Source organism: Silene latifolia, chromosome 3 (assembly GCF_048544455.1).
Source record: "Silene latifolia isolate original U9 population chromosome 3, ASM4854445v1, whole genome shotgun sequence".
NCBI classification, from domain to species: Eukaryota; Viridiplantae; Streptophyta; class Magnoliopsida; order Caryophyllales; family Caryophyllaceae; genus Silene; species Silene latifolia.
In genome coordinates, this window is record NC_133528.1 from 118218075 (window position 1) to 118290163 (window position 72089).

The 72089-nt window shown below is 39.5% G+C and overlaps 2 protein-coding genes across 2 annotated transcripts; both read right to left on the reverse strand.

Moving 5' to 3' along the window:
• Nucleotides 1-16766: 16766 nt before the first annotated feature.
• LOC141649571 (uncharacterized) lies at nt 16767-17444 on the reverse strand. The gene has a single exon (XM_074458255.1). It carries the CDS (start codon nt 17442-17444, stop codon nt 16767-16769), a length of 678 nt encoding a protein of 225 aa, XP_074314356.1.
• A 22608-nt stretch (nt 17445-40052) lies between these two features.
• LOC141649572 (uncharacterized) lies at nt 40053-41183 on the reverse strand. The gene has a single exon (XM_074458256.1). It carries the CDS (start codon nt 41181-41183, stop codon nt 40053-40055), a length of 1131 nt encoding a protein of 376 aa, XP_074314357.1.
• Nucleotides 41184-72089: the final 30906 nt, after the last annotated feature.

Here is a 72089-nt window from a genome sequence, read left to right on the forward strand (position 1 = left end):
TCCTCTAGAGTCTTGATGGTCCTCTCCGTCTGGCCATCTGTCGCAGGATGAAATGCTGTACTCATCTTTAAGGTAGTTCTCAAAGACTCTTGCAACTCTTTCCAAAACTGTAAGATGAATCTCGAATCTCTATCAGACACTATAACTTTAGGCACCCCATGCAGTCGAACCACGTTTTTCCGATAAGCCATAGCTAACTGTGTCTTAGTCCATGTATCTTTCATTGGCACAAAATGAGCTGACTTGGTCAGTCGATCCACTATAACTCATATCATGTTGTTACCCTGTTGACTCTTCGGTAAACCCACGATAAAATCCATAGAAATGGACTCCCACTTCCACTCAGGTACCTCAAGAGACTGAATCTTACCTTGTGGTCGTCGCTGCTCCCCTTTTACTCTCAGGCATGTCAAACAACGAGCCACAAACTCAGCTGTTTCTTTCTTCATCCCAGGCCACCAGAAAGTCTTCTTCAAATATTTGTATAGCTTGTCACCGCCTGGATGTACCGAGTATAGTGTGCAATGAGCCTCTATCATGATCATCTTTTTCAATCCTCATCATTAGGAACACACCACCTCCCATCAAATCTCACACTATCATCTGTATGAATAGAGAATCTAGACACTGTCCCTTTCTCTACTCCAGCTCTGCACTCCTCAATCTTGGGATCCAACGCCTGTTTGCTGCGAATATCATCATAAAGGTCTGGTTGCACTGTCAAATTGCTCATAGCTTCCCCTTTCTGGATCATATCTATCCCAAACTTCCCCACCTCATCTCTCAATCTCATCAAAGATATAGCTGTGCATAAAGAATGCACACTCTTCTTGCTCAAAGCATCTGCAATCACATAGCCTTTCCCTTCATGGTATGTAATATCCATGTCATAATCGCCAATCAACTCATCCATCCACCTCCTCCGTCTCATGTTCAACTCCTTTTGAGTGAAGATGTACTTGAGACTCTTGTGATCTGAAAATACCTTAAAGGTCGCCCCATATAGGTAATGTCTCCAAATCTTAAGAGCAAACACAACTGCACCCAACTCTAGATCATGTGTAGGGTAGTTCTCCTCACAAGGCTTCAATTGCCTAGAAGCATAGACAATCACTTTCCCATTCTGCATCAACACACAACCCAACCCATTCTTTAAAGCATCCGTATATACCTCAAAATTCTCACTCCCTTCAGGCAATGCTAAGATTGGAGCTGTGTTCAAAGGCTCCTTTAATGTTTGGAACGCCATCTCACAACTTTCATCCCAACGAAACCTGTTCTCTTTCCTCATCAAGGCTGTTATAGGTCTAGCTATCTTGGAGAAATCCTTAACGAACCGTCGATAATACCCTGCTAAACCCAAGAAACTCCTTATCTCTGCCATATTTTTTGGTGCTTCCCACTTGGTAACTGCTTCAATCTTCGCAGGATCCACAGCTACCCCTTTCTTTGAAATCACATGTCCCAGAAAAGCTACCTCCTCTAACCAGAACTCACACTTGGACAAATTGGCATACAACTGATGATCTCGCAAGGTCTGCAACACAATCCTCAAATGCTCCGCATGCTCCTCTTTAGTCTTAGAAAAGACTAAGATATCATCTATAAAAACCACCACAAACTTATCCAAGAACTGACTGAAGACCCGGTTCATCAAATCCATAACACAGCAGGTGCATTAGACCCAAAAGGCATTACCACATACTCATAATGACCATACCTCGACGTGAAAGCTGTCTTTGGTATGTCCTCTTCCCTAATCTTCACCTGATGATAACCCGACCTCAAATCAATCTTAGAAAAGACTGCTGCACCACTTAACTAATCAAAAAATCATCTATCCTTGGCAAAAGATACTTGTTCTTTACCGTCACTCTGTTCAGCTCCCTATAGTCGATGCACCATCTTTCTTTTTCACAAACAGAACTGGTGCTCCCCACGGTGATACACTAGGTCTAATGTATCCCCTCTCAATCAGATCATCCAACTGCTTCTTAAGCTCCTCTAACTCCTTAGGACCCATACAGTACGGTGCCTTAGAGATTGGCCCCGTCCCCGATTTTAGCTCAACACTGAAATCTATCTCCCTCCTTGGTGGCAACCCCGGATCTCCTCTGGAAAGACATCTGAAAACTCTCCCACAACTGGTATCTGCTCAACTATCAGACTCTCCACTCTATGATCCCTCACATGGCACAAGATCAACGGGCACCCTTTCCTTAGGTAGGACTTCAAGGTCACTGTTGCTATCAACTTAACTTTGGGTTTGACAACAACCCACAGTAAGACACACTAATCCCCTTAGGACCTCTCAAAGAGACTTTCTTTTGATGGCAATCTATCTTAGCCTTGTACTTTCCCAACTAATCCATCCCAACTATCATCTCAAAACCATCTAAAGGAAACTCCAACAAGTCTACAGGTAGATCAACTTGCCCAAATATCATGGACACACCTCTATACAACCTCCCACAAGATACAGACTCCCCTGAAGGTATAAAAACTTCCTCTCTTATAGACTCATACTCACTCAAACCCAACTGTTTAACATGACTCGATGATACAAACGACTGTGACGCTCCCGAATCAAACAAAACAAAGGTATAAACACCATTAACAAGAAATGTATTGATGATAACGTGAGTATCATCCTCAGCTTCTTTCTTCTCCATCATAAACAGCTTGCCACTGGTTTTTTGTCCACCTCCCTGGATAGTACTAGCTGAGGTACTCGGTTTAGCACCCGACCCCTGGTTGTTGTTGGTGTTTGTAGCCGGTTTCTGATAAGAATTACCGCCATTGCGGTTAGCTCCACCATTGTTGCTTTGACCTCCCTTGTTGTTCCATGACCCAGCCGGCTTGTTACTAGCATAACTCTGTGTAGGACCCTATGAGAAACTCCCCTGTGACGGCCTCTGGAAACCCCCACTCATCGCACTGGTGCACTCATGTCTCTTGTGGCCTACTCCGCCACAGTTATAACAGGTCATACCCCAACTACCACCACTACTACCACGGCCACGCCCGTATGAAGCCCCAGCACTAAACCCTGAGCCCGATGAATATGCTGTCACATGATTATGATTACTCTTATTATAGATGGACTGACCACCCCCTTCACTTTCAGCTTTCCTCTTCTCAGCACCCCTCTCCTTGGCCATCTTAACCAACCTCTCAGCCCTCCCAGCTCGCTCATAGACTTCCTTTACATCTGTAAGGACTCCCACCGGTAGCTTCTCATAATGTTGGGGGTCAACCCCTTCTCAAACCTCAAAGCTAAGTTCTCTTCACTCAACCCCATATCCTCAGCATATCTGGATTTCTCATTAAACTTGCGGTAGTACTCAGCTACCGTCATATCAGATGTCATCTTAAAATCATTGAATTCCTCTCTCAACTTACTCCTTACATGTTCCGGCACAAACTCACGTCTCATAGCTTTCCTGAACTCATCCCAAGGTATTGCAGGTAGCCCCTACTTCATATACATCTCCCTAGCACCCACCTTAACCTTATCCCACCACTTACCGGCCGCTTCCCTCAAATAGAACGCAGCTTGTTCCACTTTAAACTCCTCCAGGCAATGAACTAACTCAAGAATGTTCTCCATCTCTCTGTGCTAATTATCCAGCAAAATTGGGGCCCCGGTTCCCTTATACTCTTAGGGACTGAACCTAGCTATGTGAATGATGATCTTGGAGTGATAAACCTCCTTATCCTTTCCCACTCTTTTCAAAGCTTATGTAAGAGCATATTGGTGCTCCAACATCTTCACTACGTCATCAACCGTCATACTCTCAGCTCTAGCATACAAGGCGGTTCTTTTCGGCGGCATCTTGTAATTATATAAGAGAAAGGTAAACATAAACACTCATACCATATCCCAAAACATGCATACGACCTTTATAAAACCCACTCGATCGAGCCCCTATACCTACTCGATCGAGTTGCCCCACCTACTCGATCGAGTACCTCGACTCGAGAACCTGATCAGAAAACTCCCCAAAACACACTCGATTGAGCTGACTAGCCACTCGATCGAACTGACCCCACTCGATCTAGTGCCCCTACCTACTCGATCGAGCGTCCAAAAACCTGCTTCTGCCCAGAAAACATAAACCTACCTACTCGATCAAGTCAGACCCACTCGATCGAGCCTCTCACCTACTCGATCGAGTGCCCCCCACTCGATCGAGTCATGCAGACTCGTATAACTACCCGCATACTTATCTTTCTTCCCAACTTTATATACTACCAGCATAACGACAAAAACAATATATGCATATATACGCAACTCTTTATATATTGAAACAAAACAACTTTACTTTCGTATTTCTAACATGTCACATTATAAAACAAATAACAGGCTTCATTCATCCAACATACAAGTCACATACTCATCACCTATTTTTATTCCACACCTCATATCCTCCACATTCATAGATCCACCGATTCACCACATGTTATTATGTAAATATGCAAACAAGAAAATAACACATCACGATCCTGACACGCACCCTATGTGACCCGTTCAAAATTGTAGGGCGAGTTCGTGACTTTAGGACATCTCCCAAGCCTTTGCATTAGCTCCTAAAACTTCTACCCCGGGTTCATTTTAATTTGACTCCCTATGTTTATTAGGTTCATTGGTTACAGGTTTCAGGATCGTCGCTCTGATAGCACTTTGTGACACCTCCATACTCCAAGTGCCTTACCAGGACCACTTAGGTATAAGAATGTCACTATCTCGGTTACTCGAGGCAATGATAATTATAAGATAATGAACAAACATAATTTAAAGATAAAATACAGTTTAAGTGATTACATGTTCAAAACCCAAAACAGTTAACTGAAATACAAAGTACTCAAAAGAATGTATACTAGCAAAACTGTCACAACTATAAGACAACGTCTGACACAATGGAAGACTCTTCTAATAGTCACGTGATGACTTATCCTTGCTATCCCATATGCATCATATCATACCCGCTAAATAACTGCTCACCATCCCCGAATGGATCACCACAGTTTTTAAAACAAATAACGAGGTCAGTACTAATTACACGATACAAACCACAATGAAACAAATGCCAAACAACTCATTCAACAAATCATTCCCCAGTCTCCATAATCAATCTCCACATAACTGATTACACACTAAAGTGTGTAGTCCTGCCAGAGTACCCATCGCAACAAGTACTCTACACCGCCAGTGGGGGACCGCAACCGTACCCACCAAATCCCCGCTTATCAACCACTGAGCGATAAACCCAAGTTTCTTTAATGTGCACATCCCTCCTGTGGCGGGTTCCACATGAGGCGAACCAAGGGTGTGAAGCCACTCCCGCACGTGACTCCACTCAGTCAGGGACGCGCCCCGAATATCACAGACAATTATACAACAACAATCAACAATATAAACCAACAACCGTCACAATCACCAGCAATATAATTAATCAACTATCACAATACAACCACCACACACATCATGTAATTAATACCGAGTTGAGAAACCCTACCTGGAATGCAACACGAAATCAGATGATCTAAGCAGCTACTCAGAATCTCTCCTCAACAAAGCCTCCTCCTATACATACATATATACATATTATCGCTACCGTAACCACATAATCATAAAAACCCCCAAATCCCCAAATTAGGGTTTAACCAACATTAACCAAATGTTATAAAAATGATATGTAGAACTTACCCATGATGCAAGGATCACAACGGTATAAAGAACAATGAAAACCAACACCTCTAGCTCCGAGGTTTGCTAATAATGCGATGAGATGAAGCAACGTAACTTAGATATTCTCCTTTTTGTGTTTTTAGTTTTGTAAAAGTGTTTTAGGTAAAAGATGACGAAACATTATATATTAATTCACATTATTAACAAACCCGTCGCAATTCACCCGTAAACCGACCTACTCGATCGAGTAAGTCACTTACTCGATCGAGTGACCCTTACTCGATCGAGTGCCAAGCTTACTCGATCGAGTACTCTACATGCAGACTACTGTTTTGCATAAAATCCAACTTACTCGACAGAGTAAACCCCACTCGATAGAGTACCCTAAGACTCATAAAACCGTAGTATTACACTCAAAACCCATTTCAAAACCTCACTTCGAGTCAACACTCCTACAACTACACTACGGTTGTCTAGGACAAACATTTCAAAACTTTGTCATTTTCAAACTTCACTTAACACAGTGGCACACTCCCACTTCACAAGTTGAGTCTTTTCTTTGAGTAAGTGTGCTAGAGTGGTCGATCGTGTTCTGATTCGTCGTCGATCTCTTATCCAGTTTCCAAAATGCCTGAAACTAGTACCACAAGCGACAGCGTTCAACCCCCAAATGGTAATGATCAAATCCTAGCTGCGATCGCTCGCCTCCAAACAACCCAAGACCAAGTTTATGATCGCCTCAACACAATCGAAGGCCGAATTGTTGCTGTAGAAACTACACTCCCTCCTGCAGAAGATGATATTCCTAGTGAATTTGTGTATGATAACCTTCCACCTTATGTTGGACAACCAGAAATCAACCCTCCTACTGAAGCTGAGAAGCGACTCCAATACTTAGAGGAGCAACTAATGTACCTCAAGGGAGACAATATCTATAGAGAAAACAATCTCAAGTATGAGGCCGTGAACGCCAAATTGCCAACCAACTTCAACATGACTGACATCCCGAAATTCAAGGGACATGAGAACCCTTTGAATCACATTCCCACTTTCAAAGACTATATGTCTATCAAAGGCATCAAACCTGAGATGTTCCTAAGGATCTTTCCTTCATCTCTCGACACCATCCCTAAGCAATGGTTCTATTTCTTATAGCACAAGAATATTACCACTTGGGATGATGCCACAATCGAATTTGCTAAACAATGCGCGGATAATGCTGAGATCCAAGTCAACATGCGTACTTTAGAGGTTCTTACCCAAAATGAGAAAGAAGGCTTCACCGACTTCCTAAGTAGGTGGAGGTGGAGGAAGACTAGCACACAACTTGTTGAGCGTCCAGATGAAGCTACCCTTGTGGAAAAATTCGTGGATAACTTGAGACCCATTTATGCAAACCACTTGAGGTACCAAAACATTAAGACCTTCAAGGATTTAACTGTGCTAGGGACGAGAATTAAACATGACATCCGTAAAGGGCTGTTATCCAAAACGGTGGGTCGTGGATATCAAAGTTCAACGAGTCGTTCTTATAACTCTACTAGCAAGACTGATGAGGTTAACCTTCTCGAATCATCAAAGAAGAATAACCCACAAAGGAAACATTGGCGACACATACTCCAATGCTTTGAAAAGGTTGATAAAACAGGGTACGCTCCAACCCATAGGGCCTACACCTGACCCAGAAAAGAAGTCCAAGTTCTGGGACGAAAATTCATACTGCGAATATCATAGAGATAAGGGACACGATACAGAGAAGTGTTACAATCTAAAGCATGTCCTTCAGGATATGATCGAAGATGGTCGTCTACCCATACCTCCTGGAGGTAAGCCTAATAATACTCAGAATCCTATTGGAGTTCTGATGATTACAAATGAAGAATCCACCTTGGACTGCTCACACCTTATATCTCCAATCAAGGGGGAAGTCAACGGAATATGGACAGATATCGATGAAGATGTCTACCTCCAGGATCTTCCCTTGATCAAAAGTGCCGAAAGTCTTACGGACGAGATCATTACCATGATACTTCAGGATGACCATTTCAACCCTGCAACGTTAATCACCAAAACCAATTCAAATCAGCAAAAAGGATGGAGAAAGTCGATCAAGTGGACAAACAACCAAGGAAGGCTCTTCAAAGCCACCACTGGAGAAGGACAGATGTTCAAAGGAGAACCTGAATACAACGAATTCGAGTCAGAGTCGGAGTCGGAGTCAGAATCGGAGTCTGAGTCTAGAGAAGTTCCTAGAGAGTCTCCTCTTGTCGTCACTCCCAATCCCCTTGTTTCTCCTAGCATAGCATCGAGTATTAACAATAGCTTGGGAAATGACCCAGACTTAATCGAATTGCCTCCCTACATAGCTAAAGAAATATTACAAGAGGGAGAAGGGGCACCAGTTATACAGTGCACTGAACCCATCAACGTAGGAACCGAACTAGAACCCCAAGAACTTAGGATAGGGACAACCTTAAGACCAACCGAAAGGGTCAGTTTGATAGACCTCATGCATGAGTTCAAAGACGTTTTCACTTGATCCTACAAAGACATGTCAGGGATCGACAGGGATATTGCAGAACACAGAATTCCAATCAAACCAGGTTTCAAACCTGTAAAACAGAAACTTCGTCGGATGAGGACAGAATAGGCTCTTAAAATCAAAGAAGTCGATAAACAATTCAAAGCCGGATTCATCAAAGTTTCCGAGTATTCAGGCTGGGTGGCTAACATAGTACCCGTGCCTAAAAAGGATGGGCGAATCCGAGTTTGTGTTGATTTTTGAGACTTAAACAAAACAAGTCCCAAGGACGATTTCCCTCTACCACACATCGATATATTGGTAGACAATACAGTAGACCACCCATTGTTGTCCTTCATGGACGGATATGCAGGATATAATCAGATCAAGATGGCCATAGAAGATATGCATAAGACTACAATGAGGCACTTATTGCTATACTGTTATGCCATTCGGACTAATCAATGCCGGAGCAACATATCAACGCACTGAGACCACATTGCTACATGACATGATGCATAAATAAGTAGAGGTGTACGTCGATGATATGATTGTCAAGTCCAAAGATAGGAAGGGGCACATTGATAACCTTCGCAAATTCTTCCTAAGACTGCGAAAATACAACACGAGGCTCAATCCTCAGAAATGCGCATTCGGGGTAACATCAGACAAGCTTCTGGGATATGTCGTCAGTTAAATAGGAATAGAAATTGATCCATCTAAAATCAAAGCTCTAATCAAAATGCCATAACCTGAGACAGAGAAGGAGGTTAGGGGATTCCAAGGCAAGGAGCAATATCAGAGCCGATTCATATCAAAGCTTACTATGATCTGCGAACCCAATTTCAAAAACTCAAGAAAACAGATCACACCATATGGCACGATCACTGTCAAAAGGCGTTTGACAAAATTAGGGAGATACTAGCCAAGCCGCCAATGCTCATGCCTCCTCAACGAGATCAACCTCTTGGTTTATATCTCACAGTAACCGAAACAGCCATGGGGGCTATGCTCGCACAAACCGTCGGAAAAGAATAAAGAGCTATCTACTACCTTAGTAAGAAGTTCTTGGAGTATGAGTGCAAGTACACACCTCTCGAAAAGACATGCCTCGCTCTTCTGTGGTCAACGAAGAAACTACGCCACTACATGCTTAGTTACTCTGTCAAGGTGTACTCCAAAATGGATCATGTCAAATACCTCTTCAAAAGACCCGTTCTCAACGGACGCTTGGCAAGATGGACCTTAATGCTCTCAGAGTTCGATCTTAAATACGTACCTCTGAAGGTTATAAAGGGGCACGCCGTTGCCGAGTTCTTCGCGAATAATCCCATCAACGACACCCAAGCAGTAGACACGTGGTCATTTCCAGATGAGGATATACTACAAACCAACGTAGATTCTTGGGACCTTTATTTTGATGGAGCATCGAACCTAAGAGGATTTGGAATAGGAGTATTGCTCATTTCTCCTGAAGGTGAGCATACGCCACTCTCTGTCAAACTCGACTTCGAGGTGACAAATAACACGGCAGAATATGAAGCTTGCCTCATTGGGCTACAAGCAGCAGTAAGTTTAGGCATCAAAAATCTTCGAGTTCACGGAGACTCATCCTTGATCATCAACAAAATTACGGGATCTTGGAAAATTTGAAGTGAAAGTCTAGCACCCTATCAGGATAGAATAGATCAAGTTGTCCAATTCTTCGATCAAGTGACTTATCTACACCTACCTCGAGAAGAAAATCAGTTTGCAGACGCTCTTGTAAAACTTGCATCTCTAATTAACATGCAGACAACATGGTAGAAATGCCTTTATGCATAGAATGACGATCGGAACCAACCTATGTACACCAAATTACAGATGAAGAGGAAAACCCAGGGAAACCTTGGTTTTAAGCCATTCTAAACTTCAAGCTCAATGGTACATATCCACTAGATATGGATAAGAGGAGACAACGCGCCATATGCCTACTAGCTTCTTAATATCTCCTCATGCAAGGAGAATTGTACAAAAGAACACCTCTTGGTGTAGTATTACGTTGCGTTGATCATTTACAGGCACAAAAAGTGATGGAAGAAGTTCATGATGGAGAATGTGGCCTTCACATGAGTGGACCAATCATGGCAAAGAAAATCACGCGTCTAGGATATTACTGGACTACAATAGAATCAGATTGCATCAAGTATGTCAGACATTGCCATAACTGCCAAATCTTCGGGAATGTACAACATGTCCCTCCTTCACTACTCTACACTATGACATATCCTTGGCCATTTTCTGCTTGGGGAATCGACATCATCGGGAAGATCACTCTAGCCAGAACAGGAGATCACTGTTTCATTTTGGTGGCTATCGACTATTTCACCAAATGGGTCGAAGCGGCATCTTACACTAGTCTCTGAGCCAAAAACGTGGCAAAGTTCATACAACCCAATATCATTTGTCGATATGGTTGCCCACACGAGATCATCAGTGACAATGGATCACATTTCCAGGCTGAGACTAAACAATTGCTAGCAAAGTACAAAATCAAGCACCGCCATTCCTCGCCATACAGACCTCAAACTAATGGCACGGTAGAGGCAGCTAATAAGTATGTCGTCACAATCCTCAAGAAAATGATCGACAATTATCGCGATTGGCCCAGTAAGATATCGTTCGCATTATGGTGATATCGCACATCAGTTAGGATGCCTACTGGGGCTACTGCTTTCTATTTAACTTACGGCATGGAAGCTGTGCAACCAGTTGAACTAGAAATCCCATCCTTACGCATTCTGCTCGAAAGTAAAATTCCAGAAGCTGATTGGAAGAGATATAGATATGAAGAACTCGTCCTCTTGGATGAACGAAGTTTGCGCGCGTTACATAATGTGAAAACATATCAGGCTATAAACATCAAAGAAGGAGACTTAGTCCTCAAATCAGTTAGAACTCTTCTACCTGTCGATCCACGAGGAAAGTTCAAACCCAACTGGGCCGGACCATTCTTAGTCAAGTCCATACTCTCGGGAGGTGCGGTTAGGATCACAGACCTAGATGGGAATGAATTTGCTAATCCAACTAACCTCCACCAACTGAAACGATATTATGTTTAGCGTAGGACAAAACACGCGCCTCGCGTAACACCCACGTGACGCTCATGCGACACGAAATAAAAATGGCCGTTGGCCCGCTGAAATAAAGCTTATGTCACCTTGCTCTTGCATTTTGATGATTCGTCATCCTCATATCATCAAAAATCAAGTTGTATTTTAGGAGTAAGTAAAGCTCATGCTTATTTTCTAGTTCACTACAAGCTCTTGCTTAGAACAATTATTCTTTTACATTTACTCGAACTACACGCAAGGGTTTGATTTTATTTTTTAAATGAATACGTAGGCAATCCTTCACAGGATACAACCCGTTATTTTAAATGTAAATAAAAGGACATTTGCATTTGCATTTGAAATTCGACAAGAATAATAAAAGAAAATACAATAGTTTCATAGCTAATTAATCTTTTATTCATAAGTAATAATAATACGCCACATAATATAAAATGCTAAAAAATAAATAGGCTTGGATTCTAAAAACCCCGCAATTTATCACAAATAATAATAATAATAATAATAATAATAATAATAATAATAATAATAATAATAATAATAATAATAACAACAATAATAATAACAACAAGAGTAGTAACAACAATAGTAATAGTAATAGTAATAATAATAATAATAATAATAATAATAATAATAATAATAATAATAATAATAATAATAATAATAATAATAATAATAATAATAATAATAATAATAATAATAATAATAATAATGATGATGATGATGATGATGATGATGATGATGATGATGATGATGATGATGATGATGATGATGATGATAATAATAATGATGATGATGATGATGATGATGATAATAATAATAATAATAATAATAGTAATAATAGTAATAATAGTAATAATAATAATAATAATAATAATAATAATAATAATAATAATAATAATAATAATAATAATAATAATAATAATAATAATAATAATAATAATAATAATAATAATAATAATAATAATAATAATAATAATAATAATAATAATAATAATAATAATAATAATAATAATTAGGCTACTCTTCCATCTTTCCTTTGCCACTGTCATTTTTATCATACTTCTTGTCTCGACCACGAGTCGGGCGCTCCGGTACTATCGCAGACCTAATCAACAAAGGTCTCTCTCGCGGTCTAGACTTACCATTTCGATCCACCACCATCTCTACGGCAGGAGTGGTCTTCGGTTTCTTCGACGGATGAACGACTCGGAATCCGGCCTTTTCCTCCCCCTCAGTCAAATACTTCTGGTTCTCCTTTGCTACCTCACGAATCTTGTAGTCAACAGGCTCGCGCTTCCTCTGAGCCCACTTGAGGGCCCACTCTCGACGAATCTCGGTAGTATGTGCCAATGCAGTCTGAGAAACAGTGTCAAGCTTAGGGATCTTCTGCTTAAGGCCCACTTGCCTCATCAATCTCTCCGAGAAGATGCATATCATGAATTCCAAGCCAGGAATGCGAACTGACCGAGTAGGATCTAAAGATGAGACTTCAGTGACTGACCTGAGATGCCACCATGGCACAATCCATCAGATCAAAGGACCTCCTTTATCCTTCAATTTTTTCTCCCAATAGTTGCAAACCCGAGTGAAGTCCACCATGTAGAGCCTAGTTCTCATCGCAATTGACCGAGCATGATATCTTGGCATGTTAACTGGGGGCTCAATCAACCGCAGACGCTCCATGAGCCAAACCTACAAAGAAGACGGGAATTAATGCCCAACCAAAAAAATGGTTGGCATTGAACAAAGAGAGAAAACAGGTTCTTACTTGCAAAATGATAGGACTTCCCAAATGAGGAAGCTTGCGGTTGGCTTTTCTATTATCCAGCCCCAAAATGATCTCTCTTAGGCACAGTTACGCTGGGCTCTTGCGCAGCTCTATCTTTTCAACCAAGCTCAAGTAACGAGGATCCCCTCTTATTTCCTTATCAACATGCCCTTGGAGGACATAACCATGCGGTAGGCAAAATCCGAACGCCCTATGCCTTGCCACATAAGAGATAGAAGGGTCTTCTCTGTTTATGAATCGATCAAAAAAGTCAAACATACGGACCCCTTTTGAGGTCACAAGATGGTCAACCTCAGCCTTAGTCAGTCCAAGCAAATCTGTAAATTTACTTTTGTACCTTTGAGAGCTAGAGGGTATGGCAGGCACATTTTCTGGATCTCATCCTCCAATTGCAGCAATTTCCTCAGGGGAAATGACAGGTATTGCCTCCAAGAAAGACAAAAACATGGAAATTAGGATCCCAATATTCAAGACAAGCATCCAAGAAAGGTTTCACAACCTTCACCAAATTGAGACTCAAGATTGATCCCAAATTAAAAGCACTCATGCCATGCTTCTGAACGTTTGTAAACTCATTTGTCCACTCTTTGAGACGGTTTTCAAAGGCATCCATAATTTGTGAATATTTCTATGAAAATAGGAGACTTTTTGTGAAATAGACGGAAGATAGACGGAGGAATTATGTGAATAAAAGCTTCCCCGATGTCTCTATTTATACTAAAAGCTGTTTCCTAAATTCCGTCAGAACTGACCAACTGGGGAAGTGACGCAGCACCTGCCGCGCCTCTTCGAAGGGTCGCGGCTCTTGCTACGCCTCTTCCCCAGAAGGATTTCCGTGATTTTCCGCTTTGGATCTTTCCTAATTTCTTTTGGGTATAATTTCCTATTCCTATAGGTTATTATTTTGGTAATTCCGTCAATTTTTTTTTTTTGCAAGAATAGCAAGCCATATATTCATCCTTAAAGGGAATAAAAATGGCAATTTATTACAAAGTATATCCAATAACTTAGACTCTACTCTAAGCGTTTAAGTACTATAACATCTCATGCTCCTCATAATTTCCCAATACATGGAATAGTCTGACACAAACTATATATTGAACTCTTCGTAGCAGGTACTCAACATCATGCTCTAATCCTCGGAAGATTCTGCAGTTGCGTTCCTCCCAGAGGCTATACAGCAAGGTGTGCAGACAGCCCAAAAACCATTTTGTCTTCCAATGTCTCCGAGCTCGCCTGCTGGATATCCAAGCTATTTCCTTGCTCAAATAATTTGATCGACCCAATATGTGCATCCATTGCAATAGTTTCTGCCACACTAAGTCTGAATAAGGACATCGAAAGAAGAGGTGCTTGTGAGCTTCAAGTGCAGCTTTGCATAATGCACATTTGTTTACTATGATCATTCCCTTCTTGTTCAATTGATCCACCGTGGCTAATTTACTTTGCAAAGCCAATGTCATGATAACATTGTGTTTAGGCAATACTGCCCTTGTCCAGACAATCTTGCCCCATCTCACTTGCCTCTCCTTCTCTCTAATTTGTTCATAGACCAAAGACAAGCTAAGCTTTCCCTTTCTGACACAAGTCTGCAGTATTGCTTTTACAGCATCAATAGTACCATGTTTTTGGAGCAAATCATCTCTGACCTTAAGGATACTCTTCCAACTTTCAGAATGATAAACCTTTGGAACCACAGTCCAGAAACTACCTGTCTTAAGGTTGTACAGATAGTTCCAAGCTGCCCAAGAGCTATCAGAGTGCTGGTCTATTTCCCAGATCCACTTATAGAGTAGATATTTGTTCCAGGCCAGAATCTCTTCGATATTGAAACCACCCTCCTGCACAGGTTTACAACAAGTTTCCCAACTTTTCATAACCAGCTTTTTTGTGCCTTCCTCTGTATTCCATAAAAAGTGCCTGCAAAATTTGATGATCATTTTGAGTACTCCTTTTGGTATCAATAGAGTGGAACACCAAAACTATTCTAACCCAAATATCATTGTATTAAGTAGACTGATTTTCCCAGCATAGGAGTCTCGGTTGACCAGTGATTTAGAGCTTTCTGTACTTTTGTAAGTAGGTTAGCAAAGATTGTTTGTTGAGCTTTCCTTCATTCAGAGGTACACCCAGGTATCTGAAAGGGAAAGTACCCTCCACATAACCAGTGTTCCTCAAAATTTCCTACTTCAAATTATCCCTTACTCCACCCATATAAATGTTGGTATTCTCTGGATTAGCTTACAATCCTGAGATTTGAGCATAGTAATCCAATGACTGAGTTACAGCTGCAATAGAAGGAGTGTCTCCCCTAACAAGTATCATCAAATCATCAGCAAAAATCAAGTGGTTCAATCCAATTCTCCCACATTTTGGATGATATGAAACTTGATTTTTCTTGTGTATTCCTCTGAGAATTCTTGAAAGAATTTTCATGCTCATAATAAAGATAAAGGGAGAGAGGGGGTCCCCTTATCTTAATCCACTGTTGCCTTTAAAGAATCCCACATTATCTCCATTAATCTTGAGGCTAAACCAGGTAGAAGTGAGGAAACCCATTATCCACTTTTGGAACTGAGGAGGAAACTTATAAATCTTAAGCATTTTATCAATGAACCCCCATTGAAGTGAATCAAAAGCTTTTTTAATGTCAACTTTAATGAGGCATCAAGGGGAAACACCTTGTTGTCCATATCCTTTCATCAGAGATTGAGTGAGCATGATATTTTAAAATATGCTCCTACCAACTACAAAGGCTCCTTGTTCCTTGCCCACAAGGTGAGGCAGTAATGGTTTTAACCTGCCACAAAGAACTTTGCTGATTGTTTTATAAAAAAACAGTACAATAAGCTATAGACTGGTAGTCCATCACAGTATTCACCACAGGTTTTTTAGGTATCAAAGCCAGTAGAGTAGTGTTAGCTGACTTAGACAGCTTCCCCTTCTGAAAGAACTCCTGAATAGCATTACAAAACTCATGTTTATTCAGTTCCCAATTCTTCTTAAAGAACTGTGCTAAAAACCCATCTTGCTCGAGACTTTTTGTTGAGTCAATAGAGAATAGTGCCTCCTTTATTTCAGAGATCTCTATAGGTTTACAAATATCCCCCCAATAAGTGTTGTCCACTGTAGGACCTTCCAAAAAGACATCATCAATTGGAGAAATGGGACTAGTTTGACCCAAAAGCCACTGATAATAATCAACAAAGGCACAGTTCACCTCATGAGTGCCTTCTCTAACCCTGCCAGTTCTATCATGTATCCTTCCCACAATGCATTGGTGCTTCCTAGCCCCTAATATTCTATGAGGAGATTATCATTTCCCTGGATCAGGTGGCTCCTCTTCCAGAGTTACCACCAGCTGTGTCTCCAAAGAAACTTCCTCTTCCTGTAGAGCCTCAAAAGTATTCTGTATGGGAATGCTAGCACTCTTCTGAACTAACACAATTAGTTCCACTCCACTGTTACTTATCTTAGTACCAGCAGTGCTCTTTAGACCTAGCTTATGGCTTTCTGAGCCCTTCCTCTTTTTTATTAGCTGGAGAACCCCCCCCCCCCCCCTAAAATAACAGAAGTAGAGCTTAATCCCAGACATTCTAAGCTCATTGGTGTTGTTTTAGAAGATGTCTGCTCAGCTAACTTAGGCGTAATTTAGCCTGGCACATGGCATTCTGAGTCCTGAGCAACTGTGGCTGGAGGAGTGACAGCAGGTTGGACTGGTCGATACTCCTGCACAACTTTCTTTGCCTGCACAGTCTCAGCAAACTTCTTATTGATTTTCGTGAATTTGCAGTGTTCATTAGTATGACCCAGTTTCCTACAGCAATAACAGTAATGTGGCAGCCATTCATATATGATTCTCTGCTGTGTTATGCCATGATATGGAGATGTGAGCTGTAGTGTTGTAGGCAGATCATCTGCCACATCCACCTCAACCAAAACCCTGGCAAAGGATAACTTAAATTTGAATGTGGTAGGTAAGTCTGCAAATAATGGTTTCCCAACCACACTTGCCATCTTACTCAAAACATTCTCAGACCACATAAACGGATCCAAGTCAGGAAACAAAATCCAAGCAGGAACAATGGAGATTGAATCCATCTCCTTGGAGAAAGTAGGTGTCCATTGTTTAAGAACTAGAGTGCTTGAACCCATATTCCATGGTCCCACCTTTAAAATTTCATTCATATCATGTGCTGAGAGAAATCTAAAGCTATACCACCCTTTCTTATAATACTGGACTATAGGCCTGTCAATATTTTTCCAATATTTTTGGACAAATTCATCAACCTGTTTGAGTTTTGGTTTAGCACCCAGAAAATTCCCCATAAGAGTGTTATGCTAGAATTTTATTCCATCTTCTACATCCTCCTCAATAATCTCAACAGTTCCAGATTCAGCATTCATATCACAATAATGGAGACTCATCCCCTGTTTAGGTTTCGCAATCGCCGTAGCCCATGGTTTTGAGAATCCAATTCCAAGGTCTGTCTCAGTAGGTGTTACCCCCAAGTTTGAGGGTGCAACAGTTTTCATCTCAATTACAAGATTATCAGTAACAGGTTTATCTAACAATCCAGTAAGGTTAAGTAATTGTCCCACTGTTTCAGTATGAACCATACCGGAAGGATCAGCAGGTGAATTCACCACAGTTTCCCCTAAATTCTCCACAATATTTGTTTCATCCTCAACAATTGGATCCCCAGTTACTATAGTATCATCACTACGTTTTATTTGTTACGTGCGCATGTTTTTGCCATGAATTCAAGCTAAAAAGTAGGAAAAACGATGAGTTTTTTAGGGATTTTTAGGGTTTACTTGGGGAGAAAGCTTCTCTCGTTTCATGGCTGTTTTTAAAATCCGTAGTTTTCTAATTCCGTCAAATTACCAACCTTTATGTTTCCAAATCATTGTTGGGTCTGCTTCTCAAGACGAAATCGACATTTTTTTGCCAAACAAGAACACTTACCCATTTTATTTTATTTTATTTTTTGAGGAATCATTTCACTCCCCGTTTCACATTTCAAACTTACACATTTCTTTTTAAGTTTTTTTAGGGGGTAGCCCTCCCTATCGTCCGGTCATTTTTGGGCAATTTTTTCGTATTCGCTCATTTCTAGGCAATTTTTCGCATTTTTTTAGGTCTTTTTCTCATTTCGCGCTAATTTAAGCCGTGTGTATAGTATGTGTTTTACGTGTAATTTTATGTAAATTTCGGCAGCATGATGGCATAAACCGTCATCTACCAAACCTGTTTCTAAGCTAACCTACATGAACAACCTACAACCCAACAGCAAAGGCACTCAGGCCATCATATATACAACCAAAATGCTACATGTACATGAAACTGGGGGCTCTCGCCCAAAACAAGTCCGAAAAATCCGAAAATGAAGTCCAAAATGTACAAGTATATACAAGGCAATCGACGACAACAAAAGCAAAGACAGCTACTCTTGCTCGCCACCTCGCTCGGCGACCCTCGCCTCGAGAGCAGCAATCTTGGCGTCCCTAACCTCTAACTCCCTCAACAGGCGAGTTGTCTCCTCCTGGGACTCCGCGAGCTCACGCTCCAGGTCGCGCTCCCTCTGCAAATGATAAAGAAAGGCCTCATTTCAATCATTTCAAACAAAACGCGGGAAATTACAACAAAATTCAAAATAAAGAAAATGAGAGGTTCATACCTATCGTCCTCGGCCACCTGCAAGTGCCTCAATGGCTGTAGCCTGCAGCCGGTTGGCCACCCTCCATAGCGCCACATGCCGAGATGGCGCAACCAGTATTTCAATAACCAAAGATTTTCAATGAAATGAACAAATGCATTCTTATGCAACAAAGACAGCAAAAGACAACCGTAACTGGGGGCTTACCCTCCTAACCAAGTGCCGCCACTCCTCCAGGCCAGCATCTGTCACTTCCTCGCCGAAGTCGCGGAGCTCGGAGATCGTCGTCATCCCCGCCGCGTCAGTGTACTCAAGGGTCTCGGGGTACGCTGGGGGCTCGACGCCCGCCACCTCGATCTCCTTCAAAATTCAAATAAAGTCTTTATTCGATGATCATTCGCCAGTTTGTCAAGTCAATTCAAAAAGGAAGGTGAAATACTCACCACGATCGGCCAGTACACCAGCCTTTGGTGAACAAACAGAGAGTACTCCTCGTCAGGAAGGAGAAGAGCGTCGCCACCAACGTCCACCAGGTCAGCCTCCCACTCAGCATCAGAAGGCTCCCTAAAAATCGTCCTAGGAGGATCATTGGGAACCGTGAAAGTGTCACGAGAGCACTGACGGGTCAAACGCTCGCTCAGATACCACATTGGTCCCATGGACGTCCTTAGCAGAAACCGACTCGAGATCCTAGGTCGAAGAACCTCAGCCACGAAAGTTGGAGCGTCGGGGTAGTCCACCCAAGGTCTGAGCACCCACTAAAGCATGCAAAAAAAGGGTCATTCTTATGATCACTTCTGAGAAACAATGAATAACGATAAAGGGAAAAGTGATTGAAGATACTTACGTCACTCAGCTTCAGGGCGTTCACGCCCCGTCGACAAAGGTCGTAAGAAGAACGCTGGCTCTTCCTACGACACACCACCCAGTCCCTCACAACTAGTTAAGCCCTCGGCTCAGGCTCCACCCTCTTGGGCGCGAAGCCCAGAAAGTAGGAGTACACCCACGCCTGCAAAATAAGACAATCGATAATGATCTTTCACAATTCTATAAAGATGGAAATGAAAGAATAAGTAATGATATTTCATGATACGAAATGAAGGTTCATACCTTGATGTTTAATTTATTTTACCTCACAAGTGCACGAGGAATCGTGATTATGCAAGGGTCGAACCCAAGAGACGGAAATTTGGCACTAGGACTAGTTACTCAACTACTAGTTTAGTTCTACTAAAAAGGGAAGATGAATGATTTGATTAACTAAAGAGAGATGCTAAAAACAAAGATTAAACAATCAATATGGATGATTAACAACAATTGGGGAAGCTAGGATATCGGGTTCACTCACATGGGTACATGGGTGAGGGGAGACATGCAAAGGGTCGCAAATTCAAGAGTAAAAACAAAGACAAGACTCTATCTCTCGATATGAGACTAATCCCTTAATTAAATCGACTAAGACCTCACCTAATCAATTCAACTAGAATCTTATCATGCTAATCCTACTCACAAATCAAGCTCTCACTTAACAAGTAAGGATAAATAGTGAAGTACTTAAATTCTCATTCAAGCATTAACACAAACAATTGGCATGCATAACAAGATTGAAAGTTTTAACTCAAGAATTATATCCATTCTAAGCTATAATCTACCCTCATGAACCCATATGAGATCCCCCTCCATCCTAGAAGAGAACTACTCACTCATGGAAATGTAAACAAACACAAAAGATGGAGAATTTAACATAGAACAATAAAGAGAAGACATGTTTGCAATTACTACTAATTGTGCTAATTAAAATGTAAAGAAATGAACAATGAACAAAAGTAGAGAAGAATTATACCAAACAATAAGGCAAAGTTGCAAGCTTTGAATAGATGGAAGAACAATCTTCAATGAATTCCAAGTTACAACCCGAATATCAAAAGTAAACAACTTAACTAAGCTAATTCTAAACTATAATAGCAAGTAATTGAAGAATTATTAGAGAAAGATTGAAGTTTTAATTAAGGGTTTGCTTACAATTAGGGAAATTAATCTCAGATCTAGGGTTGTGTACAATTTATTAAGGGAGGGGGTATTTATAGTCTTTTATTAGATTTAGAAAATAAGAGGAAATAAAGCCCAAATCCGCAGCTTGATGCGTTCTACCGGCTACCGGTCAGCCTACCGGTAGCGAGGTCATTGCAAATTGAACTTGAAATTTTGGAAAATAACTGGCAAGTGTGTTCTACCGGTGGACCGGCTACCGGCAGAACACGATCTTCAGTGCTTCAATTTCTTCGTGGTAGAGTGCTCTACCGGTTGGCCGGCTACCGGTCTGCCTACCAGTAGCGAGGCCAAAAGATTATTTCTTCTTCAATTCCAACCCAATGTGTGTTGTTGTGTTTTGCCGGTGGACCGGCTGCCGGCCTGCCGGCAGAATACAGTCTCCAGGTCCTTTCTTTTCTTTTTGGTAATGTCAGTGGGGGGGTGTTCTACCGGTGGCAGGACCGGTTGCCGGTGTGCCGGCAGAACACACTTCTCAGCCTTTTTCAACTCATTTTCTTCTCAAGCTAACACGAGCTAGCTCCCTCACTCGGTCTTCATTCCATCTTGCATTTTCCAAGGCCAATTCCCTACAAAAGAATACGAGGGTCATAATATCAAGGTACATGGAATAAAAGGGTAAAACCCGAGCGAGAGTGAGCTAAAAACGCGCTAAAGGGAGCAAAATGCATGAGAAACGGGAGGTGAAATGGCGTAAATTAACCACATATCAAATCTCCCCACACTTGAACATTACTCATCCCCGAGTAAGTCCTCAATCAATGTACAAGGCACTACTATGATAAATATGGAGAGTGGGTGCACAATATAAGCATCACTCAACCGTTCTACTACCTAAGCCGATCGAGTATTAGCGCACTCAACTCACAATTTGACACTTATGAGGGAAAAATGCCCTATTGCAAGGCAAGTTGGGTCTTGAAACAAAATTGCGATACATCCATCATGAAAGCACATAATCAAGAAATGGAATGCTTCTAATGAAAATGGTCCACTTTCCTCATCTAAGTGGCCGGTATTTCAAGCAACAAAACACGACCTTGGTTGGGAGTACCGTCTCAGAAGTTCCAACGGAGGTGCCAATCCCCTAGGCATGGCTCAAGAAACCTTAGTGTGACCAATACTCAAGAAACACATTCAAGAGCCGGGTAAGGGGAGATAGGCAAGTCCGCCGAGAATTACAAAATCGACACGAGATTCAACCAAAAGACCCACGAATAAGGGAACCTAGGCCAACTACATCCTCACGACTTTCACTTGTCACTCAATGAAAGAACAAGGTGATTTTTGTGACAATTAGTAACCAAAATCACTCTCCTAACTCGACTAGCGGAAGCGTGCCCGCAATCTAATGTGTAAGACCGTCCTATGCCCAATGAAATCCAAACAAGGGAACAATGCACACGATATGAAACAAGGGTTGTAACGGGGCTAGGGAGTAGGACAAAACGGGGTTGGTGCAAGCACCGTTTGGATATGTGGAGCTCAAATCAAGAATTGCCGACACATCGTAACCCATTTCTTATTGCAACACATGAGACACATCTATGCCCTAACATAGCATGGATGACCAAAACTCCGCACAAATTGCATAAACCCAACTCATGGAAAAATTTGAAAATACTCCTCTTATTTCAACAAATGGTAACGTTTACACCCTAACAAGGACTCGGTTTCCCGAGCTCAAGCAAAAATTGTTTAAACCCGACTCATTTTGGAAAAACATCAACTTGCCCTTTTATTTAGCAACGACTTTTTCTGCCCCTTTAAATGATGAGTAGGGGTGTTGCTTTCCTTTTCCTTTTCTTGACAACATATATACAACACAAGTAACTCATTTTTTTTGGATTTTTCATGACTTTTTCACTTTTCTCTTTCGTTTTTCATTACAATTTTTCAACCTCTTATTTATATACCTCACCAAATGTAGACTAAATTTTGACCCAATGGGCTTGTACTTCGTCCATCACCAAATTCCGACTCCACCACCTAGACACTTCTACAAATCATGACCCATTCTTGATCAAAGTAGGGTGTTTTTGGGATGTAGCTCTTTTAGTGGGTATGCCAAAAAGGAATAGGCTAAGGTTCCGAGGGGTGAATCAAAAAGGAATTCAATGCAAGGGGTGAAACTAGGCTACTTTGGCTATGTGAGGTTCATGTAAGTGGATTTTGTTTCATAACATGTGCACAAAAATGAAATGCAATTTATGGTCTAAGGACGAAATGACACACTTATGCGTCTTGATGTGACACGCCTCACGAGGATGCCTACTCTCAAACCTAGATGAGGGTGGGGTATGTATGTACCCACCCTAGGAGGCTCTACCCTTACCTTTGAGTGGCTAAGTCGAGGTCTAGTCTACGGCCTAAGTCTCACAAGGTCGGTCTAACTCGTTGGTCAAGCCCACCTCCCTCGGCTAACTAAGAGGCCACGAGTGCGAGTCACGGGGAGGGAAAGGCACAATTGGACATATGGCTCATCATGGGGGTACTTGATTCCCTTCCTCGACCATGTTCATGCAAAACATTTATTTACAAACGGATGCAAGATTTCAAATTGAAAAACATGTATATACAAGAACATATGCATGCGAAATTTGAACAAAACAAGAATAGAGACATGCAACAAATTGACTAAGCCTAACATCACATCAACACCAACAATCCAATAGTTCCCCAAAGGAACATCCAAGGCACAAAAACCCGTCCTCCTCCATGTTATAGAACAATATAAAAAGAGAGAGAATGGAAAAGGAGAAAGAGATAAGAACATGTATACCAAGCGGTCTTCTAGTCTCATTTTTGCGTCAAACGGTCAATGCCTATGCCAAAGGTTAGCCAACAAACAACATATATATACAATGCAAATGATTTTTTTTTGGGTATATTTTTTTTAGAAAATTTTCAATTTTTGGGCATTTTCTTGAAACTTATCAAATTTAAAGTATTTACAAATATATACAATTATTCACAAAAGTGGATATTTCCCTTCCTACACTTGAAATGTACATTGTCCTCAATGGACGAAAGCATAGGAAGTGAATAAGAAAAAGAAAGGAACATGTTTTTGTATTTTTTAATTTTTTGAAATGAAAATAACATATTTTTGGTATTTTTGTTTTTGAAAATGAAAAGGACATGTTTTTGGTGTTTTTCAATATATGAATTTCCTCCCCACACTTATTTATTTACATTACCTCCAAATGGGAATAAATGTGTGGAGGAAAATAAAAATTAAAATGCATGTTTTTGGGAATTTTTTAGGCCCTCCCCACACTTATTTTTAGACATGGGAGGGCATGTAGAGAAATAAAAGAACATGTTTTTGTTGGTTTTTGTCATTTTTCAAATTTTTTCGTGTTTTTCAAATACGAATGCAATTCATGATCTATTCTATATACAATATTGAATTACAATGCAAAGTATACTGCGTGAATGCAATGTCTATATGTGACGATATATTACAAATTTGAAATCTAATGTAAGCCTAGATGAATGCAACTATGTGAGTTTCTAAGCTAAATGCATGCAAAAAATTAAATATGAATGAGAGAATTTGGATTAAGGGAGAGGTCATACTTGTCTTTTGGATTGAATCGGGAGGAAGGTGGGCCACCAACTCGGCCCTCAAGACTCGGAGTCCATGTCATCGTCATTCTCTCTGGCTCCATATTCGGAGTCTTGAATCAAATCGTCGGGGTTGAAGGTGTGGCCACCTCCATTACCCATGAGACCTCCCGTGAAGTCTCCACTCATCATCATCACACCACCGTCACCTCCCGTAGAGGAATCCCTCATAAAAGTGCCACCTGACCCCGAAGCACCCACGTCACTAGCAAAGTAAGGGCGGATGCCCCCCCCCCCCCATCCAATGGGCGTCGTGCCCCTCCGTGAAAGATCATAGATCCATATTAGACTCTCTAATAAAAAATAAATTATCTCATAATTTATCATTTTGGTGATCTATGTAACATGCATGCAAATATAAAAGCATAAAAATGAAAGTTAAGGAAAAACAATTTCCTTACATAGATTTTTATGGTAATATGGGCACAAACTAGATCACCTATCTAGTTTGTTCTTGAGCTAAAAAGATATGGATGATCCTCCTTTAAAAACCTTCAAAAAGAAAGTCTCCTTCAAGTTGCACCCAAGAACTCAACCCAAAAATCTAACAAGTATTTTACTAGAAACTTGTTAAAATTATTCCCTTGATAATATTTGTAATATTACTAACACTCTTAGTAATAATATTTGATTACTAACTTCTTAGTAAAGATGTATAATAATTTTAGAGAGAGGAAGATCAAGAAAGATATCACATGCAAAATGTACAAGTGAAGATGTAGAAAAATGAACAAAACTTGGTCTATATGGGAAGGGGTGGCCGGGTAGGTGAGAGGGTGAGTGGAGTGTTATTTTATCTTATTTTTGTCAATCTTACATCACATGCAAAAAATGATTATAATATAACTTATGGAAGTATCACAAGTAAAGTGAAATGATTGTGATCATCCACTAACTTCATTTACACGGTCCAATGTCCCATTTACGGGTCCATTTTGGTTCTTATATTTGTCGCACAAATACGTGTAAATTTTATTTTAAACATCGTTTCATGTTTAAATACTTCCATAATTAATTTCGTTCAAATCACTCCGTAAATATACGTGTACCGCTACACATATTATTTACGTACTAATATTAATCACATTAATCAATTAGTACAATTTTAGTGAATTAACAATTAATTAACTAAAACCCGTCTTCCAAAATTTATTATTCAATTATCGCATAATTAAATAATAACTGCCGTGCCTCGAGTTTGCAACTCGAAATCTCTCTAAAATAATCGACTAACCTTTTAGTCTATAAATCAAGAGACTAAATAAATTGTATCTTATACAATTAATTAGTTGTCTATTGGGGTTCGTTCCTTTAGGTGTGACCGAAAGGGGTCAGTTGATCACCGCCGTCTCACGACAATAACGTCAAACTCTAGTCAGCCAACCGTTATCGATTTACATTAATGAACTGACGAGGATCAAATAATTAAATATCTGATGATATTCCATTAATGAGCTTTATTATGTAAGCGCACTATTGTGGAGGACACTAACTCCAACAATATCTCACTTGTCCGACACAAGGTGTGCGCTACCAATTCTCTTGTGCGTTTTAATCTCCCACTCAATGCAAGGTATCTTTTAGGTCGCACTTGCACATGAACATATCGCGAGTGGTTTTTTGATCGGGAGTGCGACTACCTGACCGGAAAAATCTCTCACAGATTACTTCCGAGCGTGGCCACGCATTTGTAGTCATTAACTCCTCGAGTGGCCTTGAGATATAGTTACCCAACGTGGGTGGACAATTCCTGTATGCCCTATCTATCTTTGCCCAATACAGCTCATCATGACTCAGAAGATGTCCTTTTGGCCTCCTTTCACGGCACGACCTGGGACAAAAACCAAAGTCACTCAGAAACTGCATTGACTTGGATAATAGTCTCCAGTCAAATGAATCGACTCATAGGAACGTCTTAGAGATCCCTGCCACGACCAGGCGTCTATAATAGAACTTAAGGACTCTCTAAATGGTCACTGTCCGGCAAAGTGTCATATACTCTGCCTATGTAATCGACTAGTCATCACGTATGACCTTATGGTGTTGAACAACCATTAATCGACTTACAATCTAGTCACTCCGAGACGTCACCTCATTAAGTGACTAGGGACAAAATACAATGTTCATCTTGTTCACTTGAATAGTGTTCAACATTGTCTCCACAACTTATTCAGATAAACAAGGTATTCCATGTTTTCAGTCAAACTGAATAATTGAGTTCTTAAAAAAACTCTAACAATGAATGCGATCATCACTTATATAAATATCAATACTCTATCCAATATTTACATAACGATCTTTAGCAATTAAGGTATACTCCTCAATTCACATTGAGATGACATAACCATCATGTCTACGACTTTGGTTAGAGGATAAGCAACAGTTGCATCACTCTAATTTCCATTGCTATTTTCCTTTGTTCTATGCAATCTTTTCATCACATAGAGCATTTCTAAGTACACGTCTAAACAAGTTTTTAGACTCTGGTTCTAAAGCCAGTCAAACACTCCCACTGTTTTCACAGTCTCTTGGGATACGATATTCGGCTAACAGAACTACTCTAGTCCCATTAAATTCCGGTTATCAACTATCTCTCTTACAACATCGGATGTTGTAATGTACTTAGCTTTCGTTCATGATTTGTACGTATAACACTTATACATACACATCCTTCATATGACATCTTTTATGTATGATTCCTCATACATGTTTGCTTTATACATGTATAACTTCTTATACATATTATTCTTTATGCACATAGCACTCTTACATGCTAACCATTCCTTAACGAGGCCCATAACATCTTATAAGCATAGAAATGTTTTCGTGTAATCCTTTTACACAAAATTCATAAATTCCTCCAAACTACAAGAGTAAATCCTCAGTGCTTCTCAAGTACTCAAGGATGCTCTTGATAATCATCTACTGACACTCACTAGGAAATGATTGGTAATGACTTCTCATATTCTCAACATGATAAGTCCCGACGAGAGAATCTTTTAGCATATTTAATAGATCCTGCAGCGGAAGCACAAGAGATCATATTAATTGTTCAACAACTTGAACGAGTCAAGAATTTTATCACATAAGTCTCTTGACTATAATGCTAATATCCATAGAGATCTATCTCATTAGATCCGAATATTTAATATGCGCCATGCTACTCTCAAGTATTCACCCGAGAATATTTCTAGTCACTAATATGTCAAGCACATATTTTAGACTAAGAAACTCACTTTAGCTCCCACTAAACTCCATGTATCATCATGTTATCTCGACACTCGATTAATACCGTTTTGATAGACTACATGATTGAACCCAAAGTTCCAACTCTTTAACGTATATAGATCACAAAAGGGATCTTTCAAACATGCTAGGCTTCTTAGCATTGACAACAGCAACAAAACTTCTCCCTTCATAAGATACATTCAAGGACAAAGTTTCGTTATCCTTTTGCTTAAACTCATCCTCATGAGAGGCTATATTGCTAAGACCATATGAATTGATAAAGGCATTTGGGTTGTCACAAACTCTCTATAACAAGCCCAATTTTTAAACATCTTATGTAACCTTTACGACAAGATCAAGGTAACCAACCAAAGTATTCACCTTAAATCAAGTCTCGAAAACATCTCGTGTTTCCTTCCTTATCGCATCGTGTGCAAGGAGATCAATTCGAATTGCATGGCGACACGCCATCACATAGAGTTCATACTATAGAAAAGCCTTTGATGAGAGTTTAAGATTCGTCACTTTTGAAAAGTAACGCAATATTATCGCAAAATTATCTCCTTATAACCACTGAGCCACAATAAAGAACGTCTTCTTGCATTATACTCAGTTTGTGGGTCTTGGACTTCCGTAAGTTCAAAATTTCTCTCACTCTGTCTTCTAGAAAATGAAAATCTTTCTGGAAAGACAGTATTATGAGCCACAAACTCTTTGTTCTCGTTTTGGAGGAGTAAAAACCAAGCGGTTCAATTTTGGATAACCCTCACAAATACACAAATTGGTTCTGAACATAAACATTTATGATCCCAAATGTATAAAAAGACAAGTTAGGGACTCTCCCTATCCATTTCTCATATGGAGTCATTTAGGCTATTATAGTCAGGTTTTAAACTTTTAGTGAGAAAATAGCTTACAAAAATTGCGAAAAACTTCAAACTATATCTCATAAAGTTCGGTTTATATACTTGACTACACCATACTCTATGGTGTCCCAAGGAGAAGGTATTATGTGAACTGGTTCACAATCTTCTTAGTGATTATCAAGGTCATTACTTGATATTACCCATTTGATCTTCAAAGTCATTACTTTGAAACTTCCGATCAACATCTTGATTTTGACGTGCTTTTGGTTTACTACTTCATTTTTAAAATATTCCACGTTTCAAAAATCACTTTTATGTCTTATTAAATAGATATGAGGTTTTCATATCTACTTAACATTACGGTAAAATAACGAAGTATATATATATATAAACAACTATTGACCTTAAGCATCCGTATGTATATGGTCAATCACCTCACTATTGCGTTTCTTTTCTGCAAAAGAAAAACATAATACATGCACACATACCATAAGACTCACAATCAAATGGTTGTTCAATGTGCTTTTCGTTTACTCGTTTGAAACGAATTTACTTGAGGTTTGATGAATTGGGTTCACCAGATTAGAGACTTTAAAATCTACAAGATAGTATAACATTTAGTTTTCGTGAAGAATGTAAAATTCCTCTAACTTAAGTGGTCTAAACCAACCACAAAGTTATCATAGGAGTAGGTACAACATTTTGTTTTAAATCACATGAGTCATGCCTTTTATGTATAAAGATAGATAATTACATTCTTTTAAAACCAAATTTAGGTACATTTGTCCTTATCGAAATCATTGCTATTCTAGCACCATTTCGATACAAAAATGTCCTATGCTAGACGTCTTACATTTTGTCAATTCATGTAAACTTCTTTACAAAGAAATGACCCCTACTTGGTATCTCATACCAAGATAGTGAAACTAGCCTATCCATTGAGTTGATGTCTCTTTTAACTTTTGTTCTATCGCATACATCAAGGGTTGATTCTTCTTAACTCCCACTCAATTTCACATTCCTCTTTGCTTCAATCAAGCAAAAATGAATCTCATGAAGACCTCTCTTCATGTCATTCGTGATATTTTATACACTTAGTAAGAGTGAATTACTATAAAGTGAGTGCAACATGTGGCAAAATCTCAATTTCTTGCGAAATTGGACTACCTAACCGTTCAATTGTTATCATATGCCTAAACTCTTTAGCGCATAAACAATCGATTTGGCCTTTCTCGAAGTGAGCCATTTGACGGTATCATATTGGAATATTATAAGTGTTTTTGAAAACTCTTTTCGCATACTTTTGAATTACACTTGAGTAATTAAAACTAATATGTCATCATCATGATGGAGGTGTCACTTTCAAAATCAAGACTCTCTTGATAAAATGTGACTTCCTTTTAAACTCGTAATATGAGTTTGCAACATGAAACCTTTTTTTAATATGTATGGTCGTTAATTAAGTTATATAATAACCGCAAAAATCGTTGTAAGCTTATGTAGGTGAATTGGTAAATCATGTTACCAATCATTAATTCCTTCAAATAAACCGCTTTCTATGAAAGAATGAAACAAGTATAACAATAAATAGAGAAAGGAGGATGTAGTGCGCGATGTCATACATTTATGAGAATGAACGGAAAATAGGAAAAATTAACATTCAATGTTTTAATTTTACTTGTGAAACATCTTTAACAAGTTTTAACATTTATATAATGATCTCCCACTAAATTATATAAATGATTTCAAGACCCAAATATTAAATAAAAATGAGCATCGCTTGGGCGAAACATCCCATAATTGTGTAAATTCGGTAAGTCACGTTGACTAATTCTACCACTAGAACTCTTGGTTGACGAATTTCCTTACACCCATCTACTAGCCCCGGAACACAAGACCGTCTTATATCCCGTTGAGTCCAACCAATTTTGACGTGTGATAACCGCTTACCACCCTACTTACTCAAGGTAAAAAGAGAACACCCCACTTGGGCGAGCGTGGCTCTAATGAACAAGAGATTCATAGGTGTTACTAATTGGTAAGGCTAATCTCAATTTTAGTTATGTGAGAGATCTTGTCAATTTAGTCATAAATTCCCTATAAGTGAACTAAGTCGGTGAATGTAAATGACGTGAATTGACAATCGCGAAGATAAAATGCATGTGAATGGCGATTTTGGCATGCGCGAAAATAAAAACAAGCAAACAAGTAAGCATATGAATAAATCCTAGTATGGCCACCTAGTTAATAAAAAATAGTCTATTACATTTAGGAAACCAATTCCTTGGTCCCTTGCCTCTTCATTCCATAAATGGCTCCTTCTTGTGGGATTTGGAACACCTTCCAAAAATAGACTTCGTCTCGATGTAATCCGTCTTTTGGAAACGCCAGTAAGAATAACTATTACAATTGAATTACATAGCTATTTCTATTATACATTAATTAATAAAATAAATAAAACTATTAATTAATTACAAACCGACGATACGAGATCGTATTTAATTAAAAACAAATCGATATTCCCATTAATTTCGGGTAATAACGATTAAAATTAAACTAGGCCATACTAGGTACAACAAGATAAATACTTTAAATAAATGACAATTGATACCTGTCGATGTGAGTATCAAAAATAATATTTATAATTTCCAAACTACAACTAGAAAGCGCTAGTAAGGGTCGATCCGCAGGGAGGTAGGGAGTTCTAATTGTCTTAATTTTAGTCTAAGATAGGGGGTTTTGCTTGAATTATATTTAAGTCTAAATGCAAAAATAAATAAGCAGGTAATAAGAAATAGGTGTAAACAAATGATAAAAAGGAGCTAAGATGGTCGGTTCACTATAGCTGTGATGGCACATAATCCTAGATAAGTCCGAAATACAGTCGTGTAGGATGGGTATAACATGTCCTCTCGGTCCAAGTTAACTAATAGCTCCTTTCGGCCTATGCTACTAGTCCCTAGGTCTCACTAATACTAGCTCTCACCCTGAAAAGTGATTCCTAAAGCCTAAATTACTTATCTTTCGATCTTAGCAATTTAGTCGTCATAATTCATTAATTAATGCCTTCCCCTATCTCTCGATCTACGGGTTGGTCAAAACTAAGCATCTAACAAATCTCTTCTCGATCTCATTGTTAAATATTGCACTTAACGAATCAAACGATGCTAATCAGACACGGGTCTGGTCGATCAACTAACTACCTCAGTCGACCGACCACACGACATAGTCGATCGACCAGTTAAGCCAGTCGATCGACCATGCCCTAATTCGACGTCACCTATTCAACGCCATCTACGCTATAGCTCCCCTACATCTTAGAAAAGGGTACTTAGCTACTCATGTGAATGATAATAACAACAACGAATTTGATGAAAACTATAAAGGAAGACATGATTAAAAGCAATAATAACGCAATAAAGCAATTAAGGTTTCGGGATCTAACTAGCAATTTCTAGACTAAATAAAGCAAATAAAGGTAAACTGTAAATTAAAGAACAAGAATTACCGCAGACTAGGAAAGATAAATAAGATCCGGAAGCAATGAACTTTATTAAGAATGCTAAAACTATGAATGTAAGTATCGAATTATTGTAAACTAATAAATTCTAGATGGAATTGAATGATCATGAATACTAGATGTCCCCCAATGATAAACTGAAGTTACGTTACAAAGGAAAATAATGTGACTTATTCCTAAACCCTAATTACAAGTGGGCTTCGGAATTCTAGTTTTAATTTGCGCGTCAGAGTCGTGAGGTGGTCGATCGACCACTGAGACCAGTCGATCGACTGCCCCTCTTTCCTGCAGACTTCTGTTCAGCATTCTGGCAATCTATAGACCATGTAGGTCAGTCTATAGACCAAGTTAGCTGGTAATCCGCTTCTGAAACTCTCGCAAATATATCTTTCAGGCCTTGCCACGCGCACCAAGTTCATTTCCCGAGTCAAATCTTCATGTCAAATCCCATGCCAAGCACTTAGGAAAGGATTCGGCTCGATTTCCGCTGGATTCTTCACATTTCTGCAATATTACACAAAAAACACGAAAGTAGACGGAAAAAGGGAATATAGTAGAATAAACTACACAATTGAGCTCTGAAATGCGTGTAAAATAGGGTGTAAAACATCATATTTAGGACACGCATCAACAATCATTCATTCAACTTAAATAAATATGCTTAAAATGTTGTAAAAAGATGCCAAAATCGCCCTATCCATCAATCGTTGGTATCCATCTCGGTGTTTGTGGATTTAATCGATTTTTAACATGTGAAAATCAATAATCAACTCTTAAATCTCATTTAAGTCCAAACTAATTGTCCAAACTGCTTTGGACCTCAAAATTAGTCCTCACTAATTTTATGATGAATAATTAGTTTGATTTGGTGATATTTTGCTAATTTAATCGGTAAAATCATAATTTTTAAGTAAAAATCCAAAATAATTGAAAACTTACCCAAATAATTAAACAAAAATTTTGAGTATTCTGGAACACTCCCAAGAACACCAAAATATCAGAAAAATTGCCCTAAAAATCAGGATAAAATTTATGAAGAAAAAGATCGATATTTATCGGTTTTTAACCACTAAAACCAATAAACATCAAAACAAGGTGAAAACACATTTTAAAATCCATTTTTAACATTTAAATAATATTATCAAATGTACATAAATTTATCAAGGGCATAATCAATTGTTTCGACTTTTATCTCATAAAATCAATAAACATGCAAAAAAAATCAAACCAACCTTCGACCTTTTGCATACAATCAGTAGAAATTATGCATCAAACACCATAAAAATTCCATGGCCCGAATCATCCTGTAACTATTTTTAGTCAATTTATAACTAAAATACGACATTTTGACTCGGTTTTCTACCGAAAGTCATTAAAAATAGCAAAATAACTTCATAAATCACCAAACTTTACCACAAATCTTTTGAGATCAGTAGGCGTGCATGCCCCTAAAAATTTTGTGCTAAAATCTCTTCTAACACAAATTTTGAGTTTTTATAAATTATCTCATAATTCATTAATATGCTTAAAATCAACATGCAAATTACAAGCCTAAGCTCTGATACCACTTGAAAGATCATAGATCCATATTAGACTCTCTAATAAAAATTAAATTATCTCATAATTTATCATTTTGGTGATCTATGTAACATGCATGCAAATATAAAAGCATAAAAATGAAAGTTAAGGAAAAACAATTTCCTTACATAGATTTTTATGGTAATATGGGCACAAACTAGATCACCTATCTAGTTTGTTCTTGAGCTAAAAAGATATGAACGATCCTCCTTGAAAACCTTCAAAAAGAAAGTATCCTTCAAGTTGCACCCAAGAACTCAGCCCAAAAATCTAACAAGTATTTTGCTAGAAACTTATTAAAATTATTCCCTTGATAATATTTGTAATATTACTAACACTCTTAGTAATAATTATTGATTACTAACTTCTTAGTAAAGATGTATAATAATTTTAGAGAGAGGGAGACCAAGAAAGATATCACATGCAAAATGTACAAGTGAAGATGTACAAAAATGAACAAAACTTGGTCTATATGGGAAGGGGTGGCCGGGTAGGTGAGAGGGTGAGTGGAGTGTTATTTTATCTTATTTTTGTCAATCTTACATCACATGCAAAAAATGATTATAAGATAACTTATGGAAGTATCACAAGTAAAGTGAAATGATTGTGATCATCCACTAACTTCATTTACACGGTCCAATGTCCCATTTACGGGTTTATTTTGGTTCTTATATTTGTCGCACAAATACGTGTAAATTTTATTTTAAACATCGTTTCATGTTTAAATACTTCCATAATTAATTTCGTTCAAATCACTCCATTTCACATTAATCAATTAGTACAGTTTTAGTGAATTAACAATTAATTAACTAAAACCCGTCTTCCAAAATTTATTATTCAATTATCGCATAATTAAATAATAACTGTCGTGCCTCGAGTTCGCAACTCGAAATATCTCTAAAATAATTGACTAACCTTTTAGTCTATAAATCAAGGGACTAAATAAATTGTATCTCATACAATTAATTAGTTGTCTATTGGGGTTCGTTCCTTTAGGTGTGACCGAAAGGGATCCGTTGATCACCGCCGTCTCACGACAATAACGTCAAACTCTAGTCAGCCAACCGTTATCGATTTAGGTTAATCAACTGACGAGGATCAAATCATTAAATATCTGATGATATTCCATTAATGAGATTTATTATGTAAACTCATTATTGTGGAGGACACTAACTCCAACACTCCGGTCGTTGCTCGGGCCTAGGAGGGAAGATAGGAGCGGAGAAGTAGTCCAGTTGGAGGTTAAGACCCTCGTGAATGATCTTCCCGTCCGCACTAGAGTAGTTCCCGTCGGGCCATGTAAAGTAGGAAGGGTGCGGGGCATCAAAGGGGACGTACTCCCGTCTACAAAAGTCATCGTAGATCGGGTAGGAATCGGTGGATTGATCGTAGTAGATGCGGTCCAACTTCCGCCCCAACACATCTCTCTCACTCGCGGCCTTAGCCGTAGCAATGTCCATCCTCTCCATCCACTCGGTAAGGGAAGGTGGTAAGGGAGGGTAGGAAGGTTGAGCCGAAGATGACCTCTCACCGGGTTGGAATTGCCATGGTGGGGGTTGGTGGGTTTGCGTCATAGTGTATTGGAGTGAGGAAGGAGTAACCACTCTACTATCCCGTGAATACACACGTGGAGGGTTAGGGGGAGATTGATCGGTGGATACCTCCGCTTCAAGCGGGAGGAGGTAATCGTCTTTGTCTTGTTCAATTTTAATGGCGGTGACATTGGGGAGCGGGATTGAATTCTGGTAATTGATTTGCCAATACTCACGTCCGTCAAGGGGGTTGACCTTTAGCCACTCAAGCTTGTTGGTCATGTAATGTTTGGTCAAATATGTATCCCCGGGCACCCAATTCATGGTGGAAAGGTCCATCGGACTGTCCAATGATCGAGCAATTCGGGGGATGATGCCACCCACATGGATCGGGATTTTTGCCCCGGAGAATTGGCAATTTTTGATAAATGAATCGCAAGGTGGTGAGCCACATTAATCTTGAAGGCGGTGGGTTTTGTAAACAAATAGGACCCAAAAATTTCTAGTTCATTAGTCCTAAATACCCACGGCTCATCCACCGCAAGAACAGTGCATCCCATAAATCTACCCCAAACCCGAATGACGGGGTTATGGCAATTAATTGCTGCCCGTTTTACCCCAACGGCATCATCAAGGCCGGATATCGCCTTCCAAACTCGGGAATAATGAAAAGTAGCGGAAGGGTTATGGGATTAGGCATTTTCTAACCTAAACATATTAGCCAACCGGCTCAAAGAAATTGTGTGGTCCCGGTTCATTAGACGAAAACTTAGGGTAGCCACCAAATTTGTCTGACAGTGCTTGCTAATTCTCAAGCTACTCAAAAATTCCCATGTAAGTCGAGGATAAGTATATTCATGCATGTGGTACATCCCCCTCATTCCTACTCCGGTGAAAAGAGCTTCCGTCTCCCTAGCTAACCTGAGGGCCGATAAAGACGGATGATGTAAAAACTTTGTAGGGGTAAGGGGACGATTCTTAAAGAGGATAAACTTACCTTTTTGAGTTTGGGTGGCAAATTCCACCGATGGGAAATCCGGGCGGGGGTTGGTGTCGTTGGCGGCGCGCTCAATAAGCTCCGCTTGGGCCCGTGCAACATCAGCTCGTGTTCTCCTTCCCGCCATTTTGAAGATTAGAGGGGATTTGGTGAAGTTAGATTGAAGATTGGTTGAGATTTGAGGGAGTTAGGGTGTGTTTTGAGGGAAAATGAAGGGGAAATAAGGAAGAAAGAGGAAGAAATGTTGCGGAATGGAGGAGAAAAAATAGTTGCGTCGTGTTTTATTTTAGGGTTTGATGATGTGTTGTGCCGGTCTGCCGGCTGAGCACACACTCCAATTTTCTATTTTTTCGAAATTTCCTCAATTCAATTTGTCCTCGCTACCGGTGGACGAACCGGCTGCCGGTCCACTGGTAGAACACTCCCCCATATTCAATTTTGCACAATTTGACCCTTTGACCAGTGTGTCCTGCCGGTGATCCGGCTGCCCGCCTACCGGCAGAACACACCTCCTCTTCAATTTTCTCAATTCTTAATGCGTGTTCAGTCGGTGGGCCAGCTGTCGGCCTACCGGCAGAACACTCCTTTGTTCTTCATTCTTCAGTTTTTCTCAAGTGTAATGTTGTCCCTGCCGGTGAGCCGGCTGCCGGCCTACCGGCGGAACACTCCCTTCACTTCAATTTTTCCAAAAACAATTTGGGCTCGGTACCGGTAGGGGCACCGGCTGCCGGTCCACCGGCAGAACCCAACTTTTAGCTCATTTTCAGCAATTTGCCTTTAACTTGTTCAATTTCTTGCTAACTCGAAAATCGAGACTTTTCGTTTGACCTTGTGACTCATGTTTTCCACAGTTAAGCCGACGCATCATGTCGGGATTTCGGATCAAACGAAATAAAGATTGTTTTCTTCATAAGTGACCTCCGTCACCAATCCAAAATCGACAAAAATGTTTCCCAAATCACTCATTACCTACTTACTAATGCATGCTATTTACAAATGGTGGTTCTTGTGGAACTCCACCAAACCAAAACTTGTTCAAATTTGAGATTATTCATACCCCAAGGATGGGGGGGGGGGGGGGGTCTTCCAAATCAACTTCATTTCGGGTCTCAATGGGTTAACCTTCAAAGAAGTACTTAACTCGATGACCATTCACTTTGAAGCACTCTCCCTTGTCATTCTTCAACTCAAAGGAACCGTAAGGAAACACGGTGACTACCTCAAAGGGTCCCGACCGCCGAGACCTTAACTTCCTGGGAAATAGTTAAAAACAGGAGTTGAAGAGTAGTACCTTGTCACCCACAACGATCTCCTTTCTTGTGATTTTCGAGTCATGCCATTTCTTGGTCCTTTCCTTGTAAATTTTTGCACTTTCATAGGCATCCATCCTCAACTCGTCAAGTTCATTGAGTTGAAGAAATCTCTTGTTTCCCGCGACATCTAAATCATAGTTGAGCTCTTTGAGAGCCCATCTTGCTTTGTGTTCCAATTCAAGAGGTAAGTGGCAAGACTTGCCATAGACTAACCAGTAGGGAGTAGTGCTGATCGGGGTCTTGTATGCGGTTCTTAGAACCTACAACACATCATTGAGCTTAGCACTCCAATATTTCCTAGACTTATTCACAACCCGCTCCAAAATGGCCTTGATTTGTCTATTTGAAACTTCCACTTACCCATTGGTTTCGGGGTGGTATGCAAGAGCTACCTTATGCCGGACGCCGTACTTCTTGAGGAGAGTGTAGATGGTGCGGTTGATGAAGTGTGACCCACCATCACTAATAACGGCTCGGGGTACTCCGAAGCGGGGGAAAATGTAGTCTTTGAAAAGTTTGGAAACTACCTTGAAATCATTGGTAGGGGCGGCGATTGCTTCGATCCACTTGGACACATAGTCCACCGCAACTAATATGTATTGGTTTCCGAATGAAGATGGGAAGGGTCCCATGAAATCCACACCCCATACGTCAAAAAGCTCAACTTTCAAAATGTTGTTAAGAGGCATCTCATCTCTTCTCCCGACGTTGCCTCGTCGTTGACAAGAGTCACAAGCATATACCATGGCATACACATCTTTGAACAGGGAGGGCCAATAGAAGCCACAATGGAGGACCCGGGCTTGGGTCCTAAATGTGGACAAGTGCCCTCTATAAGTGGTGGCATGGCAAGCTTGAAGGATTGCACGACCTTCTTCTTGAGAGAAACATCTCCGGCAAATCCCATCATTGCATCTTCTATAGAGGTAAGGATCCTCCCACACATATCTCCTTGATTCATATCTCAACTTCTTCCTAGCTTGGTTATCTAGTTCTTCGGGGATAAAGCTAGAGCTCAAGTAATTAGCTATATCCGCATACCAAGGGTCGAAGTGCGTGATAGATAAGATAGAATTATCGGGCAACCACTCATCAATAGGGACACCATCATCTTCATCCCCCCGGGATTCTCTAGTCAACCTTGACAAATGATCCGCAACAAGATTTTCGGATCCCGGATTATCCTTGATAATAACATCAAATTCTTGCAACAACAAAACCCAACGAATCAACCGCGGTTTAGCATCTTTCTTGACCATAAGTTGTTTGATGGCGATGTGATCCGTGTAGACAATGACTTGAGAGCATAAGAGATAAGACCGGAATTTCTCAAAGGCATACACCACCGCAAATATCTCCTTTTCGTTGGTGGTGTAGTTGCATTGTGTACTATCAAGGGTCTTGCTTATGTAGGCTATCACATGGACCTTCCTATCATGTCTTTGCCCCAAGACCGCTCCTAGGGCAAAATCACTCGCATCACATATTAGTTCAAATGGAAGATCCTAATTAGGTGGTTGCACTATCGGAACCGAAACCAACGCTTTTTTAAGCCTACAAAAACTTTCAAGGCAAGCATTATCAAATATAAAGGGAGTGTCTTTAGCCTAAAGGGAGGTGAAGGGTTTAGCAATTTTTGCAAAGTCTTTGATAAAACGTCGATAGAACCCCGCATGGCCCAAGAAACTCCGCACACCCTTGACATTTGTGGGTGGGGTAAGTTTCTCAATCACCTCCACTTTTGCTTTATCCACTTGGATCCCCTCCTTGGAAATTACATGACCCAAAACAACACCTTTTTATACCATGAAATGGCACTTCTCCCAATTCAATTTCAAATTATATCGAATGCATGTTTGGAGAACAAGGTTGAGATTCTTTAAGCAATCATCAAAGGAGGTGCCATGGACACTAAAGTCGTCCATGAACACCTCCATAGACTTCTCTATGAACTCGGAAAAGATAGACATCATTGCCCGTTGAAATGTCCTGGGAGCATTGCACAAGCCAAACGGCATTCTTCGATATGCGAAGACACCGTAAGGGCAAGTAAAAGTTGTTTTTGCTTGGTCATCCGGGTGGATGGGTATTTGAAAAAACCCGGAATAACCATCAAGACAGCAAAAATACTCATGGTTTGCAAGTCTCTCGAGCATTTGGTCAATAAATGGTAAGGGAAAATGATCTTTAATTGAGGCGGAATTAAGTTTCCTATAATCAATACACATTCTCCATCCCGTGACCGGTCGGGTAGAGATGAGTTCACCCTCCTCATTCTCAACCACGGTCATACCGCCCTTTTTGGGGACGATTTGAACCGGGCTAACCCAATCGCTCCCGGAGATGGAGTAAATAATTCCGGCCTCAAGCAACTTATCAACTTCCTTTCTTACCACCTCCTTCAATTTGTCATTTAACCTTCTCATGGGTTGGGCCGAAGGTTTGAATCCATCCTCAAGTGTGATGCAATGCATACACACTCGGGGATCGATTCCCGTGAGATCATCAAGGCTATACCCAATGGCTTTCTTGTTTTCCTTAAGAACTTTCAAGAGTTTTTCTTTTTAAGGAGCCGTTAGGTCCGCATTGATGATCACGGGGAGGGAGTGTGCCTCATCAAGATAGGCATATTCAAGGGATGGGGGCAAAGGTTTAAGATCTACCTTAGGAGGGCTCGGGCCCTCTACTTCATCCAAGATAGGTGGCAAGACTTCATAATCTTCCTCCAAATGCTCCCCCGAGCACTTTTCTTTAGCTTCTTCAATTGGTTCTTCCAATATATCTATAGAATAGACACTTTCAAACATTGGTTGTGGTATGGCCCCGGTCAAAGAGAATTCAACAATATTCCCTCCGACTTTGAAGGTGAGCTTCCCCTCTTTGACTCTAATGTTGGCATCCCCGGTTGCTAGGAAAGGCCTTTCTAGAATGATTGGTGTTTGTTGATCCTCCGGAATGTCAAGTACAACAAAGTCTGCCGGGATAAAGAAATTACCAACCTTGACCGGTACATCTTCAATCACACTTATCGGTCTTTGCACCGATCTATCTGCGAGTTGTAGTGTCATTGAGGTGGGAATCATGTCATTCAACCCAATATTCTTGGCAATGGGGAGAGGTAGAATGCTAACACTAGCACCAAGATCACAAAGTGACTTTTTGATACTCACATTACCCACCGTGCATGGGATGGAAAAACTGCCCAGATCTTGTAATTTTTCCGGCATGGGGTTGAGCAATACCGCACTAAATTCTCCTCTAAGAGAGACTAGACCATATCCTTCAATACTCCTCTTCTTGGTCAACACATCCTTCAAGAATTTTGTGTAGAGTGGCATTTGGGTCACTACTTCGGTGAAAGGCAATGAAACTTCAAGCTTCTTCAACATATTCAAGAATTTGGAGAATTTCCTCTCCTCATTCATTCCTCTACCTCTATTAGGAAATAGGATTGGAGGGTTAATGGTCTTTTTGAGAGGTGAAACTTGTTTGGTGTTGGCTTCCTTACTTACATATTTACCCTTCCCTTTGTTTCTTTCAACCAATTCTTCTTGGTTTCTTTCAACTGTTATCTCTTCTAACACAAAGTCTCCATCATCCTCAACATAGTCATTCACCTTTCCTTTCTTGGTATGATCAACCCAACTTGATGGAGAAGGAGGTGGACTTTCCTCACCTCCTCTCATTACATCCATCTTCCTCTTAGCCTCAAAATCTTTGTAAGGGTCCTACAAATCTTTACCGCTCCTCAAAGCCACTACGTGAGCTTGTTGATGCGGCGGCGGTCCATCTCTTTGTAATACTACGGTTTTATGAGTCTCTGGGTACTCTATCGAGTGGGCCTTACTCTGTCGAGTAAGGGTGTTTTGATTTTAGAAACAGTATTCTTCCTGTAGGATACTCGATCGAGTAGCCTTGGTACTCGATCGAGTAAGTGGCACTCGATCGAGTACGTTAGTTACTCGATCGAGTACGTTAGTTACTCGATCGAGTAGCTCGGTTAGCGGGTATTATTTTGACGGGTTTTGTTAATAACGCGGATTAGTATATATATTATATCGTCATCTTTATTAAACACTTTTACAAACCTACTACACTCATAAAGGAGATTGAAACTACATACCTATTTTATAGCGTTTTATTAACTTTGTTTAAACCCTAATTTATGGGATTGGGAGTTTTGTATGATTAGTTGTGTATGTAGTAATTGTATGATTATGTGTTAGGAGGAGGATTCGTAGAGGAGAGGTTTTAAGACAGCTGCTAAGACCGCCTGCTTGTGTTTTCATTCCAGGTAGGGTTTTCCCTACTCAGTATTAGTCACATAATGTGATTTGGTGTTGATTGTGATTGTAATTAAAGTATCATATTGGTATTGTGACAGTTGTGGTTTCTATCATTGTTGGTTGTTGTTGATTGTATCTGTCTGCATTCTTTGGGGTCCCTGGCGGCGAGGAGTAACTTGTTGCGATGGGTACTCTGGCAGGGCTACACACTTTAGTGTGTAGTCAGTATTGAGGAGTTGGTGATGGAGTTTGGGTTGATGTGACGATTGAGCTGTTTTGATTCTTGTCTCTTTGTGATTGTATTGTGTGATTAGTACTGACCCCGTCTTTGTTTTGTAAAACTGTGGTGATCTATTTTGGGTTGTTGAGCAGGTATGATATGGTGCTTATGGGCTAGCTGGGATGAGTCATCACTTGCAGTTAGAAGAGTCTTCCGCTGTTGTCAGACAATGTTATTTAGTTAATTAAACATTTGGTTTTTGGAGAACTTGTATCGTACTTTATCGGTTTGGTTTGGACATGTAATTCACTATAAACTTTATACTATTTAAATTATGTTTCAATATTGTCATTTGATTATCATTGCCTCGGGAAACCGAGATAGTGACATTTCTATACCTGAGTGGTCCTGGTAAGGCACTTGGAGTATGGCGGTGTCACAAAGTGGTATCAGAGCGACGATCCTGAAACCTGTAACCAATGAATCTAATGAACATAGGGAGTCAATTAAAATGAACCCGAGGAAGAAGTTGTAGAAGCTAATGCAAAGGCTTGGGAGACGTCCTAAAGTCGCGAACTCGCCCTGCAATTTTGAACCGGTCACATGGAGGTACGTGTCAGGGTCGTATGTGTTATCTATTGGTCTGTATGTGTACCTAATAGCATGTGTTGTGAATTGTTGGATGTTGGATGTGGAGAAATGGAAGTATGAATAAAAGTTGAAGTAGATGTGTTTATATGTTGAATTGAATGAAAAGTATGATGGATGTCTATAATGTGGCATTTTGATAACATGAATAAATCGTTTTAATGATTATATAAGGAGTTGCGTATACTTGCATTCGTAGATATGTTTATTTTGTTAAAATTATAAAGATTGCATAGAACGTTGGGGAAAGTGAAATAACATGCGGGTAGTGTATACGAGTCTGCATAACTCGATCGAGTGAGGGGCACTCGATCGAGTAGGTGAGGTACTCGATCGAGTGGGTCTAACTCGGTAGAGTGGATAGTTTGATGTTTTTCTGGTCAGAATCGTGTTTTTGGATACTCGATCGAGTACATAGAGGCACTCGATTGATTGACGTGTCAGCTCGGTCGAGTATGTTTATGATCAGGAGGTCTGACTAGGTTCTGGAGTCGAGGCACTCGATCGAGTATGTTGGGCACTCGATCGAGTAGCCTCAACGCGACCGAGTGGGTTCTGGTACTCGATCAAGTGGGGTCTGTGCAGGCTATATACGTGTTTTGGGTTATAGTATGTATGTTTATATCTACCTTTTCTTATATAGTTTCAAGATGCCGCCTAAGAGAAACACCATGTACGCTAGAGCTGAGAGCATGACCACCGATGACATAGTTAAGATGTTGGAGCACCAAGATGCTCTTACGGAAGCTTTAAAGAGAGTGGGGAAGGATAAGGAGGTTGATCATTCAAAGATCAGCATTCATATAGCGAGATTTAACCCGAAAGAGTATAAGGGGACCGGGGAGCCAATGATTCTAGATAATTGGCACAGAGAGATGGAGAATATCTTGGATTTGGTGCATTGTCCGGATGAGATGAGGGTAGAACAAGCTGCGTTCTACCTGAGAGAAGCAGCAGGTGAGTGGTGGGACAAGGTAAAGGTGAATACTAGGGACATGTATGTGAAGCAGGGACTACCTGCTATACCTTGGGATGAGTTCAGGAGAGCCATGAGGAGAGACTTTGTACTGGAACATGTGAGGAGTAAGCTGAGAGAGGAGTTCGATGAGTTTAAGATGACATCTGACATGACGGTGGCTGAGTACTACTGTAAGTTTAATGAGAAGGCTAGGTATGCTGAGGATATGTGATTGAATGATGAGAACCTAGCTCTGAGGTTTGAGAAGGGTTTGACCCCCAAGATAATGGAGAAGCTACCCGTAGGAATCCTTACAGATGTTAAGGAAGCTTATGAGAGAGCTGGGAGAGCTGAGAGGCTGTTAGAGATGACCCGAGAGAGGGATACTGAGAAAAGAAAGGCTGAGAGTGAGGGTGGTGACCAATCCAATTACAAGAAGCGCAACCACACTCAGGCTAGAGCATACTCATCTGGTTCGGGGTTTAGTGTTGGGGCTTCCTTTGGGCGTGGCCGTGGGAGTGGTAGCGGTAGCTAGGGAATGACCTGTTTCGGCTATGGCGGTGTAGGCCACAAGAGACATGAGTGTACCAGTATGTTGCTGGGAGGTTTTCAGAGACCGGCTCAGGGGAGCTATTATCAGGGTCCAGCACAGAGTTATGCGAGCAACATACCAGCTGGGTCATGGAACAACCGGGGAGGTCAGAGAAACAACAGTGGAGGTAACCGCAATGGTGGTAATTCTTATCAGAAGCCAGCTACGAACACCAACAACAACCAAGGGCCGGGTGCTAAACCGACTACCTCAGCCAGTACTGTCCATGGAGGTGGGCAGAAGACCAGTGGAAAGTTGTTTATGATGGAGAAGAAAGCAGCTGAGGACGATGCGCATGTTATCACTGGTACTTTTCTTGTTAATGGTTTCATACATTTATTTTGTTTGATTCGGGGGCGTCACAGTCGTTTGTATCTTCGAGTCATGTTAAGCAGTTGGGTCTGAGGGAATATGAGTCTGTAAATGAGAAACTTTTTATACCTTCGGGTGAGTCTGTATCATGTGGGAGGTTGTATAGGGATGTATCCATGATAGTTGGGCAAGTTGATCTACCTGTAGACTTGCTAGAGTTTCCTTTAGACAATTTTGAGATGATAGTCGGGATGGATTGGTTAGGAAAGTACAAAGCTAAGATAGACTGTCATCAAAAGAAAGTGTCTCTGAGAGGTCCTAAGGGCATTAGTGTGTCTTATCGTGGGTTTGTTGTCAAACCCAAAGTCAAGTTGATTGCAGCTGTGACCTTGAAGTCCTATCTGAGGAAGGGGTACCCGATGATCTTGTGCCATATGAGAGATGACAGGATGGAGAGTCCGACAGTTGAGCAGATACCTATTGTAGGGGAGTTTTCAGATGTTTTCCCAGAGGAGATTCCGGGGTTGCCACCGAAGAGGGAGATAGATTTCAGTCTTAAGTTGAAACCGGGGACGGGGCCAATCTTTAAGGCACCGTACCGGATTGGTCCTAAGGAGTTGGAGGAGCTCAGGAAGCAGCTAGATGATCTGATAGAGAGGGGATACATTGGACCTAGTGTATCACCGTGGGGAGCACCAGTTCTGTTTGTGAAGAAGAAAGATGGGAGCTTGAGGTTGTGCATAGATTATAGGGAGCTGAACCGAGTGACGGCGAAGAACAAGTATCCTTTTCCAAGGATAGATGGCCTGTTTGACCAGTTGAGTGGTGCATCAGTCTTTTCCAAGATTGATTTGAGGTCGGGGTACCATCAGGTGAAGATTAGAGAGGAGGACATACCAAAGACAGCTTTCACGTGGAGGTATGGCCATTAGGAGTATGTGGTGATGCCTTTTGGGTTATCTAATGCGTCGGCTGTGTTTATGGATTTGATGAACAGAGTCTTCAGTCAGTTTTTGGACGAGTTTGTGGTGGTGTTCATAGATGACATCTTAGTCTATTCCAAGACTAAGGAGGAACATGAGGAGCATCTAAGGATTATGTTGCAGACCTTGAGGGAGCATGAGTTAGATGCAAAGTTGTCCAAGTGTGAGTTCTGGTTGGAGAAAGTTGCTTTCCTGGGGCATGTGATTTCTAAATATGGGGTAGCTGTGGATCCGGCAGAGATTGAGGCAGTTACCAAGTGGGAAGTACCAAAGAATGTAACTGAGATTAGAAGTTTCTTGGGTTTAGCTGGATATTACAGACGGTTTGCGAAAGATTTCTCCAAGATTGCTAGGCCTTTTGATGAGGAAAGAAAATAGGTTTCGTTGGGATGAGAGTTGTGAGACGGTGTTCCAAACATTAAAGGAGCGTTTGACCACAACTCCAATCTTAGCATTGCCTGAAGGGAGTGAGAACTTTGAGGTTTATACACATGCCTCAAAGAATGGGTTGGGGTGTGTGTTGATGCAGAACGGTAAAGTGATTGCGTATGCTTCTAGGCAATTGAAGCCTTATGAGGATAATTATCCTATACACGATCTGGAGTTGGGTGCAGTTGTGTTTGCTCTCAAGATTTGGAGACATTACCTTTATAGGGCGACCTTTAAGGTTTTTTCAGATCACAAGAGTCTCAAGTACATCTTCACTCAAAAGGAGTTGAACATGAGACAGAGGAGGTAGATGGAGTTGATTGGCGATTATGACATGGACATTATTTACCATGAAGGGAAGGCCAGTGTAGTTGCAGATGCTTGAGCAGGAAGAGTGTACATTCTTTGTGCACAGCTATATCGTTGATGAGATTGAGAGATGAGGTTGGGAAGTTTGGGATACATATGATCCAGAAAGGGCATGCCATGGGAGATTTGACAGTTCGGCCTGATCTTTATGATGATATTCGAGGTAAACAGGTGTTGGATCCTAAGATGGTAGAGTGAAGAGCTGGGATAGACAAAGGGACAGTGTCTAGATTCTCTATTCATACAGACGGTAGTTTAAGGTTTGATGGGAGGTGGTGTGTCCCCAATGATGAGGAGCTGAAAAAGAAAATCATGACAGAGGCACATTGTACACCATATTCGGTACATCCAGGTGGTGACAAGCTGTACAAGGATTTAAAGAAGACCCTTCTGGTGGCCTGGGATGAAGAAAGAAACAGCTGAGTTTGTGGCCCGTTGTTTGACATGTCAGAGAGTTAAAGGGGAACAGCGACGACCACAAGGTAAGATTCAGTCTTTAGAGGTACCTGAGTGGAAGTGGGAATCCATCTCCATGGATTTTATCGTGGGTTTGCCAAAGAGTCAGCAGAGTAACAACATGATATGGGTTATAGTGGATCGACTGACCAAGTCAGCTCATTTTGTGCCAATGAAAGATACATGGACTAAGGCACAATTAGCTATGGCTTATCGGAAGAATGTGCTAAGATTATATGGGGTGCCTAAAGACATAGTATCTGACAGAGATTCGAGGTTTATCTCAAGGTTTTGGAAAGAGTTGCAGGAGTCTTTGGGAACGACATTGAAGATGAGTACAGCATTTCATCCTGCGACAGACGGTCAGACCGAGAGGACAATCAAGACTCTTGAGGATATGTTACGAGCTTGTGTGATGGATTTTGGTGGTAGCTGGGAACAGAGGTTATATTTGATTGAGTTTTCCTACAATAACAGCTATCACACTAGTATTGGCATGGCGCCATTTGAGGCCTTATATGGGAGGAGGTGTAGGAGTCCGATCTGTTGGGACGGCAGTGCTGAGGCAGTGGTTTTAGGGCCAGAGATGGTACATGAGATGGTTGAGCAGATTAAGATGATCATGGAGAGGATGAGAGCAGCTCAGGATAGGCAAAAGAGTTATGCAGATCTACACCGCCGGGACATTGAGTTCCAGGTTGGGGATAAGGTTCTTCTGAAAGTGTCTCCTATGCGTGGGGTCATGAGATTTGGGAAGAAAGGCAAGCTGCGTCAGAAGTTCATAGGACCATATGAGATCTTAGACCGGGTTGGAGAGGTTGCTTATCGTTTGGCTTTATCGTCTTCTTTAGATAGGGTGCATAATGTGTTTCATGTATCTCAGCTGCGGAAGTATGTGAGTGATCCGTCACATGTGTTAGAGGCGGAGAACATAGAGCTAGATGAGTCTTTGTCTTATCTTGAGGTGCCTAAGTAGATTCTTGACCGGAAGGTTAGGAAGACTAGACATGGTGAGACAGTCTTGCTTAAGATCCTTTGATTTAATCATGAGGTTGAGGAAGCTACATGGGAGGCAGAGGAGGCCATGAGAGAGCGTTACCCGTTCCTTTTTTATCAGGTATATATGGTTACGGGGACGTAAACTTGTTTCTTTTAGGGGGGTAGGAGATGATCGCGAAGAATTTTTGCATCTTTCTTATGTTGTTTTGGTATAGTTAGTAGTGGTTTGAGTCGGGTTGAGTTTGGTTGGTATTATGTGTCGGAGTTTTTATGTTGCGTTTTGTTTTGGTTGTTGTGTCGGGAGTGTGGTAATATGTTTTTAGTTTGTTGTGGTTTGAACTTCGGGAACGAAGTTCTTTTTAAGGAGGGAAGACTGTAATACTACGGTTTTATGAGTCTCTGGGTACTCTATCGAGTGGGCCTTACTCTGTCGAGTAAGGGTGTTTTGATTTTAGAAACAGTATTATGCCTGTAGGGTACTCGATCGATTAGCCTTGGTACTCGATCGAGTAAGTGGCACTCGATCGAGTACGTTAGTTACTCGATCAAGTAGCTCGGTTAGCGGGTATTATTTTGACGGGTTTTGTTAATAACGCGGATTAGTATATATATTATATCGTCATCTTTACTAAACACTTTTACAAACCGAATACACTCATAAAGGAGATTGAAACTACGTTGTTCGCTTCATCCGCGTTATTGGCAAATCTCGGAGTTTGAGAGGTCGGATCTCATTGTTCTTTGTGTCCTTGTGATCCTTGCGTCAAGAGTAAGATCTACATACCAATTTTATAGCGTTTGATTAACTTTGTTTAAACCCTAATTTATGGGATTGGGGGTTTTGTATGATTAGTTGTCTATGTAGTAATTGTATGATTATGTGTTAGGAGGAGGATTCGTAGAGGAGAGGTTTTGAGATAGCTGCTAAGACCGCCTGCTTGTGTTTGCATTCCAGGTAGGGTTTTCCCTACTCAGTATTAGTCACATAATGTGATTTGGTGTTGATTGTGATTGTTATTAAAGTATCATATTGGTATTGTGACGGTTGTGGTTTCTATCATCGTTGGTTATTGTTGATTGTATCTGTCTGTGTTCTTTGGGGTGCGTCCCTGGCTGAGTGGAGTCACTTGCAGGAGTGGCTTCACGCCTATTATTCGCCTTCTGTGGAACCCGCCACAGAAGGGATGTGCACATTAATGAATTTGGGTTTATCGCTCGATGGAGATGAGCGGGGCTTAGGCGGGAACGGTTGCGGTCCCCCACTGGCGGCGAGGAGTAACTTGTTGCGATGGGTACTCTGGCAGGGCTACACACTTTAGTGTATAGTCAGTATTGAGGAGTCGGTGATGGAGTTTGGGTTGATGTGACGATTGAGCTGTTTTAATTCTTGTCTCTTTGTGATTGTATTGTGTGATTAGTACTGACCCCGTCTTTGTTTTGTAAAACTGTGGTGATCCATTCGGGGATGGTGAGCAGTTGTTGAGCAGGTTTGATATGGTTGTAACACCCCACGGTAATTGAAGAGCTCCAGTGATAGGCTTAAATGACTAGTGCTAAAAGGGATTGGAAGTACAACTCATATCAACAAAGTGCACTTTCTTTTATGGCCATCCATGCGAAAGAACTCCAAAGTTAAGCGTGCTTGGCTGGAAGTAGTCTTAGGATGGGTGACCTCCTGGGAAGGTTCCCGGGATGCGTATGAGTGAGGACAAAATGCGCTATAAAGGACACGTGTTGATCTCTAGGCCATGTACACAGCCTGGTGAGCTATCATAAGTAACCGCTCCCGACCTGCTTTGGGCCGGGGTGTTACAATGGTTCTTTTGAGCTAGCTGGGATGAGTCATCACTTGCAGTTAGAAGAGTCTTCCGCTGTTGTCAGACAATGTTATTTAGTTAATTAAACATTTGGTTTTTGGAGAACTTGTATCGTACTTTATCGGTTTGGTTTGGACATATAATTCACTTTAAACTTTATACTGTTTAAATTATGTTTCGTTATTGTCATTTGATTATCATTGCCTCGAAAAACCGAGATGGTGACATTTCTATACCTGAGTGGTCCTGGTAAAGCACTTGAAGTATGGGGGTGTCACACTCTTGGATGAGAACCTTGAGGGGTTAAGGAGAGGGGGGTTCTTTGGGAATATGAGGGATTTTGGCTAGCCATGTAAGAGTCAAAAGTCCGTTGGTGAGCTTGGACGTTTGACACCTCGGTTTTTAAGGCTTTGAATTGGTTGTCTACCTTAGCATCCATATCCCTCAAAAGTTTTTCAATAGATGCATTGGGGTTGGGTGGATCTATGCATATTTGGTTTTGGGGAGTTTGGTTGAAGTTTGGTTGTTGGTATCCTTGTTGGTTGTATGGTGGATGGGAATATTGGGTTGATTGATAGTTTTGTTGTTGATATGGAGGGTTTTGATTTTGATGACGGGAGTTATCACGTTGATGTGGTGGGATGTAATATGGGTTGTCATATTATCGTTGGTTTCGGTAATTGGAACCTTGACCTTGATTTTGATGATATTGCCTAGAGTGGTCGGGTTTAGGTGGGGGCATGTATTGGGGTTGTTGGTACTTGGGGTCCAAAGGTTGTCCCGCGTAGGAGAGTTTAGGATCTTGGTTGGGAAAGGCACGGTAGAGAGTCACATGTCGTTGGTAAGAAATCCTAGGTACGCCTTGTCCTTGGATAGCCAAGAATTCTTGTTGTTCCTCATAACGGATAGACGAACAATAGTCAATTTAATGCCCTATACCGCCACAATAGTCACAAATCATTTGAGGAGGAAAGTCCGGGGGTGGAGACCTTGGTTCTTGGACTTAGTAGACCCTAGAGTGGCTAGGTCCACCTTCGGTAGCACGCTTTGATTCTCCTTGCTTCTTAACCAACTTGAATTCTTCGAATTCCTTTGTCAAGTTATCTAACTTAGTCTTGTACTCCAACTCTAATTTGGAGGGTCCTTCACTCTTATTGTCCACATCTCTAGCATAAATACTCTCCATCTCGGAAATATTTTGAATCATTTCTGTGATTTGACCGTTGTTCATTCCATCAAAATTTCCACCCGATGCCGCCACAATCATGTCTCGGAAACTTTGCTCAAGAGTTTGGAAAAAGGTTTGGGCGGTCATCCATTTCGGGATGCCATTATGTGGACAAGATGCTATAAGGTCTCTAAACCGCTCCCAAGCCTCACTTAGAGTCTCCATTGGTCTTTGTTTGAAGGTTTGAATCTCATGACGAATCCTTGCGGTCTTGGAAGGTGGGTAGAACTTGTTAATGAAGGCCTTTGATAGAGCTTCCCAAGTAGTGAACGTGCCCAGCTCTTGAGAGTTCAATCACTTATTGGCATTGTCTTTCAATGTGATGGGGAAGAGCATCAAGAGCATTTGCTCCTCCGTCACACCGTTATGCTTGATGGATCCCGCTTTCTATTTGAAGGTAGTGAGATGTTGGTGTGCATCCTCATTCTTCATGCCATGGAAAGTGTCTTGTTGCATGTAATTGTTCACATGGTGCCGGAGTTCAAATGTATTGGGAGCAAGGGCTCCATAGTTAATAGCCGAACATGCCCGGTTAGGGTCCGGTCTATTGTAATATCCCATAGGTTGGTCTGCCATGTCTTCGTTTATGAGATTGTTTCGTGGAGATTCGGGTTCGTTTAAGGGGTTAGAATGTTGTGAGTGGGTTGGTGAATTTTGTGGTGAGTCAATGGGAGAGTTATGAGGTGGAGAGTTATGTGGTGGTGAATTATGTGGAGGTGAATTATGTGGAATGTGAAGGAGTGATAGGGTGGAGGAAGAGGTTGGTTGGTCTAGATTATCAATTGTGGGAAGTTGGGTAATTTGCGGGTCAAGAAGGGGTGGAGATCCTCGAATTGCCGAGAGAGCCAATCTTCTTAATCTTCTTCTTGCCCGGAAAGTTTTCTCGATCTCTTGATCAAGGGGATAGAGAGGTCCTATGTAGCACCTATTCATGCACTCAACAAAAGATCAAATAGTCCTAATGCAAGAGTTGCACTAGGACAAGAGGAGAAAACAACAAGCAAACAACAAAACAAATGAACTAAGCCTAGATGTAAACAACTAATCCTATCTAATATTGTTGTCCCCGGCAACGGCGCCAAAAAATTGATGTTTAATTTCTTTTACCTCACAAGTGCACGAGGAATCGTGAGTATGCAAGGGTCGAACCCAAGAGACGGAAATTTGGCACTAGGACTAGTTACTCAACTACTAGTTTAGTTCTACTAAAAAGGGAAGATGAATTATTTGATTAACTAAAGAGAGATGCTAAAAACAAAGATTAAACAATCAATATGGATAATTAACAACAATTGGGGAAGCTAGGATGTCGGGTTCACTCACATGGGTACATGGGTGAGGGGAGACATGCAAAGGATGGCAAATTCAAGAGTAAAAACAAAGATAAGACTCTATCTCTCGGTATGAGACTAATCCCTTAATTAAATCGACTAAGCCCTCACCTAATCAATTCAACTAGAATCTTATCATGCTAATCCTACTCACAAATCAAGCTCTCACTTAACAAGTAAGGATAAATAGTGAAGTACTCAAATTCTCATTCAAGCATTAACACAAACAATTGACATGCATAACAAGATTGAAAGTTTTAACTCAAGAATTATATCCATTCTAAGCTATAATCTACCCTCATGAACCCATATGAGATCCCCCTCCATCCTAGAAGAGAACTACTCACTGATGGAAATGTAAACAAACACAAAAGATGGAGAATTTAACATAGAACAATAAAGAGAAGACATGTTTGCAATTACTACTAATTGTGCTAATTAAAATGTAAAGAAATGAACAATGAACAAAAGTAGAGAAGAATTATACCAAACAATAACGCAAAGTTGCAAGCTTTGAATAGATGGAAGAACAATCTTCAATGAATTCCAAGTTACACCCCGAATATCAAAAGTAAACAACTTAACTAAGCTAATTCTAAACTATGATAGCAAGTAATTGAAGAATTATTAGAGAAAGATTGAAGTTTTAATTAAGGGTTTGCTTACAATTAGGGAAATTAATCTCAGATCTAGGGTTGTGTACAATTGATTAAGGGAGGGGGTATTTATAGTCTTTAATTGGATTTAGAAAAGAAGAGGAAATAAACCCCAAATCCGCAGCTTGATGCGTTCTACCGGCTACCGGTCAGCCTACCGGTAGCGAGGTCATTGCAAATTGAACTTGAAATTTTGGAAAATAACTGGCAAGTGTGTTCTGCCGGTGGACCGACTGCCAGCCTACCGGTAGAACACAGTCTTCAGTGGTTCAATTTCTTCGTGGTAGAGGGCTCTACCGGTTGGCCGGCTACTGGTCTGCCTACCGGTAGCGAGGCCAAAAGGTTATTTCTTCTTCAATTCCAACCCAATGTGTGCTGTTGTGCTCTGCCGGTGGACCGGCTGCCGGCAGAACAGAGTCTTCAGGTCCTTTCTTTTCTTTTTGGCAATGTCAGTGGGGGGTGTTCTGCCGGTGGCAGGACCGGCTGCCGGTGTGCCGGCAGAACACACTTCTCAGCCTTTTTCAACTCTTTTTCTTCTCAAGCTAACACGAGCTAGCTCCCTCACTCGGTCTTCATTCCATCTTGCCTTTTCCAAGGCCAATTCTCTACAAAAGAGTACAGGGGTCATAATATCGAGGTGCATGGAATAAAAGGGTAAAACCCGAGCGAGAGTGAGCTAAAAACGCGCTAAAGGGAGCAAATGCATGAGAAACGGGAGGTGAAATGGCGTAAATTAGCCACATATCATACCTCCAACAGCAGTCCAGGACCGATAGTAGCAGGAGAAGTCCCCTTCTCCAACAGCTCAGGACGGACCATGGCCCTCATGTAGTGAGTGAGGACCGCAAATCCAGGAGTAACCCAGTCCCACCGACCTAGGTCACTCATGTCAGAAAGGAACGGAAGAAGCTTCGTCGACAGCCTCTCCCCCTTGTCTCCGAGGTAAAGCGAAGACAAGAACCACGAGAGCCACAGACGAGCCCTCTGCTCCGCAATACAAGCGGGAGGAGCTACCTTCTTCCCATCCATCGCCACCAACGTCGGGGTCTTACCCGCAAAGTAGTCCTTGACGTAAGTACTCGGCACTAACCCGGGAACCGCGGCAGCACTTTCTACCAGGTTCCAGCCGATCCGCCTCTTGGCCTCAGCCGAGTCCACCCTCATGGCCGCCAACGGCCACACCACAGCCTCCTCTCCACACGGCAGACCAGAAATCATATCGTAGTCCTCCAACGTGCCCCGAACTCCCCAAGAGGCATGTGAAAGGTCGAGGTCGTGTCCCAATATCGATCAAGGAAGGCTTGAATCAGGAAAAGGTTAGCCCGAAGCTTCCTTTCCTGGATCGCCCTCTACGCTCCCACTAAGGCTCCGAAGGTTCCTAGCTCGATGGTGTCCCTCTCCTCCTCCGTCAAAGCCCTGTAGGCCTCCATCATCATCGTGTAACCAGAGAAGGACCTCAAGTTCATGGCCTCCTGTATCGATTCAAGAAAATGTTATCTTTAGCACAAAGCGAATAAGAAATAAAATTATTGGTGAATAAAGGGGTAAATTAGTAACGAAATGACAATTCTGAAGCTTACCAAACTCCTCGCCATCCTTTAAGACATGTGGATCTCCTCTGCCCAATTGATATGTCGACCATCCCCTTTCTCAGCCCACTCAGGTGTTGGAAAATGTGTCCTCAACAATAGTGCGATCACTTGATTTAAATATCATTATTAAATCTCATTTTAAAGAATACAATTGGGAAGTATTTTTACTGTCAACTGGTCAACATATAACGGTAATGATTGGCTGACTAAAGTTTGACATTACTGTCGTGCGACGGTGGTGATCAGTTGACCTCCTAGGTCATACCTATAGGGCAACACTCTTAATTGATCATTTAATTAATCGTATAACGTTACGAGTTAATTAAAATTACTTGAAAATTGACGGACGATTTTGGAAGTAAAATTTACGTATCACATTGAAATTGATTAAAATGAGATACGGTCTGAGTAATCGAATTGTATCATTGCTCAGATGAAATTATTGTTTAAGGAAATAATTGATTTGAATGAATTATTATAAATACAAACTGTTGTGATTTATAAACGGTAAAATATTTTGGTACAAGTAATTATGAATTACTAAGTCGATTTTTGTATGTGACGTATTTTTAATAATACGTTGATTTTTAATATGTTAAAAATGCACAACAAATTTATGTAACATAAGACATGTGACATAAGACAAAATTGACAAAAATAATATGGATGCCATATTATAAGTGGACCGAAATATGGAGGGATTATGGTGATTAAATTATGTTTAATAATTTAAGTGGAAACAATATGATGACACTACCTACACCTAGCCTTGCATACCTATTCTCTTGGTTAGAGAATCATGCCCATGCATAGGCTACCCAATCCCTCCCCCCACCGGTTTTAGCAAGGCCATTTAGAGAGTTTTTCTTCTCAAATTTTTTCATTCATTCAACATACAAAATTTCTAGTGTGAGAAATTTAATTTCCTCTCTACATTTTAATGAGAAATTAGAGAGATAAAATACTCCAAAATTCTTCTACTCTTGACCAAATATTCAAGAGCCAAAACAATTATTTTGGGTCATTTTTCCTTACAAAATTAATATTGTACTAGTATTTATAATATTAATTTTAATTAAGAGTAAGCCTTGGGTATAATTCCTTGGGAGAGATCCTACACTTGGGTCTTTGTTCATCCAAAAGGAAAGCTCAAGAACAAAAGAGAAGGAGATCTCTTTTGTGCCCATATGAACCGAAATCACAATGTAAGAACATGATTTCTTCTTTATTTTGCTAATTAGTTTGCATGCATAAGACCTTTATTAATTTTATGACAAATTAATTTAAAACATATATGAATATGTTAAGTATATAGATCTACTTTTCCTTCAATCGGTATCAAGAGCCATGGTTGTTTGCATGCAAATCGGTTAAAAGTTTTTCCGAGTTATAAAGATTAACATATAAAACTTGTAAAATTTGTGTTATTATGATATATCACGAAATTAATTCATGCATGTTAAAATTTCTGGTCCTAAAATGTTTTAGGATATTTTGGTTAAATTTACGGATTTTTATTGTTCATATTATACAATAATGGCATTTAAATGTGATTTTATGAGTAAAAATGTCATTTTCGGTCTAAAATTAGCTATACTTCGAATTTTCTAGTGATTTTTGGATATGTTGTCACATATATTATTTTGAGATAACCTGTAAAGTTTCATAATTTTTGGACTTGTTATGCTCGAAAAATGGATTTTTCATTATTAAATTCGGATTTAGGTGAAAAATAGGTTAATATGAGTTAAATTTCGAATCTGGTCATAGAAATTTAGTATGTTGTCACATGCAATTTTACAAGATGTGTGTAAAATAATGGGCTATAGTGAAGTCTTTTTGCATGATTTATGGATTTTTGAAAAAAATAGCATAAATAGTGACATTATTAGTGAAAATTAATAAAACATAATCTATGACTAGGGAAAAACGTCCAATGTTGCATTTTATTATCTTTTTCAGATCTAAAATTGAAAAGTTAATGAATATAATTTTTTCCATGTTTTATGATTATTTTATTAAAAACCGATAAACCGCAACATTGTTTTTCCGGAAAAATTTCGAAATTTTTAACCTAAGTTTTTGAACATTATGAGTGTCATGGTATTTTTCCAGAATGTTCATGAGTTTAAATTTCAAATTTTAAATTTATTTGAAATTTTGTGATTTATTTGAAATTTATAGCTTATTTTTGCAATTTTTAGTCCATTAATGAACAATTTTATAAATATGAGTTAATTATGGTCAAATTATTAGTGAAGACTAAATTTTGAGTCCTAAGAGGTTAGGGTAATTAACTTATGCATAAATATGAATTTATGTAATTTTTGTGATTGTAAAATGTTGAAATCACGCAAACCCGTAAAAACCAAGTAATATACGATATTGGTTAATTAAAGGCGATTTAGCATAAAATTGAGCATGTTCATACATATTATAATGCTGCATTTTCTTTATGATTGTCATAATTTTAATTTATGTAATTTTTGAATTATGTAATTTTACTTAGTATGGCCTTAGATTTTAATTGGTATTTCCCGAAATGTATGGGAATATCGATTCGGTTGTAATTTTATTGTGATATCGTATCACCGTTTTGTAATTTAATAGATTTATTTTATTTTAGTTACAAATGTATAATAGGAAATTATGTAATTTATTATGTAATTTTATTCATTCCGGAGTTCCAAAAGACGGATTTCTTCAAGAATGGCGATACATAAAGACGGTGTTACATCGAGATACGTGTCACAACCGAAGTTCAAGGGACCAATGGAGTTGGTTTCCGAATATGCAATAGTTAAATAGTTTTTCTATTTTAGGAAAGGCCATACTAGGATTTATTTATGTTTATGCTTGCATTTTATTTTATGTCGCATGCATCGCTAAATCGCCATAACTAAAACATGCATCTTCTTTTATCGAGTTTATCGACCGTGTCAATTAGAATTATCGTAGTTCACCGCTTTAGTTCACTTAAAATGTGATAGATAATAAATTGACATGACCTCTCGCTAAAATAATTAATTGAGACATAGCCTTACCAAATAGTAGAAACCATGAAAACCTATTTCGCGAGGGAGTGCGCTCGGCCCCACCGGGGTACAAACCTTGTTACGTAGGGGAAGTGGGTGATAAATGTCTATCCACCGAATTCATGTTGATAAGGGATGTATCGGCCACACCGTGCCCAAGTTAATGTGGGTTTGGATCATGGACACATTTATTCGAAATTTGGATTGAACTCAACAAAAGTTTTTGATAAGGGATGTATCGGCCCCACCGTGCCCTTGTCGGATGTGTTTTGGGCTAAAGATAAATGTTAATGTAATATTATCGACCAAGAGTTCTAAAAGTAGAATCGATTAAACGTTAATCCACCGAGTTATATTGATAAAGAATGTATCGGCCCCACCGTGCCTAAGTCAATATGAATTTGGGTCTTGGAATCATTTACAATAGTTGGGTAGAGGTCACTATATAAATGTTCATATCTTGTTAATCATTTACAAGTATGATATTAAAAGACAAATGTTAATATTTCCTTTTCCTCCATATTTGTAGTTCATTACAATGAATCCATCAAATGCTACCGCACCGATAACTATTGAGTCTTACCACAATGTTTTTGACGACGTTTGCTCCAACAATGATTTCGACACCACTAGAGAACTTCATTTTGGGATAGGTTCGGATGGAAACCTTAACTTCATCACCTCTTCTAAACCACCTACTACTACTAGACCTCGTGTGAGTCCGTCTCAGGAAGACTACCTCATACAATCTATAGGGTCTTTGTCTCTGGAAGATAAAGATGCCAAAGCTAGTGGGAGCTCAAGCAATTAAGTTCTTGCTTCAAAGGGCAAAAAGTTTAAGAAGAAGGGAAAGAAAATCAAAAACTTCAAGCAAGTTAATGATGAGTGCCATTATTGCTATGGCATGGGACATTGGCTTAGGAATTGTCCCGTATATTTGCGAAATATAAGGGAAGGAATCATCACTCCAAAAGGTAAAATTCCTAAGGAGATTTATGTTATTGATATAAATTATACTTCCACTACGACATGGGTACTAGATACCGGATGTGGTTCTCACCTTTGTAATCATTTACAGGGTTTAAGAGATGTGGAGAGGCTTAGCAAGGGAGATGTGGATCTACGCCTTGGAAATGGAGCTCGAGTAGCGGCCGAATCCAAAGGAACTTATGTTTTAGCTTTGCCTAACGGATTTGAGTTGTATTTACATAATTGTTTTTATGTGCCTACACTCTCTAAAAACATTATTTCAATCGCCATGCTAGACATGGACGGTTTTTGTTTTGTCATTAAGAACAATCGTTGTACTATTTCTAGGAACGACTTGGTTATAGGCCAAGCTTCCTCTATCAATGGCATTTACATTTTAGAGACCTCAAATCCGACTAATGATATCTATAACATTCAATCAAAGAAACTCAAATCAAGTGACCCAAGTGAAGCGTTCATTTGGCATTGTCGATTAGGTCACATAAACGAGAATCGCATCAAAAGATTAATTTCGACTAATGTGATTACACCATTTGATTATCAATCATATGGTACATGCGAATATTGCCTACTTGGCAAAATGACTCGTAATCCTTTTAGTGGTAAAGGGACACGAGCTAGTGAACTATTGGGACTCATACACACCGATGTATGTGGACCAATGAGTATCACCGCTCGTGGTATTTATGACTACTTTATAACCTTCACGGATGACTTGAGTAGATATGGGTATATCTATTTAATGAAGCATAAGAGTGAAGCGTTTGAGAAATTCAAGGAATTTCAAAACGAAGTAGAGAACCAATTGAACAAAAGGATTAAGGCACTACGATCCGATCGTGGTGGTGAATACCTTAGCCTTGAATTTGATTCACACTTGAAAGGTCGTGGTATTATATCACAACTTACTCCACCGGGAACACCACAACTCAATGGTGTTGCGAAGGAGGAATCGAACCCTACTTGATATGGTTCGATCCATGATGAGTCAAACCGAGTTACCGAACTCGTTTTGGGGATTTGCGATTCAAACCGCAATTCGATCTTTGAACAATAGTCCCACAAAGTCCACCGAAAAGACTCCATGTGAGATGTGGACGGGAAAGATCCCCAATATATCCTATATGAAGATTTGGGGATGTGATGCTTACGTCAAAACTAAGAACGACAACAAGCTTGCCCTAAGATCCGAAAAATGCATCTTTGTAGGTTACCCCTCAAACTCTCGAGGATACTACTTCTACAAACCTCAAGATAACAAAGTGTTTGTGTCTTGCGAGGCTGTCTTCTTAGAAAGAGAATTTATTTCTAAGAGACAGAGTGGGAGAAATTTTGAACTTGACGAAGTTCAAGAGCCACAAACCGAGGTAGAGACGCAAGAAGAAGTTCCTTCGTCGTCTAACGCGGTTGTACCTCCTCCACTAAGAAGGACGGGTCGAGTAATTCGCCATCCCGATCGATATGTGGGACTTATCGAGGAAGATGGAACACTCGATGTGTTGCTTATGAAAAGTGACGAGCCCGCCACCTACAAGGCCGCAATCTCTAGTCCAAATTCCTCCTTATGGCTTGAAGCCATGAAGTCCAAAATGGATTCTATGCATGAAAACCAAGTTTGGGACTTGGTAGATTTGCCTAAAGGGGCAAGACCCCTTCAATGCAAATGGATATTCAAAATCAAGAATGGCATAGAAGGACATGACGATGTCTACAAAGCTAGGCTAGTGGCAAAAGGATTTACCCAAGTCCAAGGTCTCCATTATGATGAGACCTTCGCCCCCGTAGCCATGCTAAGATCCATACGGATTTTGTTAGCGATCGCCGCATTTCATGATTATGAAATATGGCAAATGGATGTCAAAACCGCTTTTCTAAATGGGCATTTAGAAGAGGAGGTGTACATGATACAACCCGAAGGTTTTGTTGATTCTAAAAATCCTAACAAAGTGTGCAAGCTTAAGAGATCCATTTATAGTCTTAAGCAAGCATCTAGAAGTTGGAATCATCGATTCAATCATGTTATAAAGGAAAATGGTTTCACTCGAAGTGTTGAGGAACCATGTTTATACATGAAATTTAGTGGGAGCAATGTTGTGTTCCTAATCTTGTATGTCGATGACATACTACTCATTGGAAATGATATTCCAATGTTGTCTTCTGTTAAGAAGTGGTTAGGTAACCACTTACAAATGAAGGATTTAGGAGAGGCACAACTCATATTAGGTATCCGGATCCATAGAGATAGATCCAAGAGGATATTGGCACTAAGTCAAGAGTCTTATGTTGATAAGATTCTTCGACGGTTCAGCATGGACAAATCCAAAAGGGGTTTGGTACCTATGGTAACCGGGACGATATTGAGCAAGACTCAATCTCCCTCCGAACCCCATGATGTTGAACGCATGAAGTTGATCCCTTATGCTTCCGCTGTTGGATCAATCATGTATGCCATGATATGCACACGTCCTAATGTCTCGTATGCCTTGAGCATGACGAGTAGATATCAAGGAAATCCAGGTGAGAGTCACTGGATAGATGTCAAGAACATCCTTAAGTACTTAAGAAGAACTAAGGATTCTATCCTTGTGTTTGGAGGAGACACTGAGTTGCGTGTTAAAGGATACACGGACTCAAGTTTTCAAACAGATAGAGATAACTTGAAATCACAAGCTGGTTTCGTTTTCATGCTCAATGGTGGTGCCGTAAGCTGGAGAAGCTTCAAGGAAGTCAGAATCGCGGATTCTACAACGGAGGCTGAGTACATTGCAGCATCAGAAGCTGCTAAGGAAGCTGTTTGGATCAGGTAATTCACGGAAGGTCTAAAAGTAGTACCTACCGCCAATGATCCCATCACTCTATATTGTGATAATAGTGGGACGATCTTCCAAGCTAAGGATCCAAAGTCTAGTAATAGATCTAGACATGTACTTAGAAAATATCATGTAATAAGAGATTTCATTGAAAGAAAGGAAATTGCGATTTGTAAGGTTGGGACGGATGACAACATAGCCGATCCGCTCACCAAGCCTTTATCGCAGGCTAAACATGATGGACATGTGGCGTCCATGGGACTTAAACGTGTACCAAGTTTTTGTTAGATTTTGAAATGAAATAAAAGTGTTGTTTTTGTTCATGTTCACAATCACATTTGTCTTTTATCTTTAATTTATACATTGTTACATCCAAACGGGTTGTAGTGACAATTGAACCCCGTTAAAGTGAACACGGATTAACATAGTATTTGCCCATAGTCACTTGTATGAGGTGACGTCTCGAAGTGACTAGAGTGTGATGCGATTGATGACAAGTTCAAGTGCCATAGAGTCATGTGAGATGACTAGTCGATCACATAGGCAGACTGTTAGGAACATTTTGTCGGGCCTTATGACCGCTTATAGAGTTCTGGCAATTTATATAGCCTGGTCGTGGCGAGAGCTACTATAGTATTCAAATGAGTCGATTCTTTTGACTAAAGACTATTCGCCTAAGATGGCACAGTTTCAGATTAACTTTGATTTGTGTTACTACGACCTTCGTAAATGGGGTCAAATGGGCATATTTTGGGTTATGATGGTTGTGGCTAGTCGAAGGGAATGAGTGCGATAGGAATTGTCCACCCCTAGTCAGGGTTATAACAATATCTCAGGGCCACTCGAGGAGTAATGAACTGGAAATGCGTGGCCACGCTCGGAAAGTATCTATGATAGATAAGTCCGGTCAAATCAGTTATTCTCTAGATCGAGGAAACCACTCTCGATATGATCACTTGCAAGTACGACCTAAAAGACACCTTGCATTGAGTGGGAGATAGTAATAGGACAAGAGATTTGGTGACGCACACTTATCGAGGACAAGTGGGAGATTGTTGGGAAATGTGTCCTCAACAATAGTGCGATCACTTGATTTAAACATCATTATTAAATCTCATTTTAAAGAATACAATTGGGAAGTATTTTTTTGTCAATTTGGTCAACATATATCGATAATGATTGGCTGACTAGAGTTTGACATTACTGTCGTGCGACGGTGGTGATCAGTTGACCCCCTAGGTCATACCTATAGGGCAACACTCTTAATTGATCATTTAATTAATCGTATAACGTTACGAGTTAATTAAAATTACTTGAAAATTGACGGACTATTTTGGAAGTAAAATTTACGTATCACATTGAAATTGATTAAAATGAGATACGGTCTGAGTAATCGAATTGTATCATTGCTCAGATGAAATTATTGTTTAAGGAAACAATTGATTTGAATGAATTATTATAAATACAAACTGTTGTGATTTATAAACGGTAAAATATTTTGGTACAAGTAATTATGAATTACTAAGTCGATTTTTGTATGTGACGTATTTTTAATAATACGTTGATTTTTAATATGTTAAAAATGCACAACAAATTTATGTAACATATGACATGTGACATAAGACAAAATTGACAAAAATAATATGGATCCCATATTATAAGTGGACCGAAATATGGAGGGATTATGGTGATTAAATTATGTTTAATAATTTAAGTGGAAACAATATGATGACACTACCTACACCTAGCCTTGCATACCTATTCTCTTGGTTAGAGAATCATGCCCATGCATAGGCTACCCAATCCCTCCCCCCACCGGTTTTAGCAAGGCCATTTAGAGAGTTTTTCTTCTCAAATTTTTTCAATCATTCAACATACAAAATTTCTAGTGTGAGAAATTTAATTTCCTCTCTACATTTTAATGAGAAATTAGAGAGATCAAATACTCCAAAATTCTTCTACTCTTGACCGAATATTCAAGAGCCAAAACAATTATTTTGGGTCATTTTTCCTTACAAAATTAATATTGTACTAGTATTTATAATATTAATTTTAATTAAGAGTAAGCCTTGGGTATAATTCCTTGGGAGAGATCCTACACTTGGGTCTTTGTTCATCCAAAAGGAAAGCTCAAGAACAAAAGAGAAGGAGATCTCTTTTGTGCCCATATGAACCGAAATCACAATGTAAGAACATGATTTCTTCTTTATTTTGCTAATTAGTTTGCATGCATAAGACCTTTATTAATTTTATGACAAATTAATTTAAAACATATATGAATATTTTAAGTATATAGATCTACTTTTCCTTCATCAGGTGCCCCCGCTAGCTAACGATCACCTCGTCCAACGTTGGCCCGCTTCGGGACCTCCTCCTCAACGACCTCCTCGAAAACCTCCTCGAACACCTCTTCAAAATCGAGAGAAGAGTCGAAGTCGGTGTCCACGTCCACGGGATACCTCCCCGATGTAGAAGCCATGTCACCTGCAAAATTAGAGTAAATTAGGCCGCGTCAAATGACGACGAGCCTCGGGGAAGGTGATTTCAAGCCCTGAAAATGGCCATTTCTCGCCATCTTTGGTCATTTATTTCAAAACCCGGCCGCTCATATGGTAAAATGAGTCAAGTCAAGTCTAAGTTCAAGCCTAGTCATGGGTTTGAGTCGGAATTTCGGCAACATTTCGCTATAATGGCGATTATGCCCTAAAAAGTGTCATGAAAAAGCCGTCACAAATCAAAAATCCGAAATGGTAGGAAGTTTACCCATCACACAAGGATTACAAAAACCAAATTTCATCAAGAATGGGCAATCCTAGGGCCATTTTCGAAGTGATTTTCGAAATAGCTGAGAAGCCGTCTCAATTTCTCTCAAATGCTCAATACTCAACAAAAATTCAAAAAGAATACATGGTTATGTTCCTAACATTACCAATTATCCATTTATAATGTCACTTTCACAAGGCAAGTGGAGTTGGGGGGAAAGCCACAAATTTTCGAAATAATTGGGTTGAAAACCCTGATTTTTTCGATCAGAATCAAGCAAAATACGAATATTAAAGCAAGAATGAGACACATAACTCTATTAGTCATGATTAATGGAAGGTTTTGATCAAATTTTGACGAAATATGGTTGGAATTTGAGAGAGTTTAAGAGGAATTTGTGTTTTGTTATTGTGAGAAAACACGGGTTCTGTCGAGTTTTTACTCAGATAGGGACGAACTCAGGAAAGGACGCAGCAGGTGCTGCGCCTCTTCAAAGAGTCGCAGCTCTTGCTGCGCCTCTTCCTCAGTTTCCCTCCAGCGCAATTTTTAAAAGTTTTTTATAAGTTCGTTATTTGTGGGCCTATCTTTGGTGCGCTTCTTCTCCAACACCATATATCATACATTTGGTCCATTTGACATTTATTCTATGTACGGACCCGTATTTCGAGCAGACTGTGAACTGTCGTAGTACTTTATCTTCGAGCAGACTGTGAATCGTCGCAGTACTTTATCAAACTCATCAAAGATATTTCATCAAGACTTCACTTGCAGCAACGAGCGGATTTTCGACGGTGTTTCGACACGCCTTTATCAATACCCTATTATTGTTTTCCCCACGAGAGTTCATGACAGCCGATTGTACTTCTCGGTAGATGAAGTTCGCTTGAGACTGACGCAAGCAAATTTCCCCCAGCAATTTCTACCGACGTCCTGTTGTCCTCCGTTTGTTCCAAGAAAGAAGTCTCAGGTATGATTTCTTCTTATGGCTAGCGAGCCTCCTTACATAGTCTAATGGACTTTAAACGACCCTCCCTGATAGTCGACAGACTCTAAAATGTTCCCCACGTCAGGTCCTTGGCTCAGACCCCTGAGTCGCCTCGCGTCGCCATATTCGTCAGGTTGTAATCTTTGATTGACCTGATGGCTATACTTTGACCTCATTTCTGCACCTCCCGCAAGCCACCCGGTGATGATTGGGCCACATGTTTGGTACACGGAACGATTTATGACAATTCGTAAGTTTATCGTCAAATAATAGCTCAAATACTTGTGTCTACCCCTTGGTTGTCATCTACGCGCCATTATGGTCGTTTTGACAGTAATTAGAGTTCATTTGGAGTCCGGGTCAAAAACCGCTTCATTTTCTAATAAACCGTTTAAAATGCCGAGTCAGAATGCTCTGTAATATTCCAGATATTTCTATTCCATAATCTTAATCTTTTTTATCTTTTGGTGTAATATATCCCGAAAATCATATTTTAAAGAATAAGGAAGTCAAGATCTACCGCAATTCCATAACAGAAACGCGGAAATCTTTCTTCCGCAGGAGGAAACCTCTGGGGAAAGGACGCAGCACCTGCTGCGCTTCTTCTAAGATTCCCGGAGGCTGCTGCGCCTCATCCCCAGCTCTTTTCTGCGTATTTTCAAATCTTTTCGAGATTTGTTTCCAAAGTTTCAGTCATACCAAAATTCCTCCGTGTGATTAGTATAAATAGGGACCTTCGTTCCTCATATTTCTCACGCGAGTGTCCGCCCTTCTCTTCTCCCTTTGCATTCTAAGACCGTGCTCTAAGCTTATTAACGTCTACGTGCTTGATCAATCGACCAAGTAAGCTCGGATCCTTCTAAGTACCAGTCATGTTGCATGACCGACCAATGTGACCAACTCCACTCAATTAATCAATCAATTTAATCTAAATCCTCTAACGAGGGCACTTTCATCATACATTCGAGTCGAGCAATCACTAATCGCTAACTTAGTTAATCTCGTTTCATCAAACATGTAAGTCTGAGGGTGTAAATCCCATATTTTATTATTGTATTTTATTATCGTATCAATTAATGTAAGGTTTACGTCAAAAATATGCTTAAGAACGATTTCTAAAGCCCTTTCTTTTAAACTGTTTTTGCGGATTAATTATTGGTTGATGTCGAGAAGAAAAGCAGCAATTACTGCGCCTCTTCGAAGAGTCACAGCATATGCTGCTCCTCTTCCTGAGGCAGTCGCAGATCCTACTTTTCTTCTTCTTCCTCGCCTTTCTGTTAATTCGTCTTCTTTTGTTTTTTTCTTTCTTATTTTCTTCCTTTTCATTCGTATATAATAATTATAATCATAACATGTATAATTATCACCTTTAAATCCCGACTTAAATCCCTAATAATCGATATCCGCACGGGTTTTCGTCATTCAAATCAAACCCGGATTTTGGAGATTCGATTCATTCATATCAAGTCTCTGGGATTCGACTTTTGTATAATTTTATCAGTTTATCACATCTTTCATTTTTTTTCCGTCTTAATAATTTGACCTAAATTAGTTGTAATTTATCTCTAATTAATCTTTAATTCGCTCGTAATCCGTTTTAATTCGTTTTACTGCTTTTATGACCAATTCATATGTAAATAATATGTTAAATCACTTTCATCCGAGTCAAATATCAATAATCGATCATTAAACACACCAACGAACATTAACAACACGCAAATCTGACTTCACAGCCAGAACTCACCTCAGGAACAGACGCGGTGACCACTGCACCTCTTCCAAATGACGCAGCATTGCTGCGCCTGTTCCTGGTTGAGCTCTGTCTATGAACTTTCGCTCTTACTTTGACCTAATTCATTAGTTTACGTATTAATCGGCTATTAACCCTGATATCATTCCTAATATGTCCGTATTTTTCTAACCTAATTTATTTTTACTTTCTTTTCTCAAATTATCCGTCTTAAATATATTTTTGACGTAAATCATTAATCCGTTGTAATTTATTGTAATTTTATTTATCGCAATTTATTTATTGTAATTTATTTATTGTTTAGTATGGATTATTCACTTGTCTTCACATGTACCCAATCCTAAACCCTACTTCGACATTAATGAGTGCTAAATTACATGTTCACCGACATAGTTAATTCTCACATGCTAGTATCAAAAACATTGTTTGTTGCATTGCATGCATATAATCGACAACATATCGAGTACAAATGACTTCCCTAATCATTAGTAGAGGCCGCTATCGAGGCGGGCGGGATTAGGTGTTCGATTAAAGAGTTTCCTAATACGTACCCTCACCCTTTAATCCAGATCTCCGTGAACATCCGTGTTCATTGGCATCCACGAGAGTCATTCTAGACATAGAATGCTAAGGGTAACGAGTTCTTAGTGTCTATGTCATTACTTTGTATCTTGACATGCCGCGAAGTATTCGAACGGTTTCCAATTTTTCACAATAAATTGGTGGCAACTCCACAAATGCAAACGCTTGTTTCCCAAGCGCCCCCGTGAGCCCCCCCGTGTTCACAGGTGTTGGGTTTTAGTTTTAAGACAGGATTTAACTAATGGTTTGAGATGGGTTTATTTGGGTATTGAAACATGAGTGTGGTGTTGTCTTGGTTAAATAAAGACGGATTTTAAATAATAAATTACGTAATTGTTTTATATAATTAGTTTAGTTATTTATATAATTAGTTTAATTTGTAATTTTAATTATTATTATTTATTCAGGTGACGGAATTGTTGAGAAGCTTTGTTTATCGGATTTCTTTTAAATCAGATTTAGCTGCGTTAACTGGATATGCTTATCAGGTATGATAACTACTCAACTGGTTATTATTATTGTATTTCACATGAGTATTTGTGGCCGGAAGTATATTTGTTAGTGTTCCGGCTGGGTTATCATTGTCGTTGATTATTGTGGATTATATCCGGCTGATTATTATTATTTATCGCTGCATTCATATAAGCATGACATTACATTAATTATCATATTTATTCTGGCAGACATTACTTATTGTAATGTATAGTGGTTATTAGATTTATTCTGGCAGACGATTATTAATCGTGAATTCTCGAAGCAGGCCTCAGGCTTGTTCTGCAGACCGTCTGGTGGATATTTATCAACTGTGTGTTGAGGCAGACATTACTTTATAGTAATGTAGTGTGTTTTCTCACCTTCGGGTTGAGGCTGCCCCGACCAGGGATTGGCGGGATGAATAATGTTGCGAGTGATGAACTCGACTTAATGGATCTATTAAGTCATATCATGCGTATTCATATTGTTATGGTTGGTGTTAGTTATTCCTACTCAACCTCGTGGTTGACAGTGTATTCGTGAACACTTGTGACGAACCATAATGGGGAGCAGATTTGACAGGTACTAAAGATTAGCTGACTTGGGAGCTATGGGATGCGTGAGAACATGGCGAGTCTACCTAGAAGTCTAGACCACATAGATTAGTAGTCACTTTATTTATTCCACTGCAAGTTGTATCAAGTTTTGTATTATATCTAGATTGAATAAGTTGTAACAATATGTAATCGCTAAGTTTTAATTAAAGTACTTTGGTATTGTTATACTTTGTTATTCACTACCTCAGGAAACCAAAATGGTAACAGTCCTATTTAGTTGGGAATGTCTAGCTAAAGGCTCCTGATTAAATGGGGGTGTTACACGTACATACTCGGATCGTGGGATTTAATGTGTTTGAGCTAGTTATGTTCCTATATATGAACTCTTACACATTTCATGATTAGGGCAAGACTTTCCATTTGATTAAACTCTTAATTTTGCAAAACTCTCCGCTGCATCATTGCTCATTGTTGTTAACGTTTTAATTTGCAAAATATTTTCTGAAAGTCGAGTCCTTTAAACGTGTACTTTTCGTGTCAAAGTTCATCTTTAAAAAGTGCATAGTTTTCCAATTTTTTTCTAGACAATTGAATTGTATTTTTATTAGTTTGGAATCATTGTAATCTTGATATTAAAATCTTGCAAGCTTAACATATTACGCACCGAAGGCTTAACATCCTTCTTACCGTGGGCTTACCATCTTACCGCACCACATGCTTAACATCCCACGCCACGAAAGTTTAACATCTTTCAATAGCACACTTTACATTGTTGTTTTCGTATCTTTATTGCTTATCATTTTCACCTAGTTCAATCAACACGCTTTACATATTCGTACTTAATTCATAAGTCTCGAAAATAGAAGTCTACATCGAATTGATAATAAAATTTTAAAAAATGGTACGTACTCTATTCCCCTCTCTCCCCTCTCTCCTCTCTCTAGAGTATTTGTTGGACTGCTGAACTCTACAATAATATTGTTGAATAGAACCGAACTGAGCTTAATGGAGCTGAATTAAACTAAACTAAACTTATAAGAATTGAAACTAAGTACAAAAGAACAAGGCATTAATCATGTTTGGAGGGAAATTGGGAAAGGTTTGAAGGGAAAAAATTTCACTAATTTTAGCAGCTTAATTAGTTTTAGAATTATGGTTAATAATTGTATTTACTATAATTAAATATTATATCTTAATGTAATCTTTATTCATATCTTCTAAATTATTTATACTAATAGTTTATTATCATAAATTTATACATGTAACTTTGGTTAAAAAAACCTTAAATTTATACTTTTGATTACTTTGAACTAAAAAAATTGTTTAATTATCCATACCTTCATCTTAAACTCCATTACGCCAAAATATGCATTGATCTCCAAACTTTTGAGTTGATTTCGTATGAGGTTTTGTTTTTAATTTTTTATGTTTAATTTGCTACGAAAAATTACCGTGTGTGCTCCATTGATTAGCACAACTAAATCTGTAATAATTACTCTGCATGATATAAAGAAATTGCAGTGTAGTGATAGGGATTGGGAGGGGTCCACTTTGTTATTTGGAGAGAAAATGTAAAACATGAAATATTACAAAATAAATATCTTGCCAAATCAGAAAAATTATGGTATAAAAAAATGGAAAATGATTGAATTGTATTTAAGCATTTAATACCCCTTCAAATGTGGTATTAATTTAGAAATTAGGGAATAAATTACATATGAATCAATGCAATTAATGCATGTATTAAGTATTTATTTTCTTTTAGTCAACGTTTCATATTTAACTCCCAAAAATAACAAAATAAAACTTAAAAAAGATTATCAATATATCTATATTAATAAAGGAAGCTTTTTTCGAGCGATTACAAAAGTCTCCAACATTCGCAAAACACCTCAATAAAATAAATAATGCTACATTATTATAATTGTTAAAAAATTAACTGATAAAATTTGCAATTGTATTAAAAAATTAACTGATAAAATTTGCAATCGTATTAAAAAATTAACTAATAAAGATAACAATAATAATAAGTGTGTGTTTCTATAACTATAGAATTTTACGTTATACATGCTATCAAATAAAAGTAAATAAGATAAAAATAAATAATAAGTGTTTGTGTTTCTGTAACCATAGTATTTCATGTGTTACCCATGCTATCAAATAACAATATAAAAGAGATCATCCTACTTCCAAAAAAGTCGAATTCCTCTACACTCAATCTTTCATCTATGCTTTCCTTTTCCTATATGCTACCTCATATGAATTATTTCTTTCTAATATTGATGTGTATAATAATTGTTTGCTAATAATATGTTTCCTTATTATGTCATATCATACTTTTATATGGTTTGGTAGCCAATACTAACATTGCAATTTGGTTGAAATTTCAGGTACAATATTAAGTCGAGATTTTAATGATTCTGCTGATAAAGTTAACCCGCATGTGTTTAACAATTAGTTAGACCGTGAAACAAATATCAAGTAACCATCAAATGCTTATCGTATGTTTTTTAAGCATTTACTTCATACGTTTCTCTCTTGATATGCATATTTTAAATCTTTTGTGGTTTTTTAATTTTTATTGTTTGTTTGGAGTTTCAGTATTAGGTTTTCTCAGTATTTTTTTTGTGTTTGTTCTTTATTGTTTGTTTGGAGTTTATTAGTTTTTCACGGTATCGGTTTATTTATTTATTTTTATATTTTTTTGGGAAACACAATGTTAGTTTATTCATAAATATATATGGAATATTTGAACTCTATTCAATTGATTCTGAAATCAAGATCCTCTAATTTCAAAGTTGGTAATGATTCCCACGAGTCTCCATTATTTGAGTAAGTGTAATTTTTTTATGCAGGTATAACATAGGTACACAACATAACCACAACTTCAAATTATTATTGAAAATGGAGTTTATGATAACTATCAAGCTACATGCACGTATAATAATACACATATAAAATATTTTAGTCGTAACTTCTCTATCGTGAATATTATTATATCGTTGTTTTATGGCGAAAGTACAATCATCACTGTGGAAATTCAAGTTCTATGTGCCCTCCATTTAGAGGCGGTTCTTAGAGCGAGTGATAGAGGGGAGCAGAGTTTTAAACAAGTTTGAGTATAAATATATACTATTTAATTATTAAGCCTAAGGGATCAGATGACAATTTTACATATAAATATGAAATATTAGCGGCGATCGAGCCTCCTCCCGGCATATAACTAAATCCTCCACTATCTCCAACACGCCCATATAATTTCAAAAGATTTGTACTGGTATAATGTCAATATATGTTAATGTCCCTTGAGTACTACTCATGCACACAAAATATGCTTAAATGGAAAAATATTAATAGAGTTCTTTTACTATCATATACCGATGAAGATATCTTCTCCTGAGAATAAAGTAGGAGGCGACACAATTGTTTAATCACAAAAACTCCTTTATTCGTTTTTTTTTTAATTATTTATAAGAGATGTTTTAATAAAAGGTAAACGAATAATTAAAATGGAAAGAGTATAATAATCATCAAAACAAATTTACTATTATATTTATTCCTATTACGTCCCCTCACTCGAGTGCGCCATTAGGCTCAGAGAGTAGTTAGTGCACAGACCTCCTCATATCATGTGCTGGACCTCTTGGTCAGACTAGCTCTGATACCATGACAGATGAACATCTCAACCAAAATCAAAACCTTAAGGTAATAGTTGATTTCTAACTATTATATTTATTATTACATCACACATCTCTTCTTGAATTTGATTATTTGTATAA

Bases quoted from the DNA above. Each gene is read 5' to 3' on its own strand.
- LOC141649571 (XM_074458255.1), bottom strand. From the start codon at position 17,444: ATGGGGAATTTTCTGGGTGCTAAACCAAAACTCAAACAGGTTGATGAA.
- LOC141649572 (XM_074458256.1), bottom strand. From the start codon at position 41,183: ATGGATGTAATGAGAGGAGGTGAGGAAAGTCCACCTCCTTCTCCATCA.